The following is a 72089-nucleotide window of genomic DNA, read 5'->3' as shown; positions in this document are numbered from 1 at the left end:
AGGCTCTGGCATACCTTTATAGTTTGACATTTGGAAAGCAAGCGACGATTGATTCTGTTCTGACCTTAAGAGGATAAAATCAATTGCTACCTTAACACGATATTGCAATTTCGCCACCAAAATCTATTGCAACTATCTTTACATTGTAGACAAAGTAGGTGAGGAGCACCCCGAACATCAAAATCGGCGTTCTGGAGATTCCAACTGTCTAGAGACCAAGAATTCTTGGAGTTATCTTCGACAACATCCTCAATTTATCTAAACTAGGTATAGGTAAGTCCATTTTCGATTAATCAATAAGTCAACTTTTTGTAGCCAAAAGTCTAAAAATCGAAGTCGAGTTTTGACTGGAGGGAAGATTGCATAATCGATTATTTTGTAATCGATTTTCGATTTTGCCCATAGATTTTAGTAGACTTTGGCGGTTCTGCAGTTTTCTGAAATCATCTATGCAGAGATCAAAAGAAAACTCGAAAATTAACCAATAGTCGATTATCGATTTCCTGCGGTTATCAAAACATTGAAAGTCGAGTTTTAGGAAAATTGAAATAATCGCCAGACCGAAAAGTCGCATTTTTAAGCGGGGTACACACGATCAGTTTTGACTGTCGATTTTTCGGAAATATCGATAAATGTCAAACTGTCCAGCAACCACAAAATATTTCGTGCTTCCCTGACGACTGACAAAAATGAACGGCCACACTGGCAAGCAACCGATTAGTTGAGCAAAACTGACAGGCAAAACTAATCGTTTGTACCCCACTTTAGTTTTAGACCAAAATCGAAAAATCGACTATTTTTTCATTACCTATGCCTATACCAAACATACACCCGCCACAAAAACGAAGGTTTAAAATAGCAATAAGTGCTAAAAACCATCTCTGACACATGCTGGGGTAAGGACAAGGAGATCCTACTGACTACATATAAAGCAGTCACTCAGTTTTAAATTACGCTGCCCCGCTGCAGTCTGTACATGGTACAGAGGGAGACTCAGAACAGTGCCATTCACGCCGCTATTGGATGTGTTCAGATTTCGAGCGTGGACCATCTTCATCAGGAGGCAATATACTGTAAGTGCAGCAACATAATGTGTTGCTCATCCGGCAGTTCCTTCTGCCATGTAATCAGCCGAATGACTTGGCTCAGGATTCACCACCTAGGCGCATCCGGAAGGACATCCGACCATACAGCCCCAGCTTTCAGGATGTCATCCCGGACGACTGTCATTGGCTGCATCGCTGAAGGTCGTTCGTACCTACGCAGGCCAGCAAGCCATGGACGGGTATGAAACCAACCAAGTCCTACAAAAACATCCTCCAGCGGTTGCTGAATCAGAGAAGTCCTTACACAGGTACACAAGAACAATCGTGGCACAACTACGATCTTGCTGGTCTACCATCCTAAATACCTATTAGGCCAGTATTATACAAGTCGTTGAGGGCGTTTGTCGATAGTGCAAATAGGGGCATCATAACACAATAATACCATGTTTATATTACAGCCTTTTGCAGGGTTAACCTTCTTTATGAGGACTTATCTGAAATATAAGCAATGGAATTGACATTTGAAACCCAGTGGGTTTGTTACGTTTGTGAAGTAGGGGATGAAAGATACCAAGAAACGGTCCTGACCGGCTTTAACATGGCAAAGTCCATGATTTATCTTGGTCCCTCTTTCATCTCAAGTGGACACTGACCTCCCCGTGGTGTCACCTGGGGTAGCTGCCTTTAACCCCCGTTAAAGGTAGTGAGCTAACATGTGCCGCGCGTTCACCCATAAGAAAGTTAAAAACTTGGGTTTGGGCGCAGGGTTAGAAACTCTCCGCTAGAAAAAGCAGCCTACTATGAAAAAAACAAAAGAAAAGAAAAACAAATCCCTCAAAAGTTGACGACCCCCGCAAACGAATCTGCACATGGAATGTTCGCACTCTTTATAGAGAATGTGCAGTTTATGCATCGGCAGATGTACTGGAAAAGTACAAGGCCGACATTACTACCATAAAGGAAATACGATGGAATGGGAAAGGCGTCACAACAACATTCATCGAGCGTGTTGGATGTGCGTTCGTTCCGAGGAACAAACATAGACTCGGACCACTACCTTGTTGCAGCAAAGGTACGCACTCGGTTAAACGTAGCAAACAAAGTACGAACAGACACAACACGAAAGTTAGACATCGGTAAGCTGCAATCACAACAGATAGCCACAGCATATTCCACTCAACTAGCCCAATTGCTTAATCAAAGCACTCCTCATCCCGATAACATATCAGCGTAATGGCAAAGTATTGCCCACTCCATGCAAACACCCGCAAAATCCATACATGGATACCAGAGACCTCCACCAAGAAATTCATGGTATGATCAGAAGTGTCGTGCTGCTACCGAAGAGAAGAAGGCGGAATATAGGGGTACTTTATAATCCGTAGCAACGCGTAGCGCACGAGAGAGATATCGTGAGAAAAGGAGAGAGGAGAAACGTCTTTTCCGCAGGAAAAAGGGAGATGGAAAAGCGGCAGTGTGAAAAAAATTGAGATGTACAGGAACCAGAATGAAGTCCGAAAATTCTACCAAAGAGTGAAGCATCAAACTGATGGCTTTGGTACAGGCACATTCTTCTGTAGAGACCAGCAAGGTAATTTGGTAACTGAAACAGATAGTGTGCTCAGGATATGAAAAGAACATTTTTCAAACCTGTTGATATTCAATAGCAGCAAAGACGAAGAAGATACCACAGTCCCAATCCCACAAAATGGTATTGAATGTATACCACCCGGTCAAGATGAGGTAAAAACAGCAATAAAACGGCTGAAGAACAATGGCCTACCAGCCGTGCTGTTGAAAACCGGAGGCGACATGCTGATAAGATGTATTCATCAGCTAGTTAGCACCATCTGGCAGGAAGAACGAGTACCCGACGATTGGAACCTGAGTATCCTGTGCCCCGTCCACAAGAAAGGAGATAAGACAGTATGCTCTAACTAGAGGGGCATAAGTCTACTCCCTTTTGCCTACAAGATCGTGTCAGGGATATTGTGCGAACGACTAAAGCCTATGGTCAACGAGATAATTGGACCATACCAATGCGGCTTTAGACCTGTCAAGTCCACCATTGACCAGATATTTACCATGCGGCAAATCCTGGAGAAGACCCAAGAGATGCAGATCGACACCTACCACCTTTTTGTCGATTACAAAGCAGCCTTCGACAGCCCGCTGTGTTCAAAGGTATTCCAAGCCATGTCTGAATTTGGTATCCCCGCAAAGCTCATCCGGCTTTGTAAAATGACTTTAACTGAAACGAGGTCCTCAGTTAAAATAGGAAAGAACTTCTCCGAAGAAATTTGTTCCAAAAGAGGTTTCAGGCAAGGAGACTGCCTCTCGTGTGATCTCTTCAACATCCTGCTGGAAAAGGTTATACGAGAGGCAAACGTCAAAAGAAGTGGCACAATCTACACCAATAGCCACATGTTACTTGCTTATGCTGATGATATAGACATCATGGGCCGATCAGTAAAAGAAGTAACTGATACCTTTATAAAGGTCGAAGGAGAATCTGCTAAAGTGGGACTGGCGGTAAACGGTGAGAAGACAAAGTTAATGGTGTCGACGAGCAATGCGTCCATTGAGAGCGGACCAACTGTGGAAGTTGGTTCCTATAATTTTGAGGTAGTAAAAGACTATGTCTATCTCGGCACCTCCGTAAACACAACAAACGACATCAGTTGTGAAATAAAAAGGAAAATTGTATTGGCCAACAGATGCTACTTTGGTTTAAGTAAGCAGTTTAAAAGCAAAGCCACATCTCGTCAAACAAAAATAACGCTCTACAAAACACTGATACTACCCGTGCTGATGTATGGCTCCGAAGCCTGGGTACTTGCGCAAGCAGACATGGCAGTGCTTGGTGTGTTTGAGAGAAAAATTCTTTGAAAGATCTACGGACCAATCTGCGTTGACGGTGAATATCGACGTCGCATGAACCACGAGCTGTATCTGCTATACAAACGACATCAATATAGCTAAACGTATCGAGATGCAGCGATTACGTTGGCTAGGCCATATCATGAGCGATGATGAACCCGCTAAAAAGGCGTATAAATACGGACCGCTTGACGGTGCACGCAGAATTGGCAGGCCTAGGAATAGTTGGCGCAAACAAGTGGATGAAGAGATGAAAAGGCGCGGCATTCCAGAGTGAAAAGCAACAAATAGAGAGAAATGGAGATCTTTTCTTAGTTCGGCCTATGGAGCAAATGTTGTGTAATGGGCCAGCTACGTAAGTAAGGGTTTGTTAAATCTGGTTATATATAAACGTACTGTAACACAATTTTGGTACCAAACATTTGCCGGCAATTAAGAACCAAGAACCAATCTCAACCGACGGCATTGAGTGTTTGTCACCTAGCCAAAGTGAGATCAGGACAGCAGAAAATCATCTGAAGAACAATAGGGCAGGTGAAGTTGATGGATTGTCGAACTCTTTAAGAACAGAGGATTGTGCCAATTACAGAGGCATAGGCCTCCGATCCATTGCATATAAAACGCTGACGAGCGTATTGTGTAAATTTATGGTCAATCGGGTTATACCTAGTCTTAAAGAAGACCCACGAAAAACAGACCGACACATACCACCTGCGACAGCCTAATAAGGAAATGTTTCTCAAGCCATGTCTGAATTAGGAATTCCTGTAAAAATCATTCGAAAATTAACTGACACATGATCAACAGTTAAAATAGAAAATAACCCCTCCGAGCCTGAAAACTATCCTGCGTAAATGAAATATATTTATTTCACTTTCATTAAAGATTTAGACAAAGTATACAACCGTTATTTTAATTCCTTACGTAATTCCATCCAGTAGTTCTAGACATGTGATATTAACCCCATAGCTCAGATTTCACCACCACGTCTGATCGGACTAGCAAACAGACAAACAAACCGGAGGTTAATAACCTTTAACATCTAAACCTTCAAAAGGATGATTAACTTTCATTCAGGTGTGTTGTGTGACCATATTTTTAGCTGTGCTTACTCTGCTCTCAGGTGATTATATACAGATAAAAGTTGTCCCTGCAGGTTAAACGTTGACAATGTTGTTTTGGACAAATTAATCTTTGAAAGTACCCAAATTTGGCCAAAATTAAAATCACTTATAATAATGATGATGATGAGACCGAACGACTGGCTGGTTGGTCATTTTCTTTTGGTAATGGCAATGTCGTGAATGTCGTGGCCGTGGCCATAGCAATGCTGTTTTGACTACACCTAAGTAAATAACCAAAGTGTTTGTTGCTCGCTGGCGATGATTCTCCTCCGCAAAAATCCAGTATCAAATTCAATGACCATATGCTGCTGCCGCCTAAAGATAACTGATTTTGGTAACGGTGCGGCGGGTATGCTGCAGATGGTGTTGTTTGTCGTACAGGTGTATTTTGATGCTCTTGTTGTTGTTGTTTTTCAACATTCTATACCATAATATGTGAGGTGACTTTCAAACGTGTCGCAATTGATTTCTTTATAACATAACCAGCACCCAGGCAACAACAGCAACAAAAACGATAATAATAAGCAACACACAATTATTAATAACAATTGCAAATAACAATAACAACAACACCACCGTCATGTTCATCAACACATCATCACCAACCGTACTAACAACTTTCTTATCGACTTCGTTTGTTTTACGGTTACGTTGCAAATTTCTAGATATTGAATTGAAACTGGTTTTGAGAAATACTGAAAGCAAGAAGACTGAAAAACACAGAAGCGCCGTTTCATGGAATGTAAAATAATATTGTTCACGTTGTTTTTGTTTCTGTTTTTTTTTTTTTTTCAAACAGCCATTGTTGCTGACGACTGTGACGATGATGACGTTCATTTTGTGTTGGCCTAGTACAATAACTCGAACATGCCAAACTAGTCTAGGTGTCTTATAATTAGGCTGCGAAATAGGCACAGTGAGTTGGGATATATGATAACTTCTTACCAAAAAATGTGGATAATTTTATCTAACAACGTGGATAATTTTATCCACCAACGTGGATAATTTTATCCACCAACGTGGATAATTTTATCCACCAACGTGGATAAGTTTATCCATCAATGTGGATACGTGTATTCACCAAGGTGAAATGTGGAAAATTTTATCCACAAATGTGGATAACTTTATTTATAAACAAATGTGGATAAGTTTATTTATCCACAAACGTGCATAATTTTGTAATCCATAAATATGAATAAATCTATTTATCCATAAAAGTGGATAATTTTATTCTTCCACAAGCTATGATAATTTTATCCACAAACCTAGATAACTTTATCCACAAATGTGGTTAATTTTATTTATCCACAAATATGGATAATTTTATTTATCTACCAACATGGATACTTTTTTTACAAATGTGGATACATTTATTTATCCATAAATGTGGATAATTTTATTCATCCACGAGCTTTGATAATTTTATCTACAAACCTGGATAATTTTATCCACAAATGGGGTTAATTTTATTTATCCACAAATGTGGATAATCTTCTTTATCCACAAATGTGAATAAATTTATGTATTTGGATACATTTTATTTATTACCAATATGGATAATTTTATTTATCTACAAACGTGAATAATTTTATTTTATATATCCACAAACGTGGATATTTTATTTAGCCACGCACGTGGATAATTTTATTTTATTTACCCACAAACGTGCATAATTTTATTTATCCAAAAATATGGTATTTTTATTTTATTTACCCACAAACGTGGATAATTTTATTTATCCGCAAACGTGGATAATTTTGATATCCGCAAACGTGGATAATTTTGATATCCACAAGCGTGGATAAATTTATATTTATTTATTAATATTTATCCACATATGTGGTTAACTTTGTTTTATTTATTCACGTGGATAATTTTATTATCCACAAACGTGGATAATTTTATTATCCACAAACGTAGATAATTTTATTATCCACAAAGGTGGATAATTTTATTATCCACAAACGTGGATAATTTTATTATCCACAAACGTGGATAATTTTATTATCCACAAACGTGGATAATTTTATTATCCACAAATGTGGATAATTTTATTATCCACAAACGTGGATAATTTTATTATCCACAAACGTGGATAATTTTATTATCCACAAACGTGGATAATTTTATTTATCCACAAACGTGAATAATTTTGTTTATCCACAAACGTCCATTTATTTATTTATCCACAAATGTCGATAATTTTATATCTCCATAACTGTGGACAATTTTATTTATCCACAAATGTGGATATTTCTTTTATCCACATATGTGGCTAATTTTTTTATCCACATATGTGGCTAATTTTTTTATCCACATATGTGGCTAATTTTGTTATCCACAAATGTGGATAATTTTATTCATCCACAAGCGTGTACAATTTTATTTACCCATTTATTTATCCACAAATGTGGATAATTTTAAATATCCACAGACATGGATAATTTTATTTTATCCACATTTATCGATAAAAATACTTATTGAGGTTTGTGGATAAAACTACTTATCCACAAACGTGAATAAGTATTTTTATCGATAAATGTTGATAATTTTATTTATCCACAAGCATGGATAAATTTATTTATCCACAAACGTGGATAATTTAATTTTATTTATCCACAAACGTGGATAATTTTATTATCCACAAACGCGGATAATTTTATTTTATATATCCACAAACGTGGATAATTTTATTTTATTTATCCACAAACGTTGATAATTTTATTTTATTTATCTACAAACGTGGATAATTTTATTTTATTTATCCACAAACGTGGATAATTTTATTTTATTTATCCACAAACGTGGATAATTTTATTACCCACAAAAATGTGGATAAACTTCTTTATCCACAAATGTGAATAAATTTATTTATTTGGATACATTTATGTGTACAAAAATGTGGATAATTTTATTTATCCACAAACGTGAATAATTTTATTTACCCACAAACGTGAATAATTTTATTTTATTTTATATATATATATATATATATATATATATATATATATATATATATATATATATATATATATATATTTACAAACGTGGATAATTTTATTTATCCACAATGGTGAGTAATTTTATTTATCTACAAACGTGGATATTTTTTTTTCACAAACGTGGATAATTTTATTTATCCAAAAATGTGGATAATTTTATTTATCTACAAATGTGGATAATTTTATTTATCCACAGACGTGGATAATTTTATTTATCCACAAACGTGGATAATTTTATTTATCCATTTATTTATTTATCCACAAATGTTGATAATTTATATCTCCACAAACGTGGATAATTTTATTTATCCACAAATGTGGATAATTTTATTTCATTTATCCACAAACGTGGATAATTTTATTTATCCACAAACGTGGATAATTTTATTTTGTTTACCCACAAACGTGGATTATTTTATTTATCCACAAACGTGGATAATTTTATTATCCACAAGCGTGGATAATTTTATCCACAAAAGTGGATAATCTTACCAAGAAATGTGGATAATTTTATTCATCCATTTATTTATTTATCCACAAACGTGGATAATTTTATTTATCCACAAACGTGGATAATTTTATTTATCCACAAAGGTGGATAATTTTATTTATCCACAAACGTGGATAATTTTATTTATCCACAAACGTGGATAATTTTATTTATCCACAAACGTGGATAATTTTATTATCCACAAACGTGGATAATTTTATTATCCACAAACGTGGATAATTTTATTATCCATAAACGTGTATAATTTTATTATCCACAAAAGTGGATAATTTTATTATCCACAAACGTGGATAATTTTATTATCCACAAACTGGATAATTTTATTTATCCACAAACTGGATAATTTTATTTATTGACAAACGTGGATAATTTTATTTATCCACAAAGGTGGATAATTTTGTTTATCCACAAACGTGGATAATTTTATTTATCCACAAACGTGGATAATTTTATTTATCCACAAACGTGGATAATTTTATTATCCACAATCGTGGATAATTTTATTATCTACAAATGCGGATAATTTTATTTATCCACAAACGTGGATAATTTTATTTTGTCCACAAATGTGGACAATTGTATTTATTCACAAATGTGGATAATTTTATTTATCCACAAATGTGGATAATTTTATTTTATCCACAAATGTGGATAATTTTATTTATCCATATATGTGGTTAATTTTGTTATCCACAAATTTGGATAATTTTATTCATCCATATAATATTTTTTTATCCATTTATTGATCCACAAACGTGGCTAATTTTATATCTCCACAGACGTGGATAATTTTAGTTATCCACAAATGTGGATAATTTTATTTATCCACAAATGTGGATAATTTTATTTATCCACAAATGTGGATAATTTTATTTATCCACAAATGTGGATAATTTTAGTTATCCACAAATGTGGATAATTTTAGTTATCCACAAATGTGGATAATTTTATTTATCCATAAATGTGGATAATTTTATTTATCCATAAATGAGAATAATTTCATTTATCTACAAACGTGGATAGTTTTATTATCCACAAACGTGGATAATTTTATTTTATCCACAAACGTGGATAATTTTATTTTATTTATCCACAAACGTGGATAATTTTATTCATCCATATAATAATTTTTTTATCCATTTATTTATCCACAAACGTGGCTAATTTTATATCTCCACAGACGTGGATAATTTTAGTTATCCACAAATGTGGATAATTTTAGTTATCCACAAATGTGGATAATTTAATTTATCCACAAATGTGGATAATTTTATTTCATTTATCCACAAACGTGGATAATTATTTTTTATTTATCCACAAACGTTGATAATTTTATTTTTTATTTATCCAGAAACGTGCATAATTTTATTTATCAACAAACGGGGATAATTTTATTTTATTTATCCACAAACGTGGATAATTTTTTTTATTTATCCACAAACGTGGATAATTTTGTTTTAATTTGTTGTATCCATAAACGTAGATAATTTTATTTTATTTATCCACAAACGTGGATAACTTTGTTTTATTTATCCGCAAACGTCGATAATTTTGTTATCCACAAGCGTGGATAATTTTATTGTCCACAAATTTATTTATCCAAAAATTTGGACAATTATCCACAAAAGTGGATAATTTCGTTATCCACAAACGTGGATAATTTTATTATCCACAAACGTGGACAATTTTATTATCCACAAACGTGGATAATTTTATTATCCACAAACGTCGATATTTTTATTATCCACAATTGCGGATAATTTTATTTTTTACCCACAAATGTGGATAATTTTATTTATCCACAAATGTGGATAATAATTTTTTATTTATCAACAAACGTGGGTTATTTAATTTGTTTATCCACAAAAGTGGATAATATTATTTTATTTATCCACAAACGTAGAAAATTTTGTTTATCCACAAACATGGGTAATTTTACTTATCCACAAATGCGGATAATTTTATTTATCCACAAACGTGGATAAATTTGTTTTATGCACAAATGTGGATAATTTTATTTATCAATAAATGTGGATAATTTTATTTATCCACAAATTTGGATAATTTTTATTTATCCATATATGTGGTTAATTTTGTTATCCGCAAATGTGGATAATTTTATTCAACCACAAACGTGGATAAGTTTATTTTAATTATTCACAAACGTGGATAAGTATTTTTATCCACAAATGTGGTTAATTGTATTTATCCACAATCATGGATTATTTAATTTTATCCACAAATGTGGATAATTTTATTTATCCATAAATGTGGATAATTTTATTTATCCAGTGTGGATAATTTTATTATTCACGAAAGTGGATAACTTTATTATCCACAAACGTGGATAATTTTATCCACAAAAGTGGATAAACTTACCTACAAATGTGGATAATTGTATTTATCCATTTATTTATATAAAAATGTGGATAATTTTACATCTCCACAAACGTGGATAACTTTATTTATCCACAAATGTGGATAATTTTATTTATCCACAAACGTGGATAATTATATTAATCCATTTATTTATCCACAAAATGTGGATAATTTTTTATCCACAATTGTTTATCCAAATTTTATCAACCATTCACGAATGTTGATTATTTTATCCAAAAAGTGGATAACATTATCCATATTTGTTGTAGAATTTAAAAAAGTACCTTTCCCAACCCATTGTGTTACTCCCCATTGTCTTGCTGGGAACCTCCCGCTGCTTTCAGGTATTTTCTCAATGTAATTATTTTTCTTTTTTTTGTTGCAATTTCTTTAGGCTCCCGATTTTTTTGTGCTGCCCATTTTGTTAAGTAATTATGTCATGCCTTTTTTCGGTTATCTGTTATTTACGTTTTTTTGCACAACGTAATTAATTATTTTTATAATTTTTTTTGATTGTCGCTCGGTCTGTGTCTATTAGGTTTGAATGTAGGTAGGTTGGTAAGGTAGTCAACCAAGCAACTTCCACTTCGTTGTACCTACACTGCTTGTTTAATAATAATTGTGGAAGTCTCTGTCTCTGGTTGTTATTGTGGGCCGTAGCAGTCAACCAAGTTAGTGGCCGTCTCGCTTACCCGGTTTGGCAGTCAAGTATTTTGATTGTAATTAAAGTTGAATGACTTTTAGTCGGAATTCGCAAACTTTTTTTTTTACGTTCTTTGGGAATTTCTTTCTATTGCCGAGAAAATGAAAAATTTGGCAATGAATTGCACAGAAATGTTAATTCAACACTTTATAAGAAAGGAAGGTTATTATGGCAAATTAGTTGTGGTTTAAATGTTTTGAAAGGAGAGGAAGTTGGGGTGTTGAAACGTAACTAGAGATTGAGATGTTACGATGTAAAGGTGGCAGGTAGCAGATCAAATCTTAATAGACTTTTGGAAAGAGTTGATGCCCCTTTATTCCTATGTTGGGAATATTAAACTCCTAGAAGTCCCTCGAAAATATTTAATATTTAATCCAATAATATTTAGCATAGCTTTATTAAATGTTTCTCATTGAAAAAAAAGAATAGATAACAAATTTTTTTCCAAAAATAATGTCACGTTTTTCAGAAATGAACAACGTTTTTGTCAGTTATCAGCTTCTTGTTTTTTTTTAGCTGTTTTACCAATGCCAAAACCAGAACTTTAAAATTGAGAAACCAAAAAAAAAAATTTTGTTTTGCGAATACAAAAAGCAATAAATAACGTTCCATTGCCTCAAGCCCACTACCAAACAACAAGTTTGTATTTTTTTTGTTTTCACTTCTCCTCCTCGCAAAAGTCATTGGCCAAGACATTGAAATGTTGCAAAAACAATTCACACAAACTCGAACCAACGAACGAGCGAACTTGTAAAAGATCCCAGACTCAAGCTCAGTCAGATTCACTTAACATTTGAATTTTTTATCAACAACGTCATCAGTCAGTCAGTTAGCCAGCCAGTCAGCATCACCCTCAACGGCAGATATAAATGGAAATAGTCATGAGTTTTGGCGTTAACTTGAAAAGTTAACTTATAAAAATTCATATACATACATTCATATAAGAATTTATACAATATGTCTACACATTGATATATAGAATATATTAAATAATATTAAATATTTAATCTAGTAATGATGTTAGAATATTAGAATAGAAAGAAGTAAGTATACAATATTAGGGTTATGACTTTTCGACATTTTTTCTCAAAAATGTTTCCCTGAAGTGAGAACACCGTGCGCCTTAACTAATTTTAAATGGAAGGTGCTTACACCTGGGAAGTTTTTGCAGATTCTGAAACTACAATGTTCATACAATGTTCAGATGAGAAATATCAAGAAACAAAAAAAAAAAATCGCCGGAGGAATTTTCAAATAAATCGCGATTTAAGTTCGCCTTTTTAGGGGTTCTTTAGGTTTTCACGATTTTGCTTGGAAACCGCGAGCCCTATCTAAATGGGCCTAAAGAAGCTGCTGTAGCTGTGAAAATTCTCCACAAGATTGACCTTTATGATATTTTCGTAGGTTTTACCGTTTTTGAGATATAGAAGTTCAAATTGAGACAATGCACTGACTGTATCGCCTCCTTATAAAACAATGTCATTACTGCAATTTCCCAAATTAAACTTATATATCTTCAAAATGGTACAACCTTGGAAAAAATAACTCATCCAATCTTGTAGAGAATTTTCACAGCTTCAACATTTTCTTTAGTCAAATTTTGATATGATTTGCTGTTTCCAAGCAAAATCTTGAACACATAAGATAAAAACCTAAATATTTGAACTGAACCTCTATATCTCAACAAGTAAAAAAGTATCAGTCGGCTTTGCCGTCAGAGGTATACCCTCAGCCTGTGTATGTTGAAACAATTTTTTCGCAAAAAACGTATGTTTAGGGGGTTTAAAAATTTTGGGCGTTTGAACCGACAAAAATGTTGATTAGGATTAAAGATCAAAAGTTTTGCGGAGGAGATACAAAAAGGAATGGATCGACATTGACCATTATGGAAGTGGATCTCCAGCCACTATATACGGTGCCTATGGGGGTTTTACACCCTTCGGGCTGTTTGCTCAAGAAGTATGGACTTGCCCCTGAAAAAACTTTTACCAACGTAATTGAGACAGCGAATGCATGTTGCTTCAACAAAAATCAACGTGATTCGATATCAGGTCTTAAAGCGAACTTATCCGAAATTTTGTGTGGGAGGTACCGGATGGAGTGGACAAATATAGTCTATATTTAAACCTGATCTATATCTGGTAGATATATTAGTATGTGTAAAGTATGGACCAATTCGGCCACTCCCTTCAAGAGTTACCGTACGAACAATTTTTCCGAACATTTTTGAACTTTTGTGGGGGAGGTACCTGACGGAGTGGACCGATATGGCTTATCTTCGAACTTAAACTATGTTTGGACAAAATATTACTAAGGCCAAATTTTGGACTGAATCGGCAGATCCGTTCGAGAGTTATCTTGAGCTCCAACCACTTCACACGGTGTCATAGGGGTTTTTGGATGGACTTGCCCCTAATGAAACTTGTACCCTCGTATGGGAGGCAGTGAATACAAGTTGCTAAAACAAAAATCACAGTGAATCGAGAGATGGCCCTAAACTGAACTTTTCCGAAATTTTGTATGGGAGGTACCCGAAGGAGTGGGCCGATTGAGTCTATATTGAAACATTATCTAAGTCTAGTACACATTTTACGATGGGCAAAGTATGGACCAAATCGGTTACTCTCTTCAAGAGTTATCGTGCGCACAAATTTTCCGAACATTTTCAAACTTTTGTGGAGGAGGTACCGGAAGGAGTGTACCGATATAACCCATCTTCGAACCTAAACTAAGTTTGGCCAAAATATTACGAAAGCCAAAATTTGAACCGAATCGGTTCATCCGTTCGAGAGTTATCGTGCGCTCCAGCCAGCAGGACAGACAGACAGACGGACGGACATTGCTCAATCGACTACAAATTGTCTGAAACACTTTTCGTCCAAACATACTTAGGGTCTAAAACCATTATTTCGATGAGGCACATTTTGCCCGTATGAAAGTGTATATACCCTCGTTAGCATAAATGCTGAGGGTATAAAAATGGTAAAACCTACGAAAAAACCTAAAGGTCAGTCTTGTAGAGAATTTTCACAACTACAACATTTTCTTTAGACTCATTTCGATACGACTTGCGGTTTCCAAGCAAATCGTAAAAACCTAAAAAAACCCTAAAATTGTGAATTTTGATCGCGGTTTTTTTAAAAATCCCTCCGGCGATTTTTTCTGTTTTTTTTTTCTTATCTATGAACATTGCTGTTTCAGAATCCGCGAAATCTTCCCATGTGTAAGCGGTTTTCATCAAAAGTTAGTTAACAGAACATTTGTTCCATAGACCGAACTAAGAAAAGATCTCCATTCCTCTCTGTTTTTCGCTACGCTTTTTGGAATACCGCGCCTTTTCATTTCTTCGTCCACTTGTATGCTCCATCGAAGCTTAGGCCTGCCGATTCTGCGTGCACCACCCAACGGCTCATATTTATACGCCTTTTTATCGGGTTCATCATCGCTCATTCTTATGATATGGCCTAGCCAATCGTTGCATCTCAATACGTTTAACTATACGAGTATTGTTGTCGTTGTATAGCAGATACAGCTCGTGGTTCATGCGATGTCGATATTCACCGTCAACGCAGATTGGTCCGTAGATCTTTCGAAGAATTTTTCTCTCAATTACACCAAGCACTGCCTTATCTGCTTGCGCAAGTACCCAGGCTTCGTAACCATACATCAGCACGGGTAGTATCAGTGTTTTGTAAAGCGTTATTTTTGTTTGACGAGATGTGGCTTTGTTTTGAAACTGCTTATTTAAGCCAAAGTAGCAACTGTTAGTCAATACAATTCTTCTGTTTATTTCACAACTGAAGTCGTTAGTTGCGTTTACGGAGGTGCCGAGGTAGATGAAGTCTTTTACTACCTCAAAATTATAGGAACCAACGCCAACAGTTGGCCCGATCTCTATGGACGGATTGCGCATCGACACCATCAACTTAGTCTTCCCGCCGTTTACCGCCAGATTCTCTTTCGACCTTCATAAAGGTGTCTGTTACTTCTTTTACTGATCGTCCCATGATGTCTATATCATCAGTAGACATCGGATTTTTGCATGTTTTTTATTTCTCATCCGATCGGACTCAAATTTTGGATCTAGGCGTTTTGAGGGTCATTTTTTCGATATTTGGGGTCATATCAAAAATATGCAAAAAATCTGCAAAAAATATGCAAAATATATGCAAAAAATATGCAAAAAATATGCCAAAAAATATGCAAAATATGCAAAAAATATGCAAAATATGCAAAAAATATGCAAAATATGCAAAAAATATGCAAAATATGCAAAAAATATGCAGAATATGCAAAAAATATGCAAACAGTTTTTGGTCGAAAATCGTCAAAAAAGTCGTAAAATTTACAATTAAAGTTGGAAAAAATCATCGAAAAAACTTCAAAGTGTCCTAAATTAAGACTGCTGGCCATTTAACGTCGATTTTTAGCAGATTATTGTGTTATTGATACCTCTCAGGACGGTGTGGTGTAGGGTATATGGTATTGTAATACTATTGTTAATTGTTAAACTATGCAAAAATATAAAATTTGATAAAATATCAATCATTTTATGTAAATTCAATATTTTCTTTGTCTTAATTTGTAGCTTTAGGCTGGTTTTAACTCAAAGGGAAGAAATCGATGTCGGATTTTTTTAGGCGGGGGTGCAGCCTAAACTATTTATTAGATTCGAAGTTAACACGTGCTACTGGAGCCTCGAAGTTATGAAAATCTCGTCTCTCTCGCCGACCCATATCTGTGGAACGGTTAAAGCTATTTGCCCATATTATGCATTAAATTAAAGGTCATTCTGTTTATTTTATATTCAAAAACAAAATGCGTAAGTATTACTGAATTCGAGATAGAAAGCCAGTGTCCCGATTAACGTGACTACGTACGCCTTAGCGCGAAAATGGAGCCTATCTGTGTATAGCCGACTACTTGGAGAAGGCATAGTTTTAGTTGTTCGTCCTTTGTAATTAATTGGTGTGAAGCTGTGACTTTTTATGAATTTCGAACAGTTGTTCTTTTGTAAGTTTGGGTCGAATATTTCCGGAGAAGTTTCCATCTTCGCTTTGTTAAGATTTTTGTCGCCATTTGACTCTTTACGGTGTTTTGCACTGTCGAATCAAACAATGCCAAGCCAACAAGTTCAGAACTAAGATACCACAGGTGATTTATCATTTTTTGTTTCCTTTTTCTGTCTATGTTTTCGTATTTCAATAGATTTTCAATGAGGTCTAGGTCTTCTTTTGATGCTAAACGCTTCGTAGAATCTGAAGAACCATCTGTCCCGAAAATAATCAAGCGCAGCTTCAACAAAAACTCCTAACCATGAAATTGTCCCTGTAAAGTGTCCTATAGGAACGTTAGTCGTATCATTTTTTCTACAGTAGAAGCTCTCGGAGAAGACCCCAACAAATATATGATCTTTAGAAGCTTTATTCCGGAGAATAAACAGTGAAAAATACTAGCAACAACTTCAAGGAATATACCGCAAAACAAGACAATTTGCGTGCACTATCATGGAAAACTATTACCAGGTATTCCTAAAACAGTGCAGAAAGATCGAGTTGCTGTTCTGGTATAATCTGGTATGGGGGTAAAGAACAACTCCTGGGCGTTCCTGAAACTGACAGTAGCTCAGGGGAGAAACAAGACTTAGCAGTGTACGAATGCCTAGAATAATGGGGTCTTACCAGCTTGAGCAGATGTTAAGTCGAGAGCTTCTGTACCTGCGTACAGATTTATAAGAAGTATTGTTGAGAGGGATTTTTGACTGCAAGTTTAGCAGCACATCCGGACATCAAACAAGTTCGATGTAGGCGAGAATGTTTTAAAACTACTTCCCAGCTGACTTCCCAAGAACAAGAGGTCGTAGAAGCACTTTGTGTTTTCATCTTTCTAGCCCGGTTTAACGCGCCCAGAACGTTTCTTATTTTGTTTATTTATTTTGTATCAGAGGACAAAAACTGAGTGTTATATATGAGAGTGTGGGTTATTGATTTTACAAAACCTATAATGAACAAGATAATGGTTATGTAGATATAATATTGAAGGGATTGGGTAAACATAATCAATAGGTTGAAAAGGATTAGAGACAATAGATTGAGTTTAATACAACAAATAGTGAAAGCGAAATTCAGAAATATTTTTTAGGTCCACAAAAATACCTAAACCGCATTGAAGATTTATTGAAATACGAAACAAATATCAGATAAAGGAAATAACAAAATGATATATCATCTGTGGTATCTTAGTCCTGAACTTGTTGGCCTGATCTGATAGTTCAAACCACCGTAAAGAGCCAAATGCGACAAAAATCTTAACAAAGCAAGCAGAAGAAGATGGAAAAAACCAAACTAACAGTACGGTTACACTACATTTTTTTTGCCGGGTTAATCCACTTCGAGAGGATTTATTTGACGTTTTCGCTATGGAATTGACATTTGAAATCCAAACCCACTGGGTTAATCCGGCTAAGTGTAACCGGGGTATAACAAAAGAACAGCTGTCGAAATTTCCAGAAAAAGTCTACCAGGCGTAATTACAGGGTATACTTACTTGTTGTTCAAGAGATTAAGCATTAACTCCGAATTTCTTGAAAAATATCCTGTAACTTGACCGCAGAACATCAATTACCAGGAAGGGTAAAGGATGTTAAACAACTTGAAAGTTGTGAACGACATAGCAGAGCAAGGGGTCGAGCTCATCACCAAGTAGTCATCTTTACCTAGATGTCTCCAAAATCACATTATGTCAGCCCCTTAAATAAATTTAAGTATGAACAAAATGTAAAAGACATTTGTTTTCATTCCCAAAAATTTATATTATGGGAAGAAATAAAAAATAATTTAAAAAATTAAGTTACAATGTTATATTTATAAAAAAATTAAAACTAGAACATCATTTTTAATGATGGATACTCTCAAATAAAACGCTGGTGGCCGTTTAATATTGCCACAATTTTTAATTCAAATGCAAGCGTTTTATTTTTATTTAATCATTAAAAAATATTTTCTAGTTTTAAGTGCATTTTTAAATAAAACACTGTAACTTATTTTAACTATTTTTTTTATTTTTAACTTTTCAGCATTTAATTTTTTTGACCACTAGGAACCTCATAACAAAATTATAGCCAATTTAGGCCAACAATGTAGATAAAAACTTTAAAATACCTGAAATCGTGTTGTACCGTTATATAGGGGCTATACCAAAACCTTGACCTGAGTCCAACATTTTTAGTGAGGAAGTTTCTGTACCATTGGGAACCCCAAATGCCAAGTTATAGCCAATTCGGCCTAAAAATTTAACCAGAATCCTTAAAATACTTTAAATTGGGTGGTACCGCTATATGGGGCTCTAAGAAAAAAAAAAAAATAGACCCATATTGGTTTTGGTTTCATATTCATGTATTGTCATCCAAGTCTGAAAAGTGTGCAAAGTTTTAGTTCGATTGGTCAACTACAACCGTGTGAAAAATAAGTTACTAGATTTGAACTAAACATACACAAAAGCAAGTTAAATTAAACACTGTAAAAAGGGGTTTTTCACAATAGACTCCATTTTCACCCTAAGGCGTTTTCGCGACATTGGCTTTATTATCTTGAATTCAGTATTACTTACGTATTTTGCTGTTCGGCAAGAAATATTAAAAATACTATGACATTTAATTTAATGCATATCACGGGCAAATAGTTTTAACCGTTTCATAGATATGGGTAGCTGAAGTCGTCAAATAGCCAAAAAGTCGAGATTTGCATAACTACGAGGACCCAGTGGCATGTGTTAACATATTCCAATTGTGCTCAAACTTTAACAATCTTAAAATCTAACCAAAATAAACACTTTAGGGGAGTGCCGCATAAAAAAATCCGGCATCGATGTTTTGCCTTTGAGTTAAAACCAGACTAATGCAACAAATTAAGACAAAGAAAATATTGAATTTTAAATAAAATATTTGACAATTTAACTAATTTTATATTTTTTAATAGGTTAATAATAAAAAATGGTGTTACAATATACATATAACCATATTTTTATATCCACACTGTGGTAAGGGGTCTCAATAGCATAATAATCTGCTAAAAAAGCGACGTTAAACGCCCAACAGTTTTAATTTAGGACACTTTGATGATTTTTCCCAACTTTAATTGTCAATTTTACGACTTTTATGACGATTTTCGGTCAAAAACTGTTTGCATATTTTGCATATTTTTTGCATATTCTGCATATTTTTTGCATATTTTGCATATTTTTTGCATATTTTGCATATTTTTTGCATATTTTGCATATTTTTTGCATATTTTGCATATTTTTTGCATATTTTGTGCATATGCAAAATATGCAAATATGCAAAATAAATACAAAATATGACCCTGCCATTGAATTTAGATTTCTTTGAAACGAATTTTGGTCCAATCAGAATCTTCGTATCTCTATTATTAAAAAATATGCAAATATGCAAAATCCGATGTCTAATCATCAGCATAAGCAAGTAACTTGTGGCTATTGGTGTGATCGTGCCACTTCTTTTGACATTTGCCTCTCGTATAACATTTCCTAGCAGGATGTTAAAAAGATCACACGAAAGGCTGTCTCCTTGCCTGAAACCTGCTTGGTACAAAACTCTTCGGAGAGGTTCTTTCCTATTTTAACTGAGGATCTCGTGTTTACAAAGCCGTATGAGCTTTGCGGGGATACCAAATTCAGACATGGCTTGGAATACCTTTGAACGTAGGGGGCTGCCAAAGACTGCTTTATAATCGACAAAAAGGTGGTAGGTGTCGATCTGCATCTCTTGGGTCTTCTCCAGGACTTGCCAGGTCTAAAGCCGCATTGATATGGTCCAACTATTTCGTTGACCATAGCCTTTAGTCGTTCGCACAATATCCCTGACACTATTTTGTAGGCAATAGGAAGAAAACTTATGCCCCTATAGTTGGAGCATACAGTCTTATCGCCTTTCTTGTGGATGGGACACAGGATGCCCTGGTTCCAATCCTCGGGTACGCGTTCTTGATGCATTCACCCTATCCGCGTGTCGCCTCCGGTTTTAAACAGTTCGGCTGGTTGACCATCGGCTCCTACTGCCTTATTATTCTTCAGCCGGTTCATTGCTGTCTTTATCTCATCTTGGCCGTGGTATTGGATATGTGGTATCTTCGTCGACTACGCTACTATTGGATACCAACAGTTTGGAAAAATGCTCTTTCCATATCCTTAGCACACTATCTGTATCAGTTACCAGATTACCTTGCTGGTCTCTACAGGAGGATGTGCCAGTTCCAAAGCCATCAGTTTGATGCTTGACTCTTTGGTAGAATTTTCGGACTTCATTCTGGCTCCTGTACATCTCGATTTTTTTACACTCCTGCCTTTCCATCTCCTCTTTTTCCTGCGGAAAAGACGTTTCTCCTCTCTCTTTTTCTCCCTGTATCTCTCTCCTGCGCTACGCGTTGCTGCGGATTGTAAAGTAGCCCTATATGCCGCATTTTTCTCTTTGGTAGCAGCACGACACTCCTGATCATACCATGGATTCCTTGGTTGAGGTCTTTAGTATCCAAGTATGGATTTTGCGGCTGTTTGCATGGAGTGGGAAATGCTTTGACATTGAGCTGATATGTTATCGGGATGAGAAGAGCTTTGATTAAGCAATTGTGCTAGTTGAGTGGAATATACTGTGGCTATCTGTTGTGATTGCAGCTTACCGATGTCTAACTTTCGTGTTGTGTCTGTTCGTACTTTGTTTGCTACGTTTAACCGGGTGCGTACCTTTGCTGCAACTAGGTAGTGGTCCGAGTCTATGTTTGCTCCTCGGAACGAGCGTACATCCAACACGCTCGATGAGTGTCTTCCATCTATCACAACGTGATCAATTTGATTTCTTGTTTTCTGATCTGGAGACAGCCAGGTGCCCTCATGGATGTCCAGATGTTTAAATCTGGTGTTGCTAACAACCATGTTTTTGCAGCTGCAAAGTCTATCAGCCTCATACCATTGTCAGATGTTTCACTGTGGAGGCTGAATTTCCCGACTGTTGGGCCAAAGATATTCTCCTTTCCAATTTTGGCATTAAAATCGCCTAGAATAATTTTAATGTCATGGGCAGGGCAACGGTTATATCACCCTATTGCACTTTTTTATATCTTTCCACTTTTCAAACCCTATATAAAAACAAAAGTTGATATTGAAATTTATTCATTCAAATTATCACATGGGAGTCATATGTGTTAATTCTTTTTTTATTATACCAAACTTCTCATCAACAATTTGGTGTTTCTAAAATAAACAAAAAACAACAACAAACTTATATTCACAACAAATACTTCAGATCTCAAGGAAGTGTTTCACTAAACCAAAACGTGCAAATTATAACCTTATTTTTTGCTAATTTCAATACCAATCTAAACTTGAAGTGCGTTCGTTGACTTTTATATTGAAAGTGAAATCATTTGTTTTGAATGTTGATTTTTTCTCTTCAATAGAAGTTGCAATGGAACATACAAAAAAAGATTAATTATCTTATTAGGAGGTCATTGTTAGCATGGACATTCAACTTTTTAGAGAAACAATTTTTCGTGAAAACAATAGAGAGAAAATGTTTGGAGAGTTCTTTCATAGAATAGTATACCTTCCTAGGGTTTAGACAAGGTGGCGCAAAAGTAAACTTCCGATGTTTTTTGGCAGTAATTAAAAAAAATGAAAAACTTAATTCTTCGTGTGGATTATTTTTATTTAGTCTTTTAAATTTTTTACATCAAGTCGAGAATATGATTTCAGATAAATGGCCGCCGCCACAGTTTTTTGTCATTTGAGCCCATTTTTATGGCATTTTCCATCACTTTGGCCAAAACTTCCGGCGATAGGTCCTCACATTCTTGACGGATATTGTCTTTAAGAGCTGAAAGAGTCTGAGGCTTGTTGATATAAACCCGCGACTTCAAAAAGACCCACAGAAAGAAGACTGGAGCGGTCACATCAGGAAATCTGCGACGAAATTCACGTTGTGCCAAAGTCACCGACCGATTATTGGTCAAACAATATTCCGCGTTCTGGAGCAGTGTAGCGTAACATTGTTTATTAAAGTGTATTTTGCATGTGTTTACTACACAAATGTCAAAACAGAATTGACGTTAGGGGCCAATCGCAAAATTTATAGCATTTTCTGATAGGAGGATTACTTTTGCGCCACCTTGTATAAAATAGAAGATCACCGGAATAATCTTTTTATAGGATGGAGGACTTACAAAGTTTTTTTTTCAGAATTTAACGCCTCAGCAAATGTTTTCTATAAAATAGAATAGAGGTTGGGATTGTCTGGGAATATAAAATATATGGATGGGTACTCTAGGGAATAAGAAACATAACCTAAACTCTGTAAAATTTAAGACCTTAGAACGGGTCTTCTAAAATGTACAAGACCACAGCAAAGAGGTCTTATTGAATTTAAGACTTCTAGAAGGAACTTCTACATAATAGAAGACCTTTGGACCCCCCGTAGAGCAGAAGACCTCAAAATACGTCATCTATAAAATAGAATATAAGACCTCTAGCAGGATCTTCTGTAGAATATAAGACCTCTAGAAGGATCTCATGTCGAATAGAAGACCCCTGGAGGGGTACTTAGAAGTCCTGAGGATAGGTCCTCTGTCTAATAGAAGACAGCAACTAAGGTCTTCTATAATTTAGAACACCTCTGGAAAGGTCTTCTTTAAAATAGAACACCTCTGGAAGGATCTACTATAGAATAGAAGAATTTTGGAGGGGCCTTCTGAAGACCGCATCAAAGGTCTTCTATAAAATATAAGATCTCGGGAAGGATCTTCTATATAATATAAGATGTCTAGAGATGTCTTCGGAAGAACAGAAGTAAGTACTCAGGATAGATATCCTAAAGTAGCACACCTCTGAAAGGTCTTCAATAGAATAAGAGACCACAGCAAAGGTCTTCCATAAAATTAAAGACCTCTGCAGGATAGGTCTTCTATAAAATATAACACCCCTGGAAGAGTTTACCACTTCCACTAAAAATGTATTCTATAAAATAAAACACCTCTGGAATATTATTGTATACAATAGCAGACCACAGCAAAAGTCTTTTATAGTATATATTATAGAATAGAAGACTTCTGGAGTGGTCTTCTATAAAATAGAACACCTCAGGAAGGGTTTTCTATAGAATAAAATACTACAACAATGATCTTCTATAGAACACTAAACCTTTGGAGGTGTCTTCTGTAGAAAAGAAGACCTCAGTAAAAGTCCTAAATAAAATAGATCACCTCTGGAACCGTCTTCCATAAAATATAAGACCAGAGAAATTATCTTCTATTGAATATAAGACCTTTAGAAGGATCTTGTATAGAATAGAAAACCTCAGGATGGGTTTTCTATAGAATAGAGGACATCAGAATAAATTTTCTATGGAAGACCTCTGCCAAGGTCTTCTATAGAATAGAAAACTTCAACTGGTGTCTTCTCTACAATATAAGAGAATGGAAGAGCTCGGGAATTGTCTTCTATAGAATAGAATACATCTGGAACCGTCTCCTATGGATGGAAGACCTCAGGATCGGTCTTTTCTTTTATAGAACAAAAGACCTTAGAAAGGATCTTCCACATAATAAAGGATCCGAGAAAGGTTCTTGTGTAGAATACAAGAACATCATAATGGGTCTTTTATTAAGCAGAAGAACTCAGGATGGGTCTTCTGTAGAATGGACGGCCTCAGAATGGTTCTTTGGTGTAATAGAAAACCTCAAGATGGGTCTTTTACAGAATAGAAGACCTTAGGATGGGTCTTCCACAGAATAGACGACTACAACAATGATCTTCTATAGAATATAAGACCTTTGGAGGGGTTTTCTGTAGAACAGAAGACCTCAGTAGAAGTCCTAAATAAAATAGATCACATCTGGAAAGGTCTTCTCTAAAATATAAGACCAGAGAAAATATCTTCTATAGAATATACGACCCTTGGAAGGATCTTGTATAGAATAGAAAACCTCAGGTTGGGTTTTGTATAGAATTGAAGACTCAGAATAAATTGTCTATAGAATAGAAGGCATCAACAGTGATTTTTCTACAGAATGGAAGATCTCGGGAAGTGTCTGTTATAGAATAGAATACATCTGGAACGGTCTCCTATGGATAGAAGACCTCAGGATCGGTCTTCTATATTATATAAGAATAGAAGACCTCATAGTTTGTCTTCTATAGAACAAAAAACCTCAGAAAGGGTCTTCCACATAATAAAGGATCCGAGAATGGTTCCTGTATAGAATAGAAGAACATCAGAATGGATCTTTTATTAAACAGAATAACTAAGGATGGGTCTTCTGTAGAATGGACGGCCTCAGAATGGTTCTTTTGTATAATAGAAAACCTGAAGATGGTTCTTTTACAGAATAGAAGACCTCAGAGGTCTTCTACATAATAGAGGACCACCGCAAAACTCTTCTATGGAACAGAAGACTCTAGATGAGTCTTTTATAGAATGGAAGACTTCAGAATGAGTCTTCTATAGAATAGAAGACGAAGGATGGACCTTGCAAAAATTAAAACACATCAGTCTTCTATAGAATAACTTATATAGACTAAACATCTACTACAGAATAGAAAACCTGACGAAGAAGACCCTTCTACAAAATAAGAGACCTTGGGAAGGCCTTCTATAGAATTGAAGACTTTAGGAAGGGTCTTCTCTAGAATAAAAAAAACTCTGCAAGGGCATTTTATAGAATAAAATACATCAGTTAGCGTCTTCTATAGGATATTTGTCTAAGGGTCTTGTATAGAATAGAAGATCTCACCAAAGGTCGACTGTAGAACAGAAGTCGTCAACAGAGGTCTTCTGTAGAATGGAAGATCTTAGTAAACGTATTCTATAGAACAGAATATAAGACCATTGCAAGAGTTCTCTAGCGGGTTTTGTACAGAAGGGGTTTGTATAGAAAACCTAACGAAGGGTGTTCTACAGAATAGAATAGAAGACCTCTGCAAGAAGACATTAGTAAGGGTTTTCTTCTTCAGAACAAAGCAGAATAGAACACCCCACAAAGTGTCTCCAATAGAATTGAAGGCCACAGAATAGAAGACCATAGCAAAGGTATTTTATATTATACTAGCAGACCCCGGTCCGCGTTGGTGGCCCATCGTAATGAGTTTTAATGACTACATTTTATTCAAAAATAGGTATTTTCTACCTCAATTCCTCGGTCCATTGTCAAACCGAGGAGGATTTTAAATTTATCAACAGATTTTGTCTGTAGCCTTTCGTACTTTTTTAAACCGATACATGCGTAACGTAGGGGGTGGAAGATACCAAGGAACGGTCCTGACCGGCTTTAACATAGCAAAGCCCAGGATTTATCATGGTCCCTCTTTCATCTCAAGTGGACACTGACCTCCCCGTGGTGTCACCTGGGGAACTGCCTTTAACACCCGTTAAAGGTAGTGAGCTAACATGTGCCGCGCGTTCACCCATAAGAACGTTAAAAACTTAGGTTTGGGCGTCGGGTTAGTAACCCTCCCCTAGAAAAAAAACAGCCTACTATGAAAAAACGAAAAACGAAAGAAAAGAAAAACAAACCCCTCTAACGTTGACGAACCCCGCAAACGTTTTAAGGACCATGATCTGCGAATCCGCACCTGCAATGTTCGCACTCTTAATAGAGAAGGTGCAGTTTACGCATTGGCAGATGTACTTCAAAAGTACAAGGCCGACATTACTGCCATACAGGAAATACGATGGAACGGGAAAGGTGACGCACTGTATTATAGCTGCCGTGACACAAAGCATGAGTTTGGTTGCGGATTTGTAGTTGGTCGGAGGTTAAAACATCTGGTCTCCAGCATCAACCCAGTGAATGAAAGACTCGCAGCAATTCGATTAAAAGCAAAATTCTTTAACATCAGCTTTATTTGAGCACATGCTCCCACTGAAGACAAGGGCGAACAGACCAAGGATATATTTTACGAGCGCTTAGAAGAAACTTATGACCGTTGGCCTGCCCATGACATTAAAATTACACTAGGCGATTTTAATGCCAAAATTGGAAAGGAGAATATCTCCAGATCAAATAACAATAAATCAAATTGATAACGTTGTGATAGATGGAAGACATGCATCAAGTGTGTTGGATGTACGATCGTTCCGAAGTGCAAACATAGGCTCGGACCACTACCTTGTTGCAGCATAGGTACGTACCAGATTAAACGTAGCAAACAAAGTGCGAACAGACACAACACGGAAGTTGGACATCGGTAAGCTCCAATCACAACAGATAGCCACAGCATATTTCACTCAACTGGTCCAACTGCTTAATCAGAGCACTCCTCGTCCCGATAACATATCAGGACAAGGGCAAAATATTGCCCACTCCATACAATCAGCCGCAAAATTAGTACTTGGATACCAGAGACCTCCACCAAGGGATCCATGGTATGACCAGGAATGCCGTTCTGCTACCGAAGAGAAAAATGCGGCATATAGGGTTACTCTACAATTAGGAGCAACGCGTAGCGCACGAGAGAGTTATCGGGAGAAAAGGAGAGAGGAGAAACGTCTTTTCCGCAGGAAAAAGTGAGTGATGGATAAGCGGGAGTGTGATCAAATCGAGATGTACAGGAGACAGAATGAAGTCCGAAAATTCTACCAAAGAGTGAACCATCAAACTGATGGCTTTGTAACTGGCACATCCTCCTGTAGAGACCAGCAAGGTAATCTGGTAACTGATGCAGATAGTGTGCTCAGGATATGGAAAGAGCATTTTTCCAAACTGTTGGTATCCAATAGTAGCGAAGTCGACGAAGATACTACCAGAAGATGGTATTGAATGTATACCACCCGGCCAAGATGGGATAAAGACAGCAATAAACCGGCTGAAGAATAATAAGGCAGCAGGAGCCGATGGTCTACCAGCCGAGCTGTTCAAAACCGGAGGCGGCAAGCTGATAAGGTGTATGCATCAAGAACGCGTACCCGATTGGAACCAGGGCATCCTGTGCCCCTTCCACAAGAAGGGAGATAAGACTGTATGCTCTAACTATAGGGGCATAAGTCTACTCCCTATTGCCTACAAGATCGTGTCAGGGATATTGTGCGAACGACTAAAGCCTATGGTCAACGAGATAATTGGACCATACCAATTCGGCTTTAGACCTGGCAAGTCCACCATTGACCAGATATTTACCCTGCGGCAAATCCTGGAGAAGACCCAAGAGATGCAGATCGACACCTACCACCTTTTTGTCGATTATAAAGCAGCCTTCGACAGCCCGCTGCGTTCAACGGTATTCCAAGCCATGTCTGAATTTGGTATCCCCGCAAAGCTCATCCGGCTTTGTAAAATGACTTTAACTGACACGAGGTCCTCAGTTAAAATAGGAAAGAACCTCTCCGAAGAGTTTGGTACCAAAAGAGGTTTCAGACAAGGAGACAGCCTTTCGTGTGACCTCTTCAACATCCTGCTAGAAAAGGTTATACGAGAGGCAAACGTCAAAAGAAGTGGCACAATAGTCACATGTTACTTGCTTATGCTGATGATATAGACATCATGGGCCGATCAGTAAAAGAAGTAACTGATACCTTTATAAAGGTCGAAGGAGAATCTGCTAAAGTGGGTCTGGCGGTAAATGGTGAGACCAAGTTGATGGTGTCGACGCGCAATGCGCCCATTGAGCTCGGATCAGCTGATGAAGTTGGTTCCTATAATTTTGAGGTAGTAAAAGACTTCGTATACCTCGGCACCGCCGTAAACACAACAAACGATATCAGTTTTAAAATAAAAAGAAGAATTGTATTGGCCAACAGATGCTACTTTGGCTTAAGTAAGCACTTCAAAAACAAAACCACAACTCGTCAAACAAAAATAACGCTTTACAAAACACTGATACTACCCGTATGGCTCCGAAGCATGGGTACTTGCGCAAGCATATAAGGCAGTGCTCAAAAGATCTACGGACCAATCTGCGTTGACGGTGAATATCGACGTCGTATGAACCAGGAGCTGTATCTGCTATACAACGACATCAGAAAGATAAACGTATCGAGATGCAACGATTGCGTTGGCTAGGCCATATCATAAGAATGTGCGATGATGAACCTGCTAAAAAGGCGAATAAACACGCAGAACTGGCAGGCCAAGGAATCGATGGAGAAAACAAGTGGAAGAGGCAATGACAAGGCGCGGTAATCCAGAGAGCAAAGCAACAAATATAGAGAATTGGAGATCTTTTCTTAGTTCGGCTTATAGAACAAATGTTTTGCGGTAAGTACTTTGGAAGATAATGATAACATTGTGATCGGCAGTCGAGCACAATATTGCCACTATTATATACTATTACACTATTACGACCATTGGTAACTTCAGGCAATTAAGGATAATACTAACTAAACTAACTTTTCTAATATCACATACCAAATCTCACAAAAGTTTTCAATTCATTTGTCTCTTTAGAATTATAATAATGTTATTATTTTTCTAATTTCAAACAAAGAACTTTTAACATGGCGGGGTATTAACCAGATGATAATAACTATGAGAACTTAGAGCAGTCACCCACTATTTCCAGAAAAGAAGACACATTGAACTTTGTTGTACTTTGACTTGACTAAGCGATAAAAATAAACATTTTGTGGGAGGGTGTCAGTAGCTTTGATTGAAGATGATTTCTATTTTATGTTTTCATTTTTTTGTTGCTTTGAGAATTTTTCCATGAATTAAACGTTAACCCCCAAACACAATCAATGAGAAGCAAAACCAAAAAATATATACTTATGTATCCTCCAGCTACTTACATACAAAGAAACAAAGTTTTTTTTGTTGTTGTTGGAGTAACGATTGGATTCATTTTTCAAATAATGATTACAGAGGCGATAGACTAGACAGCTCAGACATATGACGCGTCACTTCAATACAAAAGGGGGCTTCATTAATAAACATCAACGACAACATTTTATATCCCTAACCTCTAATTCTCACGACTAACAATGTTTTCATCTATGTCTGTTTCTATGTAGGATTTAATGTACTCCATGTTGACGATATGGGGGATGGACTAAACTTTACTCTTCATTAATTCACTGACGAGACACATCTAAAAAATTGGGTTGAAAATATGTTTCATATTGCGTATAACCAACCTACATATTATGGGTTCATTGACTTTTATGTTTTGGTAAATGATGAAGATATTTGTATAGCTGATTGTCAAAGGTTAATAGGATACTAAACTGGAATAACAAATATGACATCTATTAAAATATTTTCACTTTCATGGCTGAATATAAAATAAGCCCCATAATATTTATAACTGATGCTTGAGAGATGCAAAAGGGGACTTATACAAATGAAACGCTACGGTTGTCGGTTTACGAGGGGGCTATAACCTTCATAGCCTGAAATAGTATGCAGAAACAGAGGAGGTGTTCAACCGTTAACTCCTCTTCGTTTTCGCAGCTAGGGTAGTGGTCATCCTATGGTATACGTAGCCACTTTGTATGGTTCCCAATAGCCATGTGACAGGTTAACACCGCAATAGGTCTTCCAAGGTTCCAATTTTGGCATATCAGGAACTTTGTACGTTTGCCGTTGTAAGGTGGTTATGTGGATTTTGGTATTCGACAAGTTTCACTATTGTCCCACCTAATCTCTGCTTGAGATTGTTAGCATTTGAAGATAGAAAAAAAAAATGAAAGAGATATATGAAACTTCCAGACACCTTTCAATCTACAAATGAACATTCCAGAGGTCTTCTATGCTATAAAAGCCCCCTTCCAGAGCTCTTGTATTCAGCAGACCTTTCCAGTGGTCTTCTATTCTATAGAAGATGCTTCCAGAGATATTATATTCTGTAGAAGACGCTTCTAGAAGACTTTCATTCTATACATGACCCTTCTGGAGGTCTTCTTTTCTATTATTCTGTAGAAAAACTATCCTGAGATTTTCTATTTTTGGGAAACCCTAGAAGAGGTCTTCAATTCTATTGAAGACCCTTCCGAAGGTCTACTTTTCTACAGAAAAGCTACCCTGAGGACTTCTATTTTATAAAAAAAATTAATCCGGAGGTTTTCTATTCTATAGAAAACCCTTCCGAAAGTCTACTATTCTTTAGACGAACCTTTCGGACGTCTTCTGTTCTTCAAAAGACACATCCAGAAGTCTAACATTCCCATTCCATTACATTCTAAATAAGACTTATCCAGAAAGCTTATATTCTACTGAAGTCCTTTCCAGAGGTATTCTATTCTATAGGTCTACTATTCTAAAGAATACACTTACGTAGGTCATATATTATACTGAAGATCTTTCAAGATGTTTTCTATTCTATAGAAAAACTATTTAGAGGTTTATTTTATCTATTCTATAGAATTCTCTTTCGGAGGTCTTCTATTCTACTCTAAACCCTTCAAAAGGTCTTCAATTTTATAGTGGACCCTTCAAGATATTTCTATTCTATAGTGGACCTTCCATGACCCTTCAATAGGTCTTATATTTTATGGCGGACCGTTAAAGAGGTCTTCTATTTTATAGTGGACCCTTCAAGAGGTCTTCTTTTCAACGTGTCTCCCATTGTATGGAAGACCCTTCAAGAGATCTTCTGTTCTATAAAAGACCCTTCAGGAAGGAACCTTTAAGTTGTCTTCTATTCTACCATTCCCTGCCGACGATCTTCTATTCTACAGAAGACCCTTCCAGTGGTCTTCTATTCTATAGAAGACCTTTCCAGAGGTCCACTGGAAGGGTTAGTGGTCTTCTATTCTATAGAAGACAATTCCATTGATCATATATTCTACAGAAGACCCTTCCAGTGGTCTTCTATTCTATCGAAGAAATTTCCAATGGTATCCTTTTCTATAGAAGACCTTTCCAGTGGTCTTCCTTTTTATAGAAGATCCTTCCAGTGGTCTTCTATTCTATAGAAGACCTTCCAGTGGTCTGCTTTTCTATAGAAGACCCTTCCAGTGGTTTCTATTCTTTAGAAGACCCTTTCCAGTGGTCTTATATTCTATAGAAGACCTTCCGGGGTCTTCTGTTCTAAAGAAAACCCTTCGAGTGGACCTCTATTCTATAGAAGACCATTCCAGTGGTCTTTTATTTTATAAAAGACCTTTCCAGCGGTCTTCCTTTCTATAGAAGACCCTTCCAATGGCCTTCTGTCCGTTTCAGTGGTCTTCTATTCTATAGAAGATCCTTCCAGTGGTCGTTTATTCTATAGAATACCCTTCCAGTGGTCTTTTATTCTATAGAAGACCCTTCCAGTGGTCTTCTATTCTATAGAAAACCATTCCTGTGGTCTTTTATTTTATAAAAGACCTTTCCAGCGGTCTTCCTTTCTATAGAAAATTGGGTTGAAAATATGTTTCATATTGCGTATAACCAAACCCTATCATAGGTTCATTGACTTTTATGTTTTGGAAAATTATGAAGATATTTTTATAGATGATTGTCAAAGGTTAATAGGATACTAAACTGGAATAACAAATATGACATCTATTAAAAGATTTTCACTTTCATGGCTGAATATAAAATAAGCCCCATAATATTTATAACTGATGCTTGAGAGATGCAAAAGGGGACTTATACAAATGAAACGCTATGGTTGTTGGTCGGTTTACGAGGGGGCTATAACCTTCATAGCCTGAAATAGTATGCAGAAACAGAGGAGGTGTTCAACCGTTAACTCCTCTTCGTTTTCGCAGCTAGGGTAGTGGTCATCGTATGGTATACGTAGCCACTTTGTATGGTTCCCAATAGCCATGTGACAGGTTAACACCGCAATAGGTCTTCCAAGGTTCCAATTTTGGCATATCAGGAACTTTGTACGTTTGCCGTTGTAAGGTGGTTATGTGGATTTTGGTATTCGACAAGTTTCACTATTGTCCCACCTAATCTCTGCTTGAGATTGTTAGCATTTGAAGATAGAAAATAAAAAATAAAAGAGATATATGAACTTCCAGACCCTTCCAATGGTCTTCTGTCCGTTTCAGTGGTCTTTTATTCTATAGAAGACCCTTCCAGTAGTCTTTTATTCTATAGAAACCCCTTCCAGTGGTATTCTATAGAAGACCTTTCCAGCGGTCTTCTTTTCTATAGAAGACCCTTCCAGTGGTATTCTTTCCGTTCCTGTAGTCTTCACTTCTATAGAAGACCATTCCATTGCTCCTCTAGTCTATAGAAGACCCTTCCATTGCCCCTATGTTCTATAGAAGATCCTTCCAGTGGTATTTTCTTCTATAGAAGACCCTTCCATTGCTCCTCTATTCTATAGAATATCCTTCTAGCTGTCTTTTATTTTATAAAAGATCCCCCCAGTGGTCTTTCATTCTATAAAAGTCCCTTCCAGTGGTCTTCTCTCCTTCTTCTATTCTATAGAAGACCCTTCCAGTGTTATTTTGTCCTATAGAAGACCCTTCCAGTGGTCATTTTTTTCAATAGAAGACTTTTCCAGTGGTCTTCTATTCCATAGAAGACCCTTCCAGTGGTCTTTGATTCTATAGAAGACCCTTCCAGTGGCCTCTATTGCCCTTCCAGTGGTCTTCTAGTCTATAGAATACCCTTTCAGTGGTCTTCTATTTTATAGAAGACCTTTCCAGTGGTCTCTTGTACTATAGAAGACCGTTCCAGTGATCTGTTATTCTACAGAAGACCCTTCCAGTGGTCTTCTATTCCACAGAAGGCCCTTTCAGTGGTCTTCTATTCTATAGAAGACCCTTCTAGTGGTTTTCTATTCCATAGAATACCCTTCCAGTGGTATTTTATACTATAGAAGACCCTTCCAGTGGTCTTTTATTCTGTAGAAGACCCTTCCAGTGGTCTTCAATTCTATAAAAGACCCTTCCAGTGTTATTTGATTCTATCGAAGTCCTTTCCAGTGGTCTTTTTTTCCATAGAAGACCCTACCAGTGGTCTTTTATTATATAGAAGACCCTTCCAGTGGCCTTTTATTCTATAGAAGACCCTTCTAGTGGTCTCTATTCTATAGAATACCCTTTCAGTGGTGTTCTATTCCATAGAAGATCCTTTCAATGTTCTTCTATTTTATAGAAGACCCTGCCAGTGGTCTTCAATTCCATAGATGACCCTTCTATGGTCTTTTATTCCATAGAAGACCCTTCCAGTGGTCTTTTATTAAATAGAAGACCCTTCCAATGGTCTTTTATTCTATAGAAGACCCTTCCAGTGGTCTTCTTTTCTATAAAAGACCCTTCCAGCGTTATTTTATTCTATCGAAGACCTTTGCGGTGGTCATTTTTTCTATAGAAGACCCTTCCAGTGGTCTTCTATTCTATAGAAGACCCTTCCAGTGGTTTTTTATTCTATAGAAGACTCTTCCAGTGGCCTCTATTTCATAGAATACCCTTTCAGTGGTCTTCTATTCTATAGAAGATCCTTTCAGTGGTATTCTATTTTATAGAAGACTCTTCCAGTGGTCTTCTATTCCATAGATGACCCTTCTACGGTCTTTTATTCCATAGAAGGCCCTTCCAGTGGTCTTCTATTCTATAGAAGACCCTTCCAGTGGTCTTTTATTCTATAAAAGACCCTTCCAGTGTTATTTTATTCTACCGAAGACCTTTCCAGTGGTCATTTTTTCAATAGAAGACCCTTCCAGTGGTCTTCTATTCTATAGAAGACCCTTCTAGTGGTTTTCTATTCCATAGAAGACCCTTCCCGTGGTCTTTTATTTTATAGAAGACCCTTCCATTACTCCTCTATTCTATAGAAGATCCTTCCAGTGGTCTTCTATTCTATAGAAGACCCTTCCAGTGGTCTCTATTCTATAGAATACCCTTTCAGTGATCTTCTATTCTATAGAAGATCCTTTCAGTGGTATTCTATTCTATAGAAGACCCTTCCAGTGGTCTTCTATTTTATAGGAGATTCTGTAATCTATCTAATACCATTTTGGCGGTCTTCTTTCTTTTGGTATATAGCTCTTCAAAATAATTGAAATTCTATTAAATACCCTTTCAGACGTCTTCGTTTTATATAGATAACCTTCTCGTTTCTATAGAAAACCCTTCTATCGGACTTCCGTTTTATAGAAGTGGTATTTATTCTACATAAGAGGCTTCTAAACCTTCGGAAGGTTTTCTATTCTTTAGAACACCCTATCCGGGTATCTTCTCTTTTGGAGAAGACTCTTGCGAGTTTTTATTCGATAGAAAACCTTGGGAAGAACTTTCAGGATGTATGAAAGCATAGATAAGTCTTCTGGAGATATTTTATTAGAAGATGCCTTTTCTGCATGCTTTCTGTTCCATAAATAACATGCCGCAGGTCTTCAAATGCTCCAAAGTAATTCTTTAGAAGACTCTTTCGGTGGTCTGTATTCAATGCCTGATCTTTCAGAAGTTTTTCACTTTAAAGGAAGATCTCTACTGAGGCTTTCTAATCCATAGAATATTTCTCCCTTTCCATTTCGTTTTTTGTAAACGTTTTGTATTTTTCCAGAGAAAATCTTTCCGGAAATGGATTTTTTTGTAGAAGACCCTTATTTATTGTACCCTTCTGAAGAACTTCTATTTGATAGAAGACTCTGCTTATAAAATAATATTTCACACTGTGTTGTCATTTTCAGGGCAGCGCTGTACTAATCTGACAACAGTTGACAATGTTTGACTTCTTGATAAGTATTCGAATTCCAAATTCCATTGTCATCTCTTCATTAAATGAAACATTTTTTGATATGAAAATTCTTGAAATTCTCCACATGATATTCATTCGAACATGGTGATAGCTAAAGAGTGGTTATCATGCGCGCCAAAATGCCTCCATTTCTTGTTTTGGTTCAGCTGACCTTTAAACCAATTGCGAATGTATAACAACATATTTTATATGTTGTTGTTGTGTTGTTGTAGCTCAATTTGCAAAGCTAATTTGAATATTTGTTGGCTGGTTGGTTGGTGGTGTTAAAAGATTTGCAAAAGAATGACCTGCATTTAAATTTAAACGGTTGAGGCATTGTTGAGATCTGTTTCAAATTTGTTTGCTTTCTTAGCTTAGCAGCGTTTAAACGCCGGCACACGAACAAAAAAAAAAAAATAAAAATGAACAGTAATAGAAAGTTGTTTTCAATGTTTTTTTGTTGCTGTCGTTTGTTGAAGAAGAAGAGCAGTAAACCGTTTTTGTTGCATTATTTTGGATCTTCAATGGCAAGCCAAACAAACCTGAGCCATATCTTACTATGGATGGTTTGGATTGATGGATGGATATGTGGATGTCCGTCCATCCGTACGGCATGTGGTCAGACAGACAGAGGGACAGACAAGTGGAACTAAATTAATGAAAGAAAACCATAAATTAATTTTATTTCAGTTTCATTTGTAGAAGCCAATTCAAAAAACTGAAGACTGAATCCGAAAAGAAACAATTCACTGAGCAATTAAAAACAGCCACTCCGCTATTGAAAAGCGAAAACAAAACAAAAGCCTTAAAATCTGCCGCCAATAGACTAACCAACCAACCAGCCAACACAACCTCAGACCGACCATAAAATAAAAACATTGAAATTTAAAACCCAAAATGGTAATATTATTTTGTACAGAAAAAAAAAAATAAATCGAGTGGATTAAACGCAATTGAGAGAGGCTTAAAACAAAAACTGACTGACGAGTAGCTATGACCAAATTTGAAAAGCAAAAGTTAATGTGTTTTATTTTTTTTTCAACGCCTAACACCTCTGCCTATCTAAGTGGAACTAAAAATAGATTTTATTTTTAAGGACTATTACGGTAAAAATTAATAAAAATTTAGTTTATTTCCTTATATGGCATTTCTAACGAAACTAAAGCAATAAAAATTGAAATACATGATTTATTGCTTGTAAAAATGGGAAGTGAGGTGAATTTAAAAATAATTTCAGGTTTTTCTTATATTCTTCAAGGTCTACATTTGGGTTACGAAAGTTCTTCAATGGTTTACTGAAAAGGAGATAGAGAAGACGAGGAAGGAAATGAAAGCAGAATTCAAACTTCGGATATCAAGTTGACGTGAAATATGGTAGGCTGAGAAAAGGGGCCACGAAACTTCGCCACACGTCCATATGGACATACACCTAAACCAGAGTATTCCTGTTATGCGCTGCAGATTACACTTTTCTGTATGCAGAAGACCCTTCCAGAGGTCCTCTATTCTATAGAAGGCCCTTCCAGAGGTCTTCTACTTTGTAGAAGAACCTTCAAGAAGCATCCTATTTTATAGGAGCCCCTTGCAGAGGTCTTCCATTTTGTAGAAAACCCTTCCAGAGGCATTCTATTCTATTGAAGACTCTTCTAGAGGTCTTATATTCTGTAGAAGACTCTTGTTGTTGTTATTGTAACAGTGTTTGTTATTATGTTTGTATGTTCGTTCTTCTGTTCAATCTGGCTATGGGTCTATCTCCAGTTCCAGGAAAGTGGCTGCATCGATGGGATGTAACCACAGATCCACTGGAGTTAGACGAGTAGGTTTGTCTGGGCAGCTGAAAGGGTGTTTTGTGTCGTGCGGGCCCATGCCACATACTGGGCAGATGTCTTGCACGGCGCGGTCCATTTCCGCCCAATAAGAATTTAGGCGACTGCAATATCCCGAGCGTAGTTGAGCCAAAACAACTCTAGTTTGTCGTGGCAGCTGACGCTCCTCAGCTGCAATAGATGGGGGATGTATTTCGAGGACTTTATTCGCACTATAATTGTTTAAGGCCTTGGCAACTGCATCCGTGTGCATACTATTTAAACCTGCTTGATATGCTTGTTGATCTAGAGCTTCTCTCCTGTATCGTTGGACCTCTCCCTCTAGAGCATGGATATCCTTCCTGATCTGCCTGAATGTGTCGGGCCTACCCACAAGATGGTGATTGGGATGGCTCGCACGGTAACATCCAAGCAGGTACTGCAACGAAAGCATCTCATTGTGTTGCTTTACTGGAAGAATCTTTGCCTCATCATGTAGATGGTCCACTGAAGATTTGAGGAGGCACCCTGTTGCTGTTCTCAGGGCGGCATTCTGGCAAGTTGGTATCTTTTTCCAATGCGTATCACATAATCTCGGGGACCAGACTGGCGCCGAATAGCTTACCACAGACCGACCTATCACGTTATATGTGACCAACAAGGTTTCTTTATCTGCACCCCCAGTGCTGCCTGCTTGGGACTTCAGGACTTTGTTCCTACTTTTCAGTTTGTCGCAGATAGCTGTGGCGTGCGCGCACGACGTGAAAGTAGTGTCGAATGTGACCCCTAAGATTTTGGGGCAGTTTGTGGTCGGAATTCTGCTACCGTCGACCACGACATTCAATTCTCTTCCAAACTGCGCTGCCCATGTGGTGACCAGAGTGACTGTTGATTCTGTGGCGGAAATCTGCATATTCCTCGAATGGAAAAAGGTGGTAAGATCGGTTAAATAGTTGTTCAGTCTCTCACAGATGTCATCAGAATAGGTACCCGAAGCCAGGATCGTGCTATCTAACGTTTCAAGCTTGGCCGGAGGGTTGCCTGCTGTATCAACGGCTTTTGATAAGTCAAGCGCCACCATCACTGTTCTATCGCACGGCCGTCTCTGGTTGAGTCCTTGACAAATATGTGTGGTAATGGCGTGCAGCGCAGTTGTCGTGCTGTGCTGCTTACGGAATCCATGCTGATGATCGGCAACTTGATAGCTATTTCTGATACTGGGGAGGACTAAGGCCTCAAGGGTCTTTGCTACGGGCGACAAAAGCGAAATCGGCCCGTACGATTCACTTTTGCTGGCATCCTTGCCGGACTTCCGTAGTGGGACCACCCTACCCATTTTCCAGACTTCGAGAACAATGAGGTGGATAGCGACAAGTTTAGAACTTTAGTGAGATACTCAACTCCCGGCTCATCCAGCTGCTTCAGCATTACCATGGAGATTCCATCAGGGCCCAAAGCTTTGGATGACTTAGCGTTCCTGATGGCATTGGCAACATCACCCATTGTAAACTGTGGTGGTTCTTCCTCGGCAGGAAGATATCTGATTCGACGTTATACTCTTCTCTTCGCCCTGTCACTCTCGGGGTGCTCGACAAACTGTCGATTGAAATAACTTGCACACCTCTTCGGGTCTGTCAACGTAACGTCGCCAAACGTGACTGACGTCCTATCTTCCCTTCTTCCAGGGTTCGAGAGTGACTTAATCGTTGCCCACAATTCACCTATACCTGCTCCAATGTTGCAACTCTTCAGATGATTTAACCACTTGTTCCGCTTATGCTCGCCGACCATCTTATTAACTTCCAGTGTCAGCTCCCTGACTCTGGGGTCATTGGGGTTGGTTCGGCGAAGCTCATCACGCTCATTTGCTAATCCAGTCGCCTCTGCTCGGAAGTTTGGTCTTACTTCGGGTATTCGACCAGCAGGGATATGGCGAGCGGCTGCAGCAGTGATGATGTCTCGGAACGTCCTTTCCGCTACACGAACAACAGAAGGATTTGGCAGTTCTCTGAAGCGTGATTGTGAACTCACTGAAACACGGCCAATCAGCTTTCTTATGATTGACGAATGTGCGGCGTTCAGAGGTAATGAAATCGAGTGGTCTGCTAATGGAGACAATTATGGGGAGATGGTCTGATCCAAGGGAAATTACGGGTTGCCACGTAACGTAATTTGTCAGGCCAGGTGACACGATGGTTATGTCTGGCGAGCTGTGGCACTCTCCTCTAATTCTGGTAGTGGCGTCCTCATTGACCGTGCAAAACGTAGAGCTGTCAATCTGCTCAGCCAGCGCTGTACCTCTCTGGTCGTTTCCGAGGGCCGAATGCCACATCTAATGATGCGTATTAAAGTCCTCCAGGACCAGACGGGCTAATGTTAGGCACGTAATCTGAGATACAGCTATTTCTCGGCGGATTGTATACGTTCAGCAACTCTATCTCGGCAGTTCCACACCTGACTGCTACCCCCTACATTCCATGTACGGGTCATTAGAGACAGGTTCAAGCGAGATAGGTTTGTATTGGACAGACTGGTGCAATAGGAAAGCTAATCCCCCTCCACTTCTGGCGCGTTCCATCCTTAGCACGTTGTAACCATCGCAACGTTGTAAGCTACAGTTGTTGTTGAGCTTGGTTTCTTGCACCGCAGCGACCTTGATATTCCTCCGACCCTTGAAATCTACTATTTCCTCGATCTTACCTCGGAGTCCATTGCAATTAAATTGCAAAAAGGATGGATTTTCCTGGATTGGGACAACAGCGGCTGGTGTTAAAGGCTACATGTGCGGTTGTTGTCGAGGGGACTGCGGGGGAGTCTCATAATCAGACGATAGATGCACCCACTCCTGACATCTATTGCATCTCACCGAAGGCTGGATGTGGGTGAAGATGCGGAGGTGACAAACCGAGCACAAATATATTGGTCCTGGGTTTCCCTCCGTCCCGGCACGGACCAAAAGGATTCGGAGCAGACATTCCGTGATATGCTGCTCCCAACACAGAAAAACGAAACAAATACAAACACCGGGTCAATCCGGTACAAAGAACCCGCTGCCATGGGATTGTAGACTCTTGTTGACGTCTTTTATTCTATGGATGACTCTATTCTATAGATGACGCTTCCAGAGGTCTTCTATTCTATAGAAGACCCTTACAGAGGTCTTCACTTCTGATCTTGTCGCAAACAGCTGTGGCTTGAGTGGAGGACATAAACATATCGAACATTATCTTGGGGTAGTTTGTAATCGGAATCAGAACACCATCGAACAATATGTTCAGGTGGAGAATCATTTCAGCCGTCCAAGCGGTGAACATTGTGACGGTTTATTTAGCGTCTGATATATTCTATCCTTCAGGTGGATGGACTGTATCGACGATAGAATCCGATGCGAAGATCGTACAATTCACAGGCGGGACCATCCTGCCATGTTTCCAGGCTTCTGGTACAATATGGGTGGCTAACGACAGATGAAGGACATTTGTCAAATACTCATCTCCGAGTTCATTGAGATTCCGTGTTAGAAGAACGTTTTGGATGACATTTAGAAGATCGCTTATAGTAAATTGTGGTGGTACCTCCTCGGCTGAGAGGACTCTTATATGTAGTAGCATACTCCTCTTTGATCTATCATTCTAGGGGTGCTCTATAAATGGCCGGTTAACTAACACCTCTTTGTATCTGTCACTTGCACGCAGTTGAAGGGAACACTTGTTCTATCATTATTCTTTCTCGAATTCGAGATTGATTCAACCGTTGCCCACAATTTACCACTTTTTCCACTTAGTCTTGCCTACTAGCCTGTTGACTGCAAAAGTGAGTTCCCTAACTCGTAGATCTTCAGGGTTCGTACGACTAAGCTCATCACGCTCATTTGCTGGTCCCGTCGCCTCTGCTGGGGAATTTGGTATAATTTCGGTTATTCGATCAGCAGATATTTAGCGATGGGCTGTAGCTGAGATGAAGTCCCTCTCAGAATCTGAAGAAATGGGAAGCTCTCTGAAGCGTTTCATTGATAAATTCCCAGAACCCTTCTTCTTCTTTATTTACTCATCCGTTATTCGGATATTGGTGATCGTACAATAATATTTCAATGCTACATATATGCATAATATTAAATACATATTTATAATTATTTGTTGTTACACAATGATGTTCAGCTCCCTGTTCTTAGTGGCATGTAAAAGTGTGTATTCATCATTATAGCCAGTCCATGTCAGGATATTTTTGAGCCACGTTGTTTCTCTCCTACCTCTTCCACGTTTTCCTTCAATTTTTGCCTTAAGTATTGTTTGTAGTGTTTTGTATTTGTTATTCCGTAATATGTGTCCAAGGTAAGATATTTTGCGCTTTTTAATTGTTGAGATTAGTTGTCGGTTCACATGCATCCTTCTAAGTACTTCGTCATTTGTTATTTTTGATGTCCAGGGTATTTTCAGTACTCGGCGGAATGTCCACATTTCAAAAGCTGCCAATTTCCTTTCATCGGAATTTTTAAGTGTCCAGACTTCGGCAGCATATAAGAGGACTGACCAAACATAGCACTTGATAAACCTTATTTTTGTTGTTACATTTATTTCGTGGCTTGCTAATACTTTTTTGTATTTGAAAAACGCATCTCTCGCTATTTCTATTCGGCTGGTAATTTCTTTGGAGTAGTCCCACCGGTCATTTATTAGAACTCCCAGATATTTAAATGTGTGTACCCTCTCGATCTCGGTATTCTGTATAGTAAGCTTCGCATTTCGATGTTCGTTCTTTCTGCTTACGATCATATATTTAGTTTTTTTCATATTAATTTTTAACCCAAACTTTTCACTTATGAATGCCAGCTTTTCTACAAGTTTCTGTAGACCTGATATGCTCCCAGCTAGTAATGTGGTGTCGTCCGCATATCTTATATTATTCACATATTGTCCATTAATTTTTATTCCAATGTTTTCTCCACCTAACGCTTCTTGAAATATTTTTTCTGAGTACACGTTGAATAGTAATGGGGAAAGTATGCACCCCTGCCTAACTCCTTTTGAAATAACAATTTCTTCAGTCTGTTCACCACTGACGTCGATTCGTGCTTTTTGATTCCAATACAAATTTTTGATGCAGCGTAATTCTTTTCCTTGTACTCCAATTGATGCCAAAATATCCATTAATTTATCGTGTTTAACCGTATCGAATGCTTTCTCATAATCAATGAAACAGATGAAAACATCTTTTTGGGCTTCTCGGCAGTTCTGAATTAAAATCTGCAAACAGAATAGAGCTTCTCGGGTACCCATCCCTTCCTTAAACCCAAACTGTGTTTTCCCCATAGCATTTTCGCATTTGCTATATATGCGTTGATGAATAATTTTTAGAAATATTTTCAGTACGTGACTCATTAGACTTATTAATCTGAATTCACAACAACGTTTGGCACAGTTTTTCTTGGGTATGGCGATGAAAGTAGATTTGAGCCAATCTGCTGGGTATTGACCAGTGTCGTATACATGGTTGAAAAGAGTGATGAGGAGTTCGATATTGCTGGTATCTATTAGTTTTAAAACTTCAGATGGTATTTCATCTGGACCTGTAGCCTTTTTATCTTTTAGGGTTTGTATGGCACGTTCTAATTCTAATCGTGTTATTGGTGATCCTGTTAAAGAATTGTTTATATTATTCTCAATAGGTGCTCGTTGGTCATCCGTGAAAAGTTTTTCTATGTAATCTTTCCATATGGTCTTTCTACCCTCTATATCAAATACTGCTTCGTTTTTATCATTAAATATGACAGCGTTAGACTTTCTTCCATACGTCCCAACAGATTCCTTTAACTTTTTGTGTAGGTTAAAGTCGTCATGTATGGATTGCAGATATTCGATTTCTTGACATTTTCTATTTAGTTGGTCATTTTTTGCTGCGCGGATTGCCGATCTTATTTCCTTGTTTATTTCCCAGTATTTTTCATAATTTTTATTTTTATGCTTACTTCTTTCTTCCCAAAGTTCTCGAATTTCGACTGTTATCCAGTCTTCAGTTCTTGCCATTGATCGGTTTCCTAGTGTGCTCTTAGTAACTGTATTTATAATAGTTTTTAGGTTGTTCCACAATAAATCCAAATTGTCTTCATTGATATTTCCTAGTTCTGTGTTTATTTGATGTTGCAGTTCATCCCTTATGATAGGATCGGTAAGTTTTCCGATATCGATTCTCGGCTGGGATTTCTTTTTCCGTGTTAGGGACAGTTTGAGGCGCAATTTTGAGACCAGTAGATTGTGGTCTGATGGAATATCAGCACCTGGATAAGTTGTACACATCGTAACACAGGAATTGTATCTTTTGTTTATTAGCACATAGTCTATTTGGTTTCTTACAATATTTCCATGGTTATCTTGCGGTGATTTCCATGTGTATAATCTCCTGGGGTGTAGACGATAAAATGTGTTCATAATCTTCATATTATTTTCTTGGCAGAATTGTATAAGTCGGTCTCCTCTTTCGTTTCGGTTTCCAAGACCGTATTTTCCAGTGATGTCTTTGACTTCATCCTTACCAACCTTCGCATTAAAGTCACCTAGTATAATATTAATTTCATGATTTTTTGTCATTCTTAATAGTTGCTCAATGTTGTTATAAAATTCCTCGATGTCATTGGCATTTGCATCGCATGTGGGAGCATAAATTTGTATTATGTTGATGTTTATTGGTTTTGCCATTATTTTAAGTAGAATGGCTCTATCTGACAGTGGAACATATCCAGTTATGCATGAGGCTATGTGGTTTTTTACAATGATACACACTCCATTTCTATGAATGCCGTGCTGATTTCCTGAGTGGTAAACAGCCACATTTTCCGTTCTAAAGTCACAGCTGTCCTTCCACCATGTTTCGCTAACACCTAATATGTCTATTTTAAGACGATTCATTTCACTGATGGTGTTTTTAAGTTTTCCAGTTTCATAGAGACTTCGGACATTCCATGTCCCAATTGTTAATTTTTGTTTGGTTTTACCTCCGGGGATTCTTAGCACCCTCTCTTGGCCGGAGACTGAGGGCCGTGTATTTTGCGTTGTATTGTTCATGTTGTACGATTTTCAAGGGATGTTACTTCAGTGGTTTCCCGTTGCCTTCTGAAGGGTTTATAGTTTTCCGTCTATATATTCAGCCGCTCCAATGGAGTACAGACGCTGTTTGCTGCCGCCGAATCTCGATCAGACGCTGCCTTTTTCCTTTTATTTTTTGGTTCGCCCCACATATTTTATTTTTGCGGTACCCGTCATATCTGATGAGCTTTCCCCTATCCACCACCTGGGGAGGCGTCCGATGGGAGAAAAAAAGAAAAAAAAAAAAAAAACTCCACACGGACAGAACCCTTGCCAATACGTTATTTTGTTCATGGATCACAAAAGTACATCAACTGAAAGTAGTCAAAAGTTATGAAGTCGGATTGTCTGTTAACGGTAGGAATTTGTGGTGCCTCAGGACTTGTAACTATCCAATTGGTCTAGACAGCGGTTTTAGCTTTCCCTACGCCTGTGTAAGTTTTATATGTACCTACTCGTCCTTATTTTCGATAGTGTCGTTGAGGCAGATAAAAACTGATTTCGAAAAAAAAAATTAAATGAATCCGAAAAGTCGCAAAAGTCACTGGTGACGAAATATTTTAGTCACAGGTTAACCTCAAACCATGTCACAATAATACACATGGTGGAATAAGAAGGTGTTACATCAAATCATGTCAAACGTCAAATTTGCTGACAATAATGCATTACTGTGAATTGCTTGTTTACATTTTGTATGTGATTTTATTCACAATAACGTATTTTGACAACTGGTATGAAGATCAGCTGTTTTTGGCGTTACACCTTATTATTCCACCATGATAATACAGGTACAGCAGCAAAAACAGCTTATCATCATACCAGTTGTAAAAATACGTTATTGTGAATAAAATCACATACAAAATGTAAACAAGCAATTCACAGTAATGCATTATTGTGAGCAAATTTGACGTTTTGTATGATTTGGTCATGGTGGAATAATAAGGTGTAACGTCAAAAACTGCTGATCTTCATACCAGTTGTCAAAATACGTTATTGTGAATAAAATCACATACAAAATGTAAGCAAGCAATTCACAGTAATGTATTATTGTGAGCAAATTTGATGTTTGACATGATTTGATGTAACACCTTCTTATTCCACCATGCCTCAAACCCACAGCTATAAATGCCCTTTTTTATATAAGGCAATAAAATTACATTTTAAAAATATCCCCCAAGGACTTTAAAGGATCACGTGTCTATTGAAATTAACCCACAAACAACTGAAATTGAATTAAAATTTCAAAAAGAAAAACCTAATTACCAAGTACCAGAAAATATAGTTAAAAAAACTGGGTGCAAACAAATTAATTAAATAAAAAGTAAATAATTGTCAACATTTAATGCTAAAACAAAACACTACAACAACAACAAAATGAAGACATGCGTGAGAATAATGTGCTCAAATAGCTCAGTACTCGTATCACATTTAACGCTACAATTATGTTAATTACATGCGAGTGTAATAAAATAGCATAATGACAACTGGCAAAACGAAACGACCAACTGCCCGACCGACACATATCAAATACATACAGTTTGACAGACAGCAGTCAGACATACGGCGGGCTAACCTACCTAACTAAATAAACAAAACATTTACAAGGTTACTTGGTCATATTAGCCTTAATTAACTTTCGGGCCAAAAACTAAAAACTGAGGCTTCACAAACAACAAAACTTTCTATGGATATGGAAATAAACGCTGTTGTTTTGCAAATTTAATTAGAACCTAACCTAAAAATACTCTAAATAAAACTAAAAAATCTTTCCCTCCAAAGTTCCACTCCCTTCAAAACAAAACTGTAAAATAAAAGCAATTCAACAACAATCAGCAGCAAATCTCTGTTGCATTGGCAATGGGTTTGTCTTAATTCTCAGTTCCATTCCCATCTTTTTGTTCGGGGGAGGTCATCACCCCAAAACTTATGGTTTTTATGGTGGAAATGCTACGTCATATTCTGTCATCATCATTATCGCTCGCGTATGTGTGTGTGTCTGCGGAGAACATATTTCTTTCATTATTATTATGTTTAAATTTGATTTTCATTATTTACACAGTGTAAATGTTTTTTTCGTTGTCATCATCATCGTCGTCTACATGAAATGTCAGCAGCATGAATGAGTAACGACTGCCGGACTCAAAACAAAGTTATACCAAATTGGAGCCACACCCTTTGATAATACAGAACAAATGCTCCATGACGCCTTAAACATAGTTTAACAATTTATGTTGTTGTTTGTATTGAGTTTGGGATTCTCCAGAACAATGAAAATATTGTTGGATTTATTTTTTGCCAAATTCAATCTCCTATGGTAATACATTTTTCCAATAAGAAGATATCGAACGATTTTCTAAAAGATGACGTTTAAATTGTAAAATGAAAAGTCCTTTAAGGTACACTATAAGAAGTAAAAAAGAATAAAGGCCTCGATACATAAGAAGCATGGCATTCTTGCTTAAGTCATATCTGGTAAAAGACTAAAGACCAAGTTCGACCTAATAAAAAGATTTCAGAATCACATTTGAATTAGGTCGAACTTGGACTTTAGTCATTTATCAGATATGACTTCAGCAAGAATGCCATGCTTCTTATGTGTCGAGGCCTTTAGTCAGCTTTGTCGAGAGTTCTATGAAGGAGTGTTCGCAAATATTATAACATTTCGGAGCAATATCACAGGAAGTATTGATTTCCCATAGCAAAATATATAAAGCTGTAGTCATGATAACAATGCAGATAGACATTGTTTAATGGGTAATAGTGTCGAACTTTTGCGGAAAAGGTACCCGAAGGAATGGACCAAAATTCTGGGAGTAATTTCTTTCGATATTTAGCCAGCAATTTTCATGACTATCGAAGACCTTTTTAGAGTCGTTTCCCAAGAACTACCTTCAATGAAAATGCCAAAATATTCCTCAAACAGATTTTAAACTGGACTTAATTCAATATTTTGAACTTTTGGGAAGCAGATGTGGGAAGGTGTTTTCCCATATAGACCTTCTCGGCACTCGATGTACTTACTTTCTTGGCCCTCTGCAGTTCATTTTTCCTGTAGGCCGAACTAAGAAAGGATTTCCTCTTTCTTAGTTTGTTTCTCCAATTTGGAATACCTCGCTTGTCAATCTCGTCTTCCACTTGTTTACTCCATTGAAGCCTTGGCCTTCTAGTTCTGCGTGTACCGCCATGCAGCCCGTATTAATACGCCTTTCCATATCCTGAGCTCACTATCTGTATCAGTTCCCAGCAAAATGTTCGATGCAAAATATGGTATTCAATCATGGGTGCAACCCAGCAAAAAGTTTGCATCCGTCGATGCAGTTTAATCAGTACAAGTGTACAGTACATTTGACGTTGGAGTACATCTTTTCCTATGAATTCACTTATGAATTTTACAAGAGAGCGCGCAGCTAGGATGCACTTCATTTTGTTTCCACAGCACACAACTGGGATGCAGTCCATTTTCGATCCAAATCACTAAATTTGATGCAGTGTTTTGGATTGCATTCAAATTTTGCTTCATCATCCAAAGGGTTTTTTATACATATTGTCCTCCCACTCCAGCTCAGATTTCGAAATTTACTCCAACTCCACTCCAAAACTAATTTCCGTCTCGTGAATTACCGCAATGTTTGCAACTTTTGTTTGTATTTCTTTATTTTTTAAACCAATGATTAGAGTTTTAGACTATCTTTTTTATAATTGGAAAAAAATACTGCGACGTCATTTGTAGGGATCAACAAATTGGCTTGTGTCTGTAGGGATCTTTAAGCGATTGCTTCTAAAATGTATCGAACGGAGTGCATTTTTCATAACTCCGTGTGGACTGCATTCAAAGATGTTGTGAAATCAAAACTCTGCATTGCACTACTTCCAAACTTTTTTGCTGGGAAGTGATCTGGCATGTCATCTTTTTAGCATCTTCATCGATGAATTTTATATGAGCGTGGACCCGAAAAGATTCTATTCATTTTTGGAGCCAAAGCATGTCATTTTGACCAACGCTGTGTCATGTCATTTTCACCAACGCTTAGCCATGAAATTTTCAAAAAGGTGGAAAAAGGTGGTAAGCTCAGACAAAAAGGAGTTCAACCTTTCACTTCAATGTCATCAGGGAAGGCACCTGACGCCAAGATCGTACAATCATCCGCATACGTTACGATCTCAATGCCGTCAACAGCGGTTGGAATTCAGAAGAGGTATAGATTCTGGCAATATCACCCCACCTTGGACAACTCTCTGTTTCACTCCACGGGTCATGGAGATCCTAAATTCTACGTACGACTGGCGTCCACACATATAATTTATTATCCAATGTTTCAACCTTGGCCGGAGTGTAGTCTGCGCGATGACCTCAAGCTTCAAGGATCTTGACAAAAGCGAAATCGGTCGGTACGATTCACCTTTGCTGGTGAACACACACTTCGGGAACGATGTGTTTCGTGAATTTTATTTTACAACAATTAGGAAATGTATACTCTTTTGCTTTGTAGGGATCTACAAATCGACTTGTAGAGCAGGGTTCTCTAGAGCAGGCAAGGAAACTTTTATCATACCCCGGTTACACTTAACTGGATTAACCCAGTGGGTTTGGATTTCAAATGTCAATTGCATAGCGCAAATAGCATTATCACATCGAAATGGCTGAAATATGGTACTTAGTCTTCGTTGGGTATAAAACGTTCCCCCAGAATTCTGTTGGTATGGGCCCATGCCTTCATATAGCCCCCATAGAACGGTACCTCCCGATTTTCAGTATTTTAAAGGTTGTGGCCTCAATATAAAACTTTCCCCAGAAATTTGTTGGTACAGGTCCACACTTTAACACAGCCCCTATAGAACGGTAACACTCGATTTTCGGTATTTTGAAGGTTTTAGCCTCATTATCCCACCGAAATGGCTGAAATTTGGTACTTCGCCTTCGTTGGGGGTATAAAATTTCCCCCCAGAATTTTGTTCGTATGATTCCACGCTTTCATATAGCCCCCAAAGAACGGTACCTCCCGATTTTCGTTCTTTTGAAGATTGTGGCCTCAAAATTCCTCCGAAATTGCTAAAATTTGGTATTTAATCCTCATTTGAGGTATATAACTTTCCATATGAACCTTTTCGGTATAGGTTCACGCCTTCATATAGCCCCCATAGAACGGTACCTCCCGATTTTCAGTATTTTGAAGGTTTTAGCTTCATTATCACCCGAAATGGCTGAAATTTGGTACTAAAGGCCTGCGTACATAAGCTGCCTTGCCTGCTTACCTTGCTTACTTCTGATAAAATAATAAAAAAGAAAAGGGCAACCCAGTTCGAAATTTGCTCGGCCTTCTTTATTCTTTTATTTCTATTATGTCAGAAATGAAGCAGCAAAGCAAGGCAATCAGGCAAGGTAGCTTATGTACGCAGGCCTTTAGCCTTCGTTGGGGATATAAAATTTCCACCCAGAATTTTGTTGGTATAGGTCCACGCCTTCAAATAGCCCCCATAGAACAGTACCTCCCGATTTTCGCCATTTTGAAGGTTGTGGCCACAAAAACGCACCGAAATGGTTGATATTTGGTATTTAGTCTACGTTGGAAGTAAAACTCTTTCCGACTGAATTTCGGTAGCTATAGGTCCACGTTTCGATACATCCCCCATAGAACGGTACCTCCCGATTTTCGTAATTGTGAAAGATGTGACATCAATATCCCACCAAAATTATTGAAATTTGTTATTTAGTCTTTCATTGGGTTATAAAATGTTCAAGAAAAGAATTATCATTAAAGAAGCGCACCTCTTGAGTTACGGTATTTTTTAGGTTTTAAACACATTATCTTACTGAAATATCGAAATTTGGTATTTAGTCTTCTTTGAGTTTAAAAACTTTACGCCAGAAATTTGTCGGTATAGATCGACGTTTTGATATAGCCCTCACAGAACGGTACCTCCCGAATTTCGGTATTTTGAAGGTTAGCGTCATTGTTTTACCGAAATTGCTGAAATTTGGTATTAAGTCTTCTTCTTAAACGAAAGGGAACTAATTGTTCCATTTTACTTAATACCACTCGTGGTGGAGGGTATAACAGCTGTTCTTACTTGTTTAATTTGATTTGATTTGATTTGATTTGATTTGATTTGATTTGATTTGATTTGATTTGATTTGATTTGATTTGATTTGATTTGATTTGATTTGATTTGATTTGATTTGATTTGATTTGATTTGATTTGATTTGATTTGATTTGATTTGATTTGATTTGATTTGATTTGATTTGATTTGATTTGATTTGATTTGATTTGATTTGATTTGATTTGATTTGATTTGATTTGATTTGATTTGATTTGATTTGATTTGATTTGATTTGATTTGATTTGATTTGATTTGATTTGATTTGATTTGATTTGATTTGATTTGATTTGATTTGATTTGATTTGATTTGATTTGATTTGATTTGATTTGATTTGATTTGATTTGATTTGATTTGATTTGATTTGATTTGATTTGATTTGATTTGATTTGATTTGATTTGATTTGATTTGATTTGATTTGATTTGATTTGATTTTATTTTATTTTATTTTATTTTATATTATTTTAATTTATTTTATTTATAATTGCTCCATTTTACTTAATACCACTCGTGGTGGAGGGTATAACAGGTTCGGACCGGCCGAACTTAAAGCAGTTCTTACTTGTTTAATTTTATTTTATTTTATTATATTTTTATTTTTATTTTATTTTATTTTATTTTATTTTATTTTATTTTATTTTATTTTATTTTATTTTATTTTATTTTATTTTATTTTATTTTATTTTATTTTATTTTATTTTATTTTATTTTATTTTATTTTATTTTATTTTATTTTATTTTATTTTATTTTATTTTATTTTATTTTATTTTATTTTATTTTATTTTATTTTATTTTATTTTATTTTATTTTATTTTATTTAATTTTATTTTATTTTATTTTATTTTATTTTATTATATTTTATTTTATTTTATTTTATTTTATTTTATTTTATTTTATTTTATTTTATTTTATTTTATTTTATTTTATTTTATTTTATTTTATTTTATTTTATTTTATTTTATTTTATTTTATTTTATTTTATTTTATTTTATTTTATTTTATTTTATTTTATTTTATTTTATTTTTATTTTATTTGTAGCCGAACACACTACAAACTCGGTAACGCATACGAACATTAAGGGTTGTTTAAATGCTAACATGTGCACCACCATCGGTTCTTTATTTTGTCAACAAAAAGAGCCGAGCTGACGGTGAGCGTAGAACACACAACCCTAAGATTTGTAGTCGGATACACACGCTCTGTGCCACTGTACTCATAACTTGGTAAGAAGTAATATAAGTATTTATTTTTGTTTACATTACTTTGTAATGGGTTACATAATGACTAACACACCCGAATTTTTTCTAGGTGGTCAGGAAACAGGATTCGTCATTTATCAGAATGGATGTCCTTATGTAGCCTGCCAGACCTTGCATTGCCTTTAGCCTACTTTGGAGTAAGTCGATGACAGCACCTCTTCTATCTCCGTGGTCATCTCAGTCTTTTCAAAAGACTCAGTAATAGGCACTAGCTTCTTCATGTGTGAGCTCTAAGTACGACCAGACACGGATACTGCTACCGAAGCATTGGTGCTTGTTAAAGCAGATGAGACAGAACATGATGTGTTTGAGAGAAAAAATCTTCTTATGGACCAATATGCCTTTACAATGAATACCAGCTATAACGCTTGCGTTGGCAGGATCATGTCTATAGGATGGATTTGACTGTCAGTTAAAGTCAGCATAAAAATCCGTATAAGCTTGGAATAGTTTTGAATGTAGAGGGAAGAAGTTAGCTACATATACATATAGCCAAAACAAAAAAATGGTAAGTACGGAACTTTTTCTCTTCAGTCTTCAGTAAAGTAAAATTACATAAAAGATCCGCACATTCGCGGAATATTTCTGTATATAGGACCACCAATATATACATTTGACCCTTTGTTATATCTATATATATAAAAGAGCTTAGTGAGTGAGTGACTGAGTTACTGAGTGAGTGACTGACATATCATCGCCCAGACGAAACCGCTGCAGCTAGAAAGCTGAAATTTTGACTGTGGGTTGCTGTCGGTGTGTAGGGGCGAGATAAGGCTGGGTTTTTGGAAATTCGACCTAGAAGGGTACGAAAAGCACTAAAAGGTACTAAATATGGTACCCTTTGTATTAGGCGAACGGGAAGAGCTAGAATTCTGAAATTTGGAATGAGGGTAACTGATGGAAAGTTAGAAAGATGTACCAAAGGGTTTTTGGAAATTCAACCTATATGTGTACGAAATGTTACTAAATTTGGTACCAATTGTATATTTTGAGCGGATATAGCTACAATGTTCATATTTGGAATGGAAATAAAGGTTGGGAAGTGGTGTTGAAATTTGGAATTTAGATTACCGTTGAAGCGTACGATTGAGATATGGGTGTAGTTTCGGAAATTGATACTTATGTGTACGAAAAGTACTAAATGGTACCAAATTTGGTACAATTTGGATTTAGATAGACATGGAAACCTGAAATTTGGAATTAAGATTACTGATGGAGTGAAGGATTGAGGTAGTTTTGGAAATTCTTACTTATGGGTACGAAAAGTAGTAAACGGTACTAAATTTGGTACAAAATTGGATTTGGGTGAACGGATAGAGCTGGAATCCTGAAATTTGGAATTTAATTACTTTTGGAGTGTAGGATTGAGTTAGTCTTGGAAATTCATACTTATGGGTACGGAAAGTACTAAATGGTACTAAATTTGGTACAATTTAAATTTAGTTGAACGGATAGAGTTGGAATCCTGAAATTTCGAATTAAGTTTACTGATAGAGTGTAGGATTGAGGTAGTTTTGGAAATTCATATTTATGGGAACGGAAAGTACTAAATGTACTAAATTTGGTACAATTTATATTTGGGTGAACGGATTGAGTTGGAATCCTGAAATTTGGAATTAAGATTACTGATGGAGTGTAGGATTGAGGTAGTTTTGGAAATTCATACTTATGGGAACGGAAAGTACTAAATGTACTAAATTTGGTGCAATTTATATTTGGGTGAACGGATGGAGTTGGAATCCTGAAATTTCGAATTAAGGTTACTGTTGGAGTGTAGGATTGAGGAAGTTTTGGAAATTCGTACTTATGGGTACGAAAAGTACTAAATTTGGTACAATTTGGATTTGGGGGAACGAATAGAGCTGGGATCCTGACATATGGAATTAAGATTACTGTTGGACTGTAGGATTGACTTAGTCTTGGAAATTCGTACTTATGGGTACGGAAAGTACTAAATGGTACTAAGTTTGGTACATTTTGGATTTGGGTGAACAGATAGAGCTGGAATCCTGAAATTTATAATGAAGATTACTTATGGAGTGTAGGATTGAGGTAGTTTTGGAAATTCGTACTTATTGGTAAGGAAAGTACTAAATGGTACTAAATTTGGTACAATTTAAATTGAGTTGAACGGACAGAGTTGGAATCCTGAAATTTCGAATTAAGGTTACTGATGGAGTGTAGGATTGAGGAAGTTTTGGAAATTCGTACTTATATATAAGTTTGGTACAGTTTGAATTTGGGTGAACAGATAGAGCTGGAATCCTGAAATTTATAATTAAGATTACTTACGGAGTGAAGGATTGAGGTAGTTTTGGAAATTCGTATTTATGGGTACGAAAAGTACTAAATGGTGCTATATTTGGTTCAATTTGGATTTGGGTGATCCTAATATTTGAAATTAAGATTACTGTTGGAGTGTAGGTTTGAGGTGGATTTGGAAATTCGTACCTATGTGTAAGAAAAGTTCTAAATGGTACTAAATATGGTATAATTTGGATTTAGGTGAACGGATACAGCTGGAATCCTGAAATTTGGAAGTTAGATTACTGTTGGAGTGTGGGATTGGAATAGTTTTGGTAGTTCGTACTTGTGGTTACGAAAAATACAAAATGGTACTAAATTTGGTAAAATTTAGATTTAAGTAACGGATAGAGTTGGAATTCTTAAAAATTCGGAATTACTGTTGTAGATAGTAATTGAAAATCGTGCTTTCATGCGAAAAGTATTAATGGTATTATGAATAGAGATGGAATTCGGAAATTTGGTATTGTAGCCGCTGTTGGTGTGTATGGTTGAGATACGAATGTAGTTGTGGATATACGTACAATAAGTGTACGAAACTTATGAATTAAATGAAACTGACACAGAATTTGGTTCAAATTGTTATTGTGTAAAGGGGTAGATCTGACATTGTGAAATTCGGTATTAGTATAGCAGTTGGCGTTTATAGTGGAGATAGAGAGGAAGTTTTGGAAGTTATGTATACGGAAAATATTAAATCGCGGTTTGGATATAGTTTTGAATATGAGAAAGTAATTTTTTAAAACTTATACATATTATAAGTACTAAATTTGGTACCAGTTTGGTGTTGCATGAAGGGATATAAATAGAATTTCGAATTGATATATGAGGGTTTGTGTTGGAGTTTAGATAAGGATTTTTTGAAATGCATACAAATCCTGAAATGAGGCTGAAGGCTGGCAGATTTATTGAGAAATAGGAAATGTACTAAATGGTATTAAATTTGACGTTGGGTGTAGCATTGAAGCTGGAATTATAAAATTAGTGTGTGAAAAGTACAAATTGCAATAAGTTAGATATTGGGCTAAGGAATAGAAGTGGAGTTCCGATTTATTATTTATTTGTCAGGTTTATTATTGGAGGTGGTCGTACAATAAGTGTACTAGAAGTATTTAATAATACTAAATATTGAAGCACTGGTATTGAGTGAATCGATAAATGAAATTTGTTATGAGAATCACTGTTGAGATCGGAGGATCAGGATCAGAATGTTTATTAAAATCCACCTTTAAATGTATGAAAGGTTCCTACATGTAATACCATTGGCATTTGGTGAACAATTAGAGTTAAAACTGAACAAGTAGAGTTAAATTGTTGCCTGTTCTGAACGTTATAGTAAGTTCATTTGAAAAAGGAAAATCTATAGGGCTAATGTTTTACAAGAAGGTTCTTACACCCTGAAAACAAAAAGGCCTAAAATAAAATGTCTCAAAAATTAACTGTGATATATAGGGTAACATATTTTGAATAAAGGTTTTCTACATTTTGATATCACAAATTCCAAAATTCGGTTGGAATATGTGGATAAAAAAATGTGGATAAAATTTTCAAAATACCCATACCGTTCTATAAAACATGGACTGGAATTTAAAATCTAGGCCGCTGTTGAAGTTTGTTTAAATTCGAGCGAAACGCGTACGAACAGTACTTAAATAAAATTAAATATCCATTCAAACACGTATTAGTACGTCAAAATTTTCACTGTTCAACATATTATATATTGTTTATTGGTATATTATTCCTTTTCCGCATACGAAGTAGCGGGTATTTTGCTAGTTATTATATATTCAGGGCTGTAGCTAGGACCACAAAGTCAAATGTAGACAAACTTCGTTTATACTAGTGAAGAATTTTGGTAATGTTTTTCCGCTTAGATGTAATTGCCAATATGAAGACAGCAATAAGATAATAGGTCCGTAATGATATTCTCTAGCACATTCTTTGAGTTACCGACAAAAATTGGTAAAATTAAAATGCTTATATTTTCGGTTATTAACGATATTTTTCGGTAAGTTAGCGACGAATAAAAAGTAGCCGAACGGACCTAATATGTATCTCCAGTTTCAATAGTCTGTCTCCATTCTGCGCGAACGAAGAGAATATATCTTAGTCATTTGAATGTTATGCGCTAAATTGTAAATATAGACTTATTTCTAACCACGACAGTTGATTAACCATAACAAAATTAAAAATAAAATAAATTCATTAGAATTCATTTGTGGTCGGATTCAAAGAGGGATACTATTTTTAAACTAGTTTATTTAGGTTAAATTAGTTATCGATGAAAAAAGTCACATACATATATCCCAAGCGAATAATCGATGGCTCGCTTCATTTCCAGAAACCAAAAGTTGTGACGACCATTCATGCATGGAAGTCATTCTTACTCACATACATACAAGCCAGCTTAACTCAGAAATACTACTGTTGCAATATTTTATTCTAAAAATATCAAAAAAAAAAAAATAAAAATATTTTTTTTTCTTCCACTTTGTATTTGTAAAACGGATACTTACATACATATGTATGTTACATACTTATATACATATCTTTTTCCACCCGCACTGTATAATAATGGCCACTTGCATACATACATACATATGTATTGTACATTTCTTTAATCTTCATTATGAGTCATAAAACATCCGTTCATAAAACATCCGTTCCCGGAGTTTGGTGAATGTTCTTAAACCAGAAATTTCAGTTTTGGGGTGGTTGCAGTTTTCTTTTTGTAACACAAAAAGAATTTCGGAGTGGTGGTAGGGTGCAGCATTAATAAGTTAAAACTGAAAAGGATTTACTTGTTTCTTGTAGCTCAGAGTCTCCCCCAATTTGTATGCTTGTCTTCATTTTTAATGCCGAATGAATCATCTATCCAACAGTAGACAAAAATATGTAAAATGCATTTCGATATGCTGACATGTAGGAGGGGTGACTGAACAAGCAAAGAAGTGGAGAAAATCAACTAATCAGAATAAAGGCAAAAGTGTTTGACAAAATTATGGAAGGTCTTGTCATGGATCTATTCGAATTTCAAGTGGAAAGCTTAATTATTTTGAGCTTTGTTCGAATGGTTAAATGCGGTGATTTTCATGTTTTATATCGATGAAATGCGGATCTGGGGCTCAATTGTTCTATGAATATTTGAAATGAAAAAAATGTATAAAGGAAATACATTTCAAATGAAAAACTTTATAAAGAAAATATTTTTCATTTCAAATTTTCATAGAACAAGAATCCAGAATCTCATTATTTAGACCATTTTTTCACCAAGCAAAATTAATTCTTTAGAGGTTAGGTTTTCATTTCTAATTGGTGCCCGGCGCATAGGTTATGCCCATTGCGTTTATATACACTTTGTCACGATTAGAAATGTGCCTCATAGAAATAATGGTTTTACATCCTTCATGTGTAAGGATCAATTCCGATTCAGATAATTCGGAGCTATGTCAAATATCTCGGACCAGGCGGTCTCCGAAAGTGATACCATTCTCGAAGGAGATTTTCTTATGTGAAGAGAATTGACAGTGACACTTATTTCCAAGGCGGGCAAGCCTATGCCTATTGACTGAAGACCCTATAAAGATTATTGGGCCTTGAAATCAGATCTAGTTTTTCTAGTTTACGCCTAAAGGAAGTCCTTCGAAACCGCTTTAAATGATAAGCGGGATATATATATCGTCAATCATAAGAAAGCTGATTGGCCGGGTTTCAGAGAGTTCACCAATCACCGCTTCAGAGAACTGCCCAATCCTTCTGATGTTCGGGTAGCGGAAAGGACGTTCCGAGACATCATCACTTCCCAGCAGAAGCGACGGGATTAGCAATTGAGCGTGATGGGCTTCGCCGAACCAACCCCAATGATCCCAGAATGAGGGAGCTGACACTGAAAACTAACAGGCTGGTCGGCGAGCATAAGCGGAACAAGTGGTTAAATCATCTGAAGAGTAGCAACATTGGAGCCGGTATAGGTGAATTGTGGGCAACGGTTAAGTCACTCTCGAACCCTGGAAGAAGGGAAGATAGGACCTCAGTCACGTTTGGCCACGTTACGTTGACTGACCCGAAGAGGTGCGCAAGTTATTTCAATCGACAGTTTGTCGAGCACCCCGAGAGTGACAGGGCGAAGAGAAGAGTATTACGTCGCATCAGCTCTTCCTGCCGAGGAGGAACCACCACAGTTTACAATGTATGATGTTGCCAATGTCATCAGGAACGCTAAATCATCCAAAGCGTTGGGCCATGATGGAATCTCCATGGTAATGCTGAAGCAGCTGGATGAGCCGGGAGTGGAATATCTCACTAAAGTTCGCAACTTGTCGCTACCCACCCTCATTGTTTCCGAAGTTTGGAAAATGGGCAAGATGGTCCCACTACTTAAGTCCGGCAAGGATGCCAGCAAAAGTGAATCGTACAGGCCGATTTCGCTTTTGTCGCCCGTAGCAAAAACCCTTGAGGCCTTATTCCTCCCCAATATCAGAAAGTTGCCGATCATCAGCATGGATTCCGTAAGCAGCACAGCACGACAACTGCGCTGCACGCCATTACCACACATATTTGTCAAGGACTCAACCAGAGACGGCCGTGCGATAGAACAGTGATGGTGGCACTCCACGACATTGAGCAGACAACCCTCCGGCCAAGCTTGAAACGTTGGATAGTCAATTATATGTGTGTACGCCAGTCGTACGTGGAATTCAGGAACAAGAAGCCCAAACCCCGTAGAGTGAAACAGGAGTTCCCCACGATGGGGTGATATCTCCGGAACTGTTTAACCTCTACCTCTCCTGTATTCCGCCTCCTCCAGACGGCATCGAGATCGTAACGTATGCGGATGATTGCACGATCCTGGCGTCGGGTACCTATCCTGATGACATCTGTGAAAGACTTAACAACTATTTAACCGATCTTACCACTTTTTCCATTCGAGGAATGTGCAGATTTCCGCCACAAAATCAACAGCCACTCTGTTCACCACATGGACAGCGCAGTTTGGAAGAGAATTGAATGTCGTGGTCGACGGTACCAGAATTCCGACCACAAACTGCCCGAAAATTTTAGGGGTCACATTCGACACTACTTTCACGTCGTGCACGTACGCCACAGCTATCTGCGACAAGCTGAAAAGTAGGAACAAGGTCCTCAAGTCCCTATTCGGCAGCACTTGGAGTGCAGATAAAGAAACCTTGTTGACCACATATAACGCGATAGGTCGGTCTGTGGTAAGCTATGCGGCGCCAGTCTGGTCCTCGAGATTATGTGATACGAATTGAAAAAAGATTCAAACTTGCCAGAATGCCGCCCTGAGAACAGCAACAGGGTGCCTCCTAAAATCTTCAGTGGACCATCTACATGAGGAGGCAAAGATTCTTCCAGTAAAGCAACATAATGAGATGCTTTCGTTGCAGTACCTGCTTGGATGTTACCGTGTAAGCCATTCCAATCACTATCTTGTGGGTAGGCCCGACACATTCAGGCAGATCAGGAAGGATAGCCATGCTCTAGAGGGAGAGGTCCAACGATACAGGAGAGAACCCCTAGATCAACAAGCGTATCAAGCAGGTTTCAAGGCCTTACGCAATTATAGTGTGCATAAAGTCCTCGAAATACATCCCCCATCTATTGCAGCTGAGGAGCGTCAGCTGCCACGACAAACTAGAGTAGTTTTGGCTCAACTACGCTCGGGATATTGCAGTCACCTAAATTCTTATTGGGCGGAAATCGACCGCGCCGGGCAAGACATCTGCCTAGCCAAACCTACTCATCTAACTCCAGTGGATCTGTGGTTACATCCCATCGAAGCAGCCACATTCCTGGAACTGGAGATAGACCCAGAGTCAGATAGAACAGAAGAACGAACATACAAACATAATAACAAACACTGTTACAACAACAACAACAAAGACGGCTATCTGTCCACTGAAGATTTGAGGAGGCACCCTGTTGCTGTTCTCAGGGCGGCATTCTGGCAAGTTTGAATCTTTTTTTCAGATCTCCAACCTTTCACAATTCTCAACTTTAGAGCGGCTAAAATCTTGATGTCAACTAGAAGCGTTTGCACCCATGGATGAAAACATCCACAAAGCTTGACCATCTACACATATGTATCCCAAATAGAAGAAGGTACACCGGCCAACCTATTTGGCGAGGAGTTCGATGTCTGGTTATTATATAAAACATCTTTCATGCGGAAATTTCAGCTATTTTAAGGACCTGGAGCTAATACAGGTCAAGTTAAGTGGTTCTGAGACGCCGGTTGTTGTTATTGTTGTTGTTGTTTTAGCAACGCAAATATGTCCGTTCGTGTATTATTTCAGTTATCAGGTTCTGGTTCTCTGTATCCAGACTCAAAAATTCTGCAATCAGGATTGGTTGCGTTCATATAGAATCAGGAGACAGGTGAGTAGGGATAGCTGGGCAGCTAAACAAATGCTACTTGCCGTGTGGTTCCAATCAACACGCAGGGCATGTGTTAGGTATCGTGGCATCAATTCGGGTCCAATACGATTTGAAGGGATCCAGCCGCTTCCAGCTCTTAATTTGGCATATGCCACTTGTGATTGCCTTGGCAGTTGGCGTCCTTCTGCTCCGATGGTGGCCTCCGAGTACGCCATTCACGCTGTATCTCCACACTACCTTTGAGACTGTATCAGTGTGAATGATATCCAAGCCTGGCTGATAGGCTCGTTGGCCTAGAGGTTCTCGTTTATACCTTTAGACCTCCCTCTCTTGATCATGAAGATCTCTCCTGCCATGCCTGGGTGAAGGAAGCCAGTCCATTAAATTTTGACAGGGATGCTCACTGCGAAAATACCCAAGCAGGTACTGCATTGACAATATACTGTTGTAAAACCTTCGTCTCCTCATGAAGATGGTCAACTGGTGTCATAAGGAGTCACCCTGATGCAGTGTTCCGGGCGGCATTCTGGAGATTTTAATATTCTTCCACAGCGTAGCGCTTACATTTTCATATCAGGCTGACGCCGCATAGCTTATCACAGACCGGCCTATTGCTTTGTATGAGATCAAGAAGGTTTCTTTATTAACACCCAAGTGCTGCCGGCCAAAGTCCTTGTTCCTAGTTTTGATCTTATCGCAAATAGGTATACATTTAATATTTTGAGTCGGAATCAGTACAATATCGAGTAATATGTTCAGTGGGAGCCTCATTTCAGCCGTCCAAGCGGTGAATAGTGTGGCAGTTGATTTAGCGGCGGATATTTTCATATTCCTCAAATGGAAGAACTGCACTAGGTCTGCTATCACATATCCCAGCAAACCAATCATGAAGACATCGTAACGAAATCGAAACAAAATTCGGACGCAACATCCGATGTCGGATCCGAAATCGTAACGATATCTTAACGAAAGTTGTATGAAGTGCTTGACATAATTTCGGAACGAAATGTCGGAGCGAAATCGATCCGATTTCCGAACGAAATCTGAAGAAAATCCTTGTGAAATTCGGACGAGAAATTTATTTCCGACATTTCCCCTCTGAAAAATTGTTTAGAAATCGGAACGAAATCTTAACTATTTTGCTTCCGAAATTGTTCAGCCATGTCGGACATCCGACATTTGGTTTGCTGGGATTTCATCGATGATAGGACCCGACGACATGCTAGTACAATCATCCGTATACATTACGATCTCTGTGCTGTCTAGAGAGTGTGTCGAATTTCAGAAAGGTAGAGGTTAAGCAGTTGCGGAGATATCACCCCGCCTTGGGGAACTCCCCGTTTCACTCTACGAGTTTTGGACTTCTTGTTTCTGAATTCCACAACCAGGGCGCTCCATAAATGACCGGTTAAAGTAACACGCGCACCTCTTCAGATCTGTCTGTTGTACCACATTTTTATCCCGGAGTCTGTTACACACATTTTACTCAATCTTATACCATTGTTGCATTACTTCAGGTGATAGACCCTTGTTCCGCTTATGCTTTCCTATTCTATTGCTGACTTCAAGAGTAATTTCCCCAACTCTTGGGTCTTAAGGGTTCTTACAACGGAGCTTATCACGTTCATTTATTTGTCCAGTCGCCTCAGCTGGGAAATTAGGTATAAATTTTGTCATTCCACCAGCAGGTATTTTGGGAACGGCTGCAGCTGTAATGTACAGTAAAATTATGGACCTGATTGAATGAATAAAGCGGCGATTGCTAAATTCTCCCTTGCTTTCTCGTGGTTCAGAAAGGTACGGGGGGTCAGAGGTTATTAAATAGGGGGGTCTGAGGTATAGCCCGGTACAGGCATTCCAGAATATATTTTGCTGCTTCCATTGAGAAAAATGCAAGAAAACACAGATTTTTAGATGGGAGATTTTCTGTCCCTGCTGAACCCAACAGCCTAATTCAAAATTGTTCCCCAAGCAAAACTCTATCTCTAAAGGAATTTTGCTTTATGTTAAAAAAAAAAACTATTTTCACTAAAAATCTTGCAACAAATTACTTTTCACTCCCACAAAAATTACTTTCTAAAAAGCCAGCAAAAGTTCAGACAGTTTGGTCCATTAATTTTCCAAAAATGCAAGTACAAATTGCATTTACTATTTCTTACTAATTATTTCCAAAATAAATAAATAAAAAAATGGAATTTAAACAATTTTCTTCCATTTAACAAAACAAAGTTTTTTTTTTCATTGAAATGGAAAAAATCTGTTGTATAAATATTTTCCAACACGATATCAACGGTGCTAATGATCACAAAATGTGTTTGGCCAGCCATCATTCATTTCGATTCTAATCATCGTTCATAATCGTGATTTATTTGTTGGAATTTTGTTAAAAATTGTTTAAAAATGAGAGAAAAACGACAAACATTGTTATGCGCTACACAAATGCAGGGCAAGGCAGTTTGCTAATGGGCAAATGTTTGTAACACAGAGGTGGTTGGTAGATAGTGTTAAAAAGGATTGAGGTCTATTTCCTAGGTCTATTTCCTAGAAATATAAAAAAAATAAATCTTTATAAATAAAAATCTAATGTCGTTCGTTGGTAATCAGTTGAGAATGGCTGGACATATTTGTATAATCCTTTTTTTTTTTTTGAAATGTTCGCCATAACACGTGCAAGGTTTTCGTGCAAAGGCTTGACCACGACCACTTTTTAACAAATGTTACATCTACAAAACTACTGAAGCACTTTTCCTGAAAATTTCAGAGAATATACAGGGATGGCCTACGGTGAAAAAAAGATGCATTTTTTTCTGGAATTTCGAATTTGCCAAATTTTAAAAAAAAATTAATAAAAATTAAATGCCGTCATAACCTTTAACCTAACTTAGCTGGCCCATTACAGAACATTTGTTCCATAGGCCGAACTAAGAAAAGTTCTCCACTTCTCTCTATTTGTTGCTTCGCACTCTGTAATACCGCGCTCTTTCATCTTTTCATCCACTTGTTTGCGCTATCTATTCCTTGGCCTGACAATTCTGCGTGCACCGCCAAGCGGTCCATATTTATACGCCTTTTTAGCGGGTTCATCATCACTCATTCTTTTTATATGGCCTAGCCAACGCAATCGCTGCATCTCGATTCGTTTAGCTATATTGATGACGTTGTATAGCAGATACAGCTCGTGGTTCATGCGACGTCGATATTCACCGTCAACGCAGATTGGTCCGTAGATCTTTCGAAGAATTTTTCTCTCAAACACACCAAGCACTGCCATGTCTGCTTGCGCAAGTACCCAGGCTTCGGAACTATACATCAGCACGGGTAGTATCAGTGCTTTGTAAAGCGTTATTTTTGTTTGACGAGATGTGGTTTTGCTTTTAAACTGCTTACTTAAACCAAAGTAGCATCTGTTGGCCAATACAATTCTTCTTTTTATTTCACAACTGATGTCGTTTGTTGTGTTTACGCAGGTGCCGAGGTAGACGAAGTCTTTTACTACCACAAAATTATAGGAACCAACGTCAACAGTTGGCCCGATCTCTATGGACGCATTGCGCGTCGACACCATCAACATGGTCTTCTCACCGTTTACCGCCAGACCCACTTTAGTAGATTCTCCTTCGAGCTTCATAAAGGTATCACTTACTTCTTTTACTGATCGTCCCATGATGTCTATATCACCAGCGTAAGCAAAAAACAATTGGCTATTGGTGCAGATTGTGGGACTTCTTTTGACGTTTGCCTCTCGTATAACCTTTTCCAGCAGGATGTTGAAGAGATCACACGAAAGGCTGTATCCTTATCTGAAACCTCTTTTGGTACCAAACTCTTCGGAGAGGTTCTTTCCTATTTTAACTGGGGACCTCGTGTCAGCTAAAGTAATTTTACAAAGCCGGATGAGCTTTGCGGGGATACCAAATTCAGACATGGCTTGGAATACCTTTGAACACAGCGGGCTGTCGAAGGCTGCTTTATAGTCGACAAAAAGGTTGTAGGTGTCGATCTACATCTCTTGGGTCTTCCCCAGGATTTGCTGCAGGGTAAATGGTGGACTTGCCAGGTCTAAAGCCACATTGGTATGGTCCAATTATCTCGTTGACCATAGGCTTTAGTTGTTCGCGCAATATCCTTGACACGATCTTGTAGGCAATAGGGAGTAGACTTATGCCCCTATAGTTGGAGAATACAGTCTTATCTCCTTTCTTGTGGACGTGGCACAGGATACTCAGGTTCCAATCGCCGGGTACTCGTTCTTCCTGCCAGATGGTGCTAACTAGCTGATGAATACACCTTATCAGCGTGTCGCCTCCGGTTTTGAACAGCCGATTTATTGCTGTCTTTACCTCATCTTGGCTGGGCAGTATACATTCAATACCATCTTCTGGGATTGGGACTGTGGTATCTTCGTCGTCTTCGCTGCTTTTGGATACCAACAGTTTTGAAAAATGTTCTTTCGATATCCTGAGCACACTATCTGTATCAGTTACCAAATTACCTTGCTGGTCTCTACAGGAAGATGTGCCACTACCAAAGCCATCAGTTTGATGTTTGACTCTCTGGTAGAATTTTCGGACTTCATTCTAGCTCCAGTACATCTTGATTTTTTCACACTCCCGATTTTCCATCTCTCTCTTTTGCCTGCCGAAAAGACGTTTCTCCTTTTCTCCCGGTATCTCTCTCGTGCTCTACGCGTTGCTACGGATTGCAAAGTAGCCCTATATGCCGCATTTTTCTCTTCGGTGGCAGCACGACACTCCTGATCATACCATGGATTCCTTGGTGGAGGTCTCTGGTATCCAAGTATGGATTTTGCGGCTGTTTGCATGGAGTGGGCAATACTTTGCCATTGCGCTGATATGTTATGGGGATGAGGAGTGCTTTGATTAAGCAATTAAGCTGTAAACAACTTGAAATGTTAACATTTTTGACCAAGAAAATTTCATAATTGCACATTTCTTTTAAACTCTAAAGCGTTGTAGGATAGGTTTATTGTTTAAATAAATAAAATGTAGTTTTAAAATTTGTATTTTTGTTCCATGTGTGTACGATAACATTCCCAGCAATAGCAAGAAAGTCAGCTGTTTCCGAAAATGTAGACACATGTTTTTGTTTCTTTTGATATTTTAAACCAAATGGAAGAAAAACATAGGGGGTTATCATGAATGAAATTTCCCCGTGAGTTTTGTCTTTCCGCCGTTGCAACTTAAGGGAGAAAGTGAAAAAATTCACGGAGAAATGCCGTAAATTTTAAAATTGCATTTGACTTATTTAATGCAGTAATCCTATCCACAACGCTTTAAAATCAAAACAAAATGTGAAATTTTCTTGGTCAGAAATGTTAACATTTCAAGTTATTTACATTCAGCTGGCAGAACTTACAAATTTTTACGGGACAAATTTTCCCAGCAAAAATTTGCAAGTTCTCAGTCACAAAACTCTTCAAAAATCTCTCCAAACTCACTCTCTGTTGCTGTATAATTTTGTTATCGAACAGCATTCAGTAAAAATTTGTTCGAATTTGTACAATTTTTTGGGTTATCGTACAGACCTATTGTTACAAATTTTAGGGTAACCAGACAAACCAATTATGCTGAAAAACTTAAACAAAGTTTAAAAATTTTCATGTTGTCTTGTTGTAGCTCGAACTCACGACTCTACGTGTGCAAAACGGACATGCTATGATATAAAAAATCACATCTTTTTCCTCCCAGGCTTTTGTTGGGAAATATGCTTTCAGCTACTCAGTCTTAGAAAATGTTATACGCATTTTTTCCACAATCTCTGTATAAGATCCTCCACAGATCTACCACACGAATTTTATATACTTGAATAGGGTATCACATGTTCGACTCAATATCGTATCATCGTTATTTATGTATTTATTTATTTTATTTATTGTCTGTTTTTAAAGCATTGCCACGGTCTGTTTCATGGATATTTAAAAAGCGTGTGAAAACATTCCACGCTTTTGTAAACGTCAAACAAAACAGAAGAAAAAAAGGCATTTCTAAGCTTTTGTTTTGGATTTGAACGCGTTAATGCACTTGTTAAGCTAACGTTATATTGCAGGTAATAAAAAACAACAGCAACAAGCTAAACAAATTAAATAAAAATAAAAACAGAAAAACCAATTAATATATATAATTGTTCCACAACATCCCATAGGGACAAGGGAGACTTCTCTCATATCAATGAGTGCACCCCGATTCATATTAGCTCAATGATATGGGACCTACAGTTTATCGCCGAGTCCGAACGGCGTGTCTAAGACACCACTTTTGTAGAGAAGTTTTACATGGCTGAAATACTCAGGAAATGTCGCCAACATTACTGAGGGGTATTTTGCCACCGTTGAAAAGTGTTTTGATGTTGCCTGGCCGGGGAATCGAACCCACGACCTTATGTGTGCAAGGCGGGTGTGCTTACCATTGCACCACGGTGGCACCCAAAAAAAAACCAATTAATTAGTGGTTGCTAATTTTATGAGAGTTTGTTATCTGCGATATTTCGATTTTTTTATTAGACTTAGGATCAGATCTGATTTCGTATCTTAATTGATGTTTAACACATTTTACGATGACTATTAAACAATAACATAGCAATGTGAATTATTAAATTATTAATTGGGTAAACTATATGAAAATATACGAGAAATAAATCAAGATATTGTGATTAATATGATAATATAAACGCTAATGTAAAGGTAGCCTAAGTGCTGAAACGCCGCTTGCGTTGGATCTTTTTAAAGATTAACCTTCTATGGGGATTTATTTTGACGTATAAACAATGGAATTGACATTATATAGATTTCAACAAAACCGCATTGGTATGGCCCGATTATTTCCTTCACCATAGGTTGTACCCGTTAACACAATAAACTCGACAGCACTTTATATGCGATTACGCCTCTGTATTTGACACAAATCGTATTGTTTCCTTTCTTGTGTACGGGACATAGCAGACTGCGGTTCTAGTTGGGTATACCCAACTAGCTATAGCTAAATTTTACTAATCAATTGAGGCGTACTCCTTATCAGTATGTCGCCACCGATCTTGAGCAGGTCAAAAGGCAGCCAAACAGCTCAAGCTGCCTTATTTTTCTTCAGCCGATTAATTGCTGGCATTTGGCTAGGTGGTAATGAATTCATACAGTCGTTTGGGATGGGTTCTGGGATATCTTCATCGCCTCTCATATTAAATACCAAACGATGGATAAAATTCTCCTTCCAGATCCTCAGTACCAGGTTCCCTTCATCATATTTGCATATGTTTTTTTACTCTGGACTTCATTCTGACTCCTGAACATCTCGGGTTTCTCACGCTTAAATTTTTCCTGTTCTTTATTCTTCCTTCAGAAAATACGATATCATTTTCCTTTGCGGTTGCTACTGACTGTAGGGTTGCTCTGTATGACGCGACTTTTCTTCATATCTCCGTACCATGAATTTTTAGGTGCTGGTTTTTGGTACCCAAGTATAGATTTTGAGGCAGTGGTCGCTGCCATTGGCAAAATTAAAAAATTAAAGTCTAATTTTTGTTACCAAATGTGTTCATATGTAATCCTAACATGTCAAATTTCTCTTAAGGCTTTAAATTGTTATATGGTCTGTTCCTTTACTTTTGAAAATGGTAAAAGCGGCAAAAGTAGTAAAAGTTGTAAACTGCTCTATGAATTGTATGGTCTCTGAAGTAAAGGAACGCTTTTCGAGTAAAAAGTGGTAAAACTTGAAGATTCTTGCACGTAAAGGAACAGAGCTATAGATTACTTCTTACTGTACTCTTTGAGAATAGCATTAAAAAAAGATAAAATTTACCAGGATGGATTTCATAATATGGAAGATATAATTAAATTTGTCATTCCGTTTGTAACACATCGAAATATCCGCCGGAGACCCTATCTTCTTGATCAGCATAAAATTCTAAGTCGATATAACCAGACGGACAGTCTGTCTGTTGAAGTTATAAAGTTACAGAAGCTTATATTTTGGTATTGCAAATGGGCTATATCGGTCCACGTTTTGATATAGCACCCACAGAGAGGTACCGTCTCATTTTTCGTATTTTTAAAATTTTAGCCCCATTATCGCACCAATTTTGGTTGAAATTGAGTATTTAGTCTTCGTTGGAGGTATAAGATTTGCTACCTGAAATTTGTCAGTATAGGTCCACGTCTTCATAAAGCCCCCATATTACGGTACCTCCCGATTTTCGGTATTTTGAATGTTGTTGCCTCAATATCCCTCCCGAAATGGCTGTAATTGGGTGGTACCTAGTCTTCGTTGGGGGTATACAACTTTCCACCAGAAATTTGTCGGTTTATATAGGTCCACGTCTTCAAATAGCCCCCATAAAACGGTACGGTATATGACTGCAATTTGGTATTTAGTATTCCATGGGTATATAAAATATTCCAGAAGAGAATTATTAGTAGAGGTTCACGTCTTCATATAGCTCTCATAGAAGTGTACCTCGCGATTTTCGGTATTTTGTAGGTTGTGGCCTCAAAATCCTACCGAAATGACTCTACGTCTTCATACATCACCCATAGAACGGGGGGTCCAATCGAATTGTCTGAAATTTGGTATTTAGTTCATGGTGGTATAAAACAGAAGAGAATTATCAGTATAGGTACCAGTCTTCATACAGAGGCTTACCTCCCTATTTTCGGCATTTTTAAGGAATGCCCTTAGTAAGTTGTTACTATCTACTTCAATACAGTTCGTGGTGGAGGTTATAAAAAGTTCGGCCCGGGCGAATTAACCCCGTTCTTGCTTGTTTTTGTGTGGACTGTGTTGATTGTGTCTGTCAGTGGTATAACTACATACATACATATGTTCCCACAACATCCCCGAAGGGACAAGAGAGACTTCTCTCATATCTATGGGTGCACGCCGATTCATATTGGCTCAATGATAGTGGACCTACTTTTTATCGCCGAGTCCGAACGGCGTGTCTTACGACACCACTTGTAGAGAAGTTTTTCATGGCAGAAATACTCAGAAAATGTCGCCAGGATTCGAACCGCAGACCTTCTGAGTGCAAGGCGGACGTGCTAACCATTGCACCACGGTGGCCCCCCAGTGGTATAACTAGGCCTACTTTTTATGATACCTTCCCACAAACGCTTAAAAGTTTAGGCTGGAAGCTTCTAAAACCTCTTTTTTAACTTCGAAACTATGAATATACCCTCAGCATTTATGATAACGAGGGTAAATACACTTTCATACGGGCAAAATGTGCCTCATCGAAATTATGGTTTCAGACCCCAAGTATGTTTGGACGAAATCCGTTTCAGAAAATTTGGGGTTGATTTAGCCATGTCCGTCCGTCTGTCTGGCTGGCCGGAGCGCACGACAACTCTGGCTTTCGTAATATTTTGTCAAAATATAGTCTAAGTTCAAAGATGGGTTATATCGGTCCACTCCTTCCGGTATCTCCCCCACAAAAGTTCGAAAATGTTTGGAAAATTTGTGCGCACTATAACTCTTGAAGGGAGTAACCGATTGGGTCCTTACTTTGCACATCGTGAAATTTCTACCAGTCTTAGGAGAGGTTCCAATATGGACTCAATCGGTTCACTCCTTCTGGTACCTCCCACACACAATTTCGGAAAAGTGCAGTTTAGGACCTGCTCCCGGATTTGCCGATTCGGTCCAAAATTTGGTCTTCGTAATATTTTGTCCAAACTTAGTTTAAGTTCAAAGATAAGCCATATCGGTCCACTCCTTCAGGTACCTGCCCCACAAAAGTTTAAAAAATTTCGGAAAAATTGTGCTCACGATAACTCTTAAAGGGAGTGGCCGATTTGGTCCATATTTTTTACATCCTAATATATCTATCAGATATAGATCAGATTCGAATATGGACTACAGTATCCACTCCTTCGGATACCTCCCAAAGAAAATTTCGGATAAGTTCACTTTAAGACCTGCTCTCGAATCACCTTGTTGTTGGTTGAAGCAACTTGCATTCGCTGCCTCAATTACGAAGCTAAAAGTTTTTTCAGGGGCAAGTCCATACTTCTAGTGTTGTTGTTTTGTCCAAACTTAGTTTCAGTTCGAAAATGGGCAATACCGGTGCAAAACTGCCGGTACTTCCCCCCAATATTTAAAAAAATTCGCAAATTTCGTACTTTAACTCCTATAGGTTATTTATGGGCACCTCTCGGATCGGGCTGAAATTTTTACCATAGAAAGCCCATAGGGCCCTGAAGACAACGATATATATTTTTCCGGGGGAAGTCCATGCATACCGAGATATGGGTCTTGACATTTCGCAAATTTCGTACTTTAACACCTATAGATTATTTATGGGCATGGGTAGGACATGGGGGGGAGTCCATACTTACTGAGATATGGGTCTTGACATTTCGGAAATATCTCGGGAAGTATGGACTTCGATTCCAACGAAGTATTTCTCTTTTTGGGGAAATATATCCAGTGTTGGTCACGCAATTAGCACACCCCACTACCAACATTTACTTTTGCCTAAAAAGGCCTTCAAAAGTAGTTGTATTTAATAAAGTAGTATTTTAAGTAGTATTTAATAAAGTAATAAAGTATCAGTAGTATACTTAAAGAATACAACACAATACAGAAACTGAAACATATTTTTCAATTTGAATAACCTCCAAAATGTAAAAAATGTCCTAAATTCACTGGACACGTAATTAGCACACCTTAAAAGAATCACTAATATTGTGAATAGTTTCAATATTTTCGTCCATATTCAGTTTTAAATCCCTTTTGTTTGGGAATAAGTTCCAGTCTGCTAGTTATACTCTCCTGCAGTCTCCGAAATTTTAGTGTCAGAAGGGAATTATATGGGGTACAACTTGGGTCCCAAGGACTGACGGAAATGTCAGTTTTTTAGTGTTTTTTTTTCGATTTGTTCACATGTAACAAACGCATTGAGGCAAGTAGTTCATAGAAACATCAAATAAAACATCATATTCTTGTTCATCTTTGTAAATTTGCGAATAGTGGGATGTACCCACCAGCAGTGTGCATCTGTAAAGTCCGCTTGACACAAAAATTTTCTTTAAAAAACTGTAATATGATGCGTTGTGCTATTGATTTTATAAATACTTATCCATCTGGACTGAATTTTACCGATATGTCGTGATGTATGTCATAACATAAGGCAAATGGGAGATAGTCTAGTGAGAAAGCAAGGTAATATGTTTCCCGGAGCTTAAAACGATTAGATTTGAAATCAATAATCCAGAAAACATTTATCTTCAATAGTATATGCCTACTTTTATGGATTTTAACCAATTTCAGCAAACCTGAAAATCCCTTATGGTCAGAAAGGGGTTATACCTTTAAACATACCCACGTGCCACGTGTTCATCTAGTGCTTAATTGACAGTTTTGTAATGATAGGTTCTTGGTGTTATTCAGAAGTGTAATTTTGAATTACAAATAGTGTTATAAGTTGATTTTTCTTCACGTAAGGGTGCATTTTATTGATCTTCTTTCTATAAACCCCTTCCAAATCGAAAATTTTCTTGAATGAATCATCGACCTTAAACACATTTGGAAACGTTTTTGCACTTTATATTTAAATTTCGGTAATCGGTTAACAATTCCAATAATTTCCGATCCAATTGTATATTTGTTTTTAAAGTTTTGGCGACTTTCTGACGTTTAAGTGTACATTACAAAAAAAAGTCCGCTATTGGGATATATTTTGAGATTCCGGGGTGATAAATTATTTTTTCTTTCAAAAAATGATTTGTTCAATACGTTTTGAATATGAATTAACATCAATATAAATTAATTTTTGTATATTAACTGAATTAAATTAAAAAAATCGTATGGTGTGCTAATTAAATGTCCCCTTGATAATTTGGGCGTCTTCACAAAACTTTTATTTTCAA

This window comes from Musca autumnalis, unplaced genomic scaffold (genome assembly GCF_047663935.1).
Source record: "Musca autumnalis isolate F117 unplaced genomic scaffold, ASM4766393v1 scaffold_3, whole genome shotgun sequence".
Classification (NCBI taxonomy): domain Eukaryota; kingdom Metazoa; phylum Arthropoda; class Insecta; order Diptera; family Muscidae; genus Musca; species Musca autumnalis.
Note: the sequence above shows the minus strand (reverse complement) of the source record.